The sequence below is a fragment of the Lissotriton vulgaris genome, chromosome 5 (assembly GCF_964263255.1).
Source record: "Lissotriton vulgaris chromosome 5, aLisVul1.2, whole genome shotgun sequence".
In the NCBI taxonomy this organism is placed as follows: domain Eukaryota; kingdom Metazoa; phylum Chordata; class Amphibia; order Caudata; family Salamandridae; genus Lissotriton; species Lissotriton vulgaris.
The window spans coordinates 106,928,249-107,000,337 of NC_141693.1; the positions used below are offsets into that span (position 1 = coordinate 106,928,249).

The following is a 72,089-nucleotide window of genomic DNA, read 5'->3' on the forward strand; positions in this document are numbered from 1 at the left end:
ACATTTACATTTACATTTACATTTACATTTACTCTGGAGCAAGGAGCTTGAGCCATGGTCCAGTAACATCGGACTGTGGCTCAGGTATATTGATGATGTGTTCTTTGTGTGGGAGGGAAATGAACATGACCTTCTGGAATTTGTGACGCAACTAAATGGTATTTGCATGAACCTGAAATTTACGATGCAGCACAGTCAACAAATATCGATTTCTTAGACATCAGCTTACTATAGATGAGGGTAAACTTACCACTGATCTATACAGGAAAAAGACAGCAGGCATTTCCATATTGCACTCAGCAAGCTGCCATCCACCGAACTTCAGGTGGAGTGTTCCTTATACCGAGTTCCTTCCGCGCTAAGAGTAACTGCAGCACAGATGTCGCATATCAGAAGAACAAACAAGGTATAATGAAGATATTCAGAAACAGGGGCTATCCGGTCAAGATGCTACACAGAGGTGCCATGAAAGCTGATTGCATCAGTCATAATGATGCCCTGTATACACCCCCCCAAAACCACTAACAGAGAGGACAACTCAGGGTCACCAGTCAGATTTATCACCACCTATAGCACACAGGCAGACAAACTCAGAAACATCCTCAAGAAAAGATGGCACGTTCTCACGCAAGACCCTCTCCTGAAAGTAAAGCTAGAACATTCACCTGCAGTGACATACAGAAAACTACTTCACTTAAAGATATTCTAGTGAGTAGTCACTTACATACTAACACCAAAAAAACTTGGTTAGATCAGGGGGGGGGGGGGGGGGCGGCTTCCACAAATGAAACAAATGTAAAGCTTGTAGCCATAGTGACAATATAAGTGAAGTCACACTGAGGAGAGCCAAAAAGAAATGGTGTATCAACAAACCGATCACTTGTGGCACTGACTTCGTGGTCTATGCAATCACGTGTCCGTGCGATAAGTGGTATGTAGGATCTACCAACTTTCTGGTGAAAAAATGAATCCTAGAACACTGGAGGGCAGTGACTAACCGCGCTTTCAGTTACAGCACCGCCAGGCACTTCAGTGAGGCACACGAGGGAGACTGGACCAAGGGTAAATACTTTGGTCTTGCAACTGTCCCTAGGAATCCAAGAGGTGGCAACAGAGTTCAGGCCTTACGCTGACTGGAATCCAGATTGATATTGCTCGCGGGCAGTAAGTTCCCGAATGGCATGAATAATGACGAAGAGTTATATGTACATTTGTAAATCAACCAGTTTGCTTCTCGACAACCAGTTTAGGAATTCCTATTCTATTATTAACAGAGCCTACTGTTATTTTAACTCACTTTGCTTAAACCTATGTCATCCCATGTATCGTTCAGTTGTTATTGTTTGACACTGTGACAGTTAACATTTGGGCTGTATGAAATGGATGTTAATCTCTGGATGACATCTTGAATTGTAACCTTGATCTTGAGGAATCTTTCCCCAGTACAGACTATTGTAGGGAGAGGGTGGTGGTTATTTGCGCCTTTATGCATTAATGAACCATGCTTGGTTTTGATCTGTTTGTTTGTATTTTGACAGAACACCATACTGACCCTGATTGAAGACTAGCCACTTTTCTAAGATTAAGAGCACATGAGAACCAGCTTGTTTCTACGAACTGTCGTCTCTACTGCAGCCTCATTTGCAAGTCCAATCTTGGAAACATTTCACCTATGTTTGCCCATAGTCCTTACCCTGGTAATTACCAGTGAGGACATTACGTTCTTAGAGCATGGAATAAGGTACTATACCTTCACTCCACCTTCTACTCTCACCTATTACTATATAGCACTGGGGTAATTTTATGTCTCCCCTGCGACTGACAATGGTTCCTTGTCACCCGACAGTTTCAGCCCCTAACTGTGTCAACAATGTAACATAATGTACTATACAATTATGTTTGTCTGCACATACAGTGTTTTATTTGCAATTATATTACACAGCATTAATTTATATGCTTGATTTAATAATTAAATATATACTATTGTTTTGGTAAACACAGCCAAAATTACCAACTGATAAACATCATGACTGGCTCCGGCAAATATTTATTTTATCTTTATGCACGCTGCGTCGTGCTATGCACTTTACCTTTAAATATGTGGGGAATTCACGGAAGGTCATGTGACCAAGATCTCAGCCGAGATCGAAACGCGTCTTCTGCTGTTTGCTAAATAAACCTGCAACATTTTGCATCGACAACCTGGTGTGGCTTGTTTTTTCCTGCATGATCAGCAGGAATCCTCGCTGTGTATATATATATATATATATATATATATATATATATATATATATATATATATATATATATATATATATATATATATATATATTAATGGCATTGCTGCCCTCCTTCCCTTTTCTGAAAGCAGGCACCGGCACCATGGGAAAATGAACTATTATTTATTTACAGCAAAAAGTGACACAGGGCGAAGCGTTTCGGTGTTGACTCCCACTTTATTCACATGGTGCAGCCGCCATTTTCTTTGCATTTAAATACTTCTTAGGCCATCACATCTCTGTGTAAACACTAATGAAATACTCACAAAAACTTAAAGTAATATTTGAAATACATAATAAAGTGCACAGTGCTATATTGAAGTGCATGACATTTCTTAAGTATCCCAATATAACTTATCTCACCAGGCAAAATATTTTATCACGTGAAAAATATACGGCCATCAACTATTATCAGAAACATAATTCTATACATTTCAACATGCATGGTACAATACACACAATGTGTCTTCCAAACTCTAAGCGAGCTTCATGGGCAGGCTGGGTGAAATCAACTAATTAAAAAATATATTATGCCTCCCATACCTCAAATTCATTATAACTAAGTAGTCCATGTTGAGCAATTTAGCTAAATAGATAGGTGAATAATACTATGCCCGACATCAATTATGACAATTGTCTACAATGCAAAAAATCATTGCTTCTTCATTAAACATGGATTACTTTCATCAAGCCCCATTGGGCCACATCAACAATGTTCAATAAGGACTAACTGGGATTAAAATCTAGACAAATGTCAAGACCCTCTGAGGTGGAAGAATGGCATCTTGTCATAATAAGAAATTGTAATAAAACCCCCTCTTTGCCCTGCCTCAGATTTCTCTCATGAGTGACACACTTGAAATTTGTAAACTTAGAAAAATAACAACAGCTTGGAGTTGAATATTAAAAAACCTAAAATTATCACAATAGGTCATTCAAAGGTGAAACAACGTGTATGGCTTGTTAGGGGTAATACTATAGAGCCTGTGAGGTCATATAAATATCTAAGTATCATTTTTGATGATATAGTGTCATTTAGGGATCATTATAATCATTTCAGTGCCAAAAACGCAACTTCCATCTATGCATTTAGGATCCTGCAAAACAAGCTAATGTGCCCAAAGTACACTCATTTGATCAATGTCAAAGAGGTGACATTGGTCCCTGTACTTGCCTGGATCAGTCATCTTTTGTGGTCGAGATGCTCCACTATTGAATAAGTTACAAATAAAAGCTATTAAATCTGTATTCAAGATACCAAAGAACGTAGGCCATGCTGAAATCCGTATTGAATTCGGATTTCAAAACATATCCTAGTGAGACAAGCTGTCTTTTTAAAAAAAGTCTTCAAGTGTTATTGTAGTCTGAACTTGATACACTAGCAAAGTTGTGTTGACAGGAACTTAACCGAATCGCTGCTGCGGTGATTTTTGCGCTACGCGGCTTTTTTCGAAAAGCCGCGTTAGATTACGAGTTCAGATCGTCATCCGCACACGCCCCCCGTGGCTGATGACGAGCTGAGCTCGTCATCAGCATCGAAGGGGTTAATAATTCTCAGTACACAAACGTTTGGCTATCCTGTCTCTCTGAATAACTTCACACCTTCGACTATCAACTATCTGGATTTGAAACAACCAACAGAATAAGTTTAAGAATATTTTTTTTAAACGGAGTAAAGAAGCAACAGGCTTTCGAGGCGGACAAAGAGATCCTGACAGGAAAAAAGAATGCCTGGACTACTGTTAATAGTTATGAGAAACTTGATGGCCAGCCTTACTTGAGAGCTCACTTCTCAGCTCACATGAAGATCTAGTTTCTATGGTTGTGATTTGCTAGGTACATCACCAATAATGGTATACCAAGGTGGGTTCAGCAATGGGCAATCTCTTACTATAGACTGTGTGGTTATGAAAAAGAATCTTTATTACACATAATTTGTACTTGCCCTAGATTATTGCAGGCACAACAAACTCTGCTAAACCCATTGTTTTTAGTTGCAGAAGTGAAAACTTGCCAAGAAGTTCTATCAGGCAGGTCAATTTTGGTAACTTGCCACCTAGGGAAGTTTATGACACTGGCTGAGAACCTGTTGAATTCTATTTAAAAATCTGGCCATAACTGGATGGGCAGTGTAACGTTGCAGATTCCAGAAGAATATCTTTTATATTTATTAATATTATTTATGTGTTATTTTAGAATAATATGTATTTTTTTATTGACGGAATGATGCCATCTATTGGTAGATGGCCTAGGATTTCTAAATAAGTAACAAAATCTTAAATTTTGTCAATTCTCAACTCTCAGAGTTCCTCGATCCAACAATATTTTAGACTATTAAGAATCGGGTTTCAGACAATTGCATAGCACGAAGACTGCTTTGGTTGCAGTGAGCAACCCTATCCATGGCTCGTTAGATGCTAATATTCCAGCAATGTTAATATTATTCGACTTGTCAGCGGCTTTTGACACTGTGTCCCATCATAAACTATTACATAGGCTACAGGAGATTGGCATCCATTGGACAGCCCTAAACAGGCTCAGCGATTTTCTGACGAACAGAACCCAAACCATCATCCTTGGCTCTTTTAAATTGCGGACTGTACCATTAGAAAAAGGGGTTCCCCAGGGATCTTGCCTCAGCCCACTGCTCTTGAACATATACGTGGGCCCTCTTGCCAAGATTGTAAGGGCCTTCAGGTTTCAGATCATTTCTTATGCTGATGACACTCAGCTAGTAATCTCCTTCAAGAATGATCTTGTTGACACAAAACAATGGTTTTGAGCAGGTCTGATGGCAATTGCTTCATGGATAACATAAAACTGTCTCCATCTCCATGTTATTTGGCAAGGTGTAGTACATCTGGTCTGCCAACTGGTGGCCAGCTGAACATGGAACTGCTCCCACACCCAAGTTGGTGGTCAAGAATCTGGAAGCACGTTTGGATCAACCCCTTTCAATGAAAGTACAAGTGATGTCTTCTTTTCGCTCCTGCTTTCGTACTATGTGCCTACTGAGAAGAGCCCTCCCTTTTATTCCATTCTCTGCTCGAAAAACAGTGGTCCAGGCAATGGTGATCAGCCACCTCGACTACTGCAACGTGTTGCAGGCCTCCGCTAATGAAACACTGCTATCTAAACTGCAGGTGGTGCAGAACACTGTGGCTCGCCTTATCTGTAATCTGTCGTCCATGACCGACTTGGCGCCCATCCTTCAAACTCCCCACTGGCTCCCAGTTCGGAAGAGAATTATTTTCAAACTGTGCTGTCTCACACACAAAGCCTTAATTGGCTGAGGTTCCGTCTATCTAGCCTCCAAACAAAACTGTTCCTTCTGTCCAGACTGTTGAGATCTAGTGACCTAGCACTGTTAAGCATCCCACGTATCAGGAAGACCTGCTTAGGTGGGAGGCCCTGGTATATTGGAATAAGCTCCCACATTATATTAGGATTTGTAAGGACCATTTTTGCTTCAGAAAACTACTGAAAACAGCTTTGTTCGGAGCTATTCGTGCTATGCTGCTTGGCTGCCTGGTTGCACCGAGATACCCCTTGGGTAATTCGAGCGCGTTATAAATGGCTTTAACATTAAAATATTGTAATGATGTTCAGTTATCATTTAATAAATGTACTTACTTACTATATACAGTAACCTGTTATGTAATCTCGCTCGCTCTCTCTCTCTCTCTCTCTCTCTCTCTCTCTCTATATATATATATATATATATATATATATATATATATATATATATATATATATATATATATATATATACACACATGTTTGGTTGCTTTTATTGCACAAAATGCAGTGGAATGAAAATTAATATTTCACAGGTAACTGTGAAATAGGAAGAATATGTTGTGGTTCCTTGTGAAATATGAGTTTCAGCATCTTATTGACAGCCCACTAAGCACGGAATAGGGTCCCTAGGATAATCCGGCAATGGAGGAGCACATTATGTGGCAGGTTTGTTTGAATTATGCAGCATGAACAGCCAAATTAAGTGACATTATGTGGCACATTCTCTGGCAGTAATATTTCGATCCATTTAACCTAGTAACAACATTTGTTTTATAAAATCTACAAATTATGTGCCAAATGTGATAAAGTCATAATTATATAGTAAATGCCACAAAGTCACATACTTTTAATGAAATATATACATTCCATTTTTATTTGATTGGTCAATGAAGTGAAAGAAGTATATATTCTAGGTTATACCACATGAATAATTCATATGAACAATTAAGCCATAACATAATTTATGCACAAATATTCTGTGATTTCAGAACATGATTATGCAAATGTTTTTCAGTAACCTACCTTTTAATAAAGTAAATAAAGCAGAGTGGGCTATTATGGTACTGACATTTCATCAAAGAGGAGATAATAAAAAAGCTCAATTAGGAAGACTTGATTCAAAGTATTTTAATAATCTTCACATTAAGATTCCAAAGGGATTGAGTGTGGATGAGGTGATGTTAGTACATAATTGTTCAATATACATATTTATTTCCAATGCTTTATTTCATGAAGTTCACCTTTTGTCTCCTCTGCACGACTCCATTTCTCACAATTTCCTTTCATTCTCTTCCCCTGACGCTTGTTCTTGTTCATCAGCACTGCCACGTGGCAGTTAATTTTAACTTGTGTCTTTTTGAATGTCATTATTTTACATATTTTCTTTTCTGAGGGAGTGTTTGTTTCCTTAGATGGTATCAAAGGACATCCAATGGTCCTTCTCTTTTTTTATTTTGCTTCAGAGTTGCTCTCTAACAGATGTTCAGATTTCTGTATCCTTCGCGATCTTGTTTGCGCTATATAAAAGGTTATAAATAAACAAATATACTATGAATGCAAGCCTAGCAATGCAGTGTAAGGGTCTGCTATGCTTGTGGTCTTACTCACAGCATTACTTGCTGCTAAGGGCACCACTGTACTGGCACTCCCCCCATACCCAAGCAATCGTATGTCACACAAGAAGTGAGTGACATGCACAGATTGCTACAATCAGCTGTACTCTTTGGCAGAGAGGAGCTCCTGGGTTCTCTGGCTGCCAAGTCAAGGGATTCTCAAGCTCTTCGCCATATGCTTCTTGTGTCAAGCTTTCTTCCTTGCAGGTATCATTGAGGGGGAGCTACACAAAAGTCATATCCAGTCTTAGTCAATGTAAAAAAACATAAGGAGAAGGTTTACTGTCACAGCGCCAGGTTTGCATTACCAAGAGGGTAATGGGTTCCCATACAACTGCCCGTGAACTTTGACCCACAGCCCTATCTACAAACAAAGGTAAACCGGACTTTGCAGCAAAAATGAACACTTCCTGAAAGTAGGCATACAATTTGGGAAAAGGTTTTAAGAAAAGCCCTGTACAACACATATATAAAGTGGAAAAAATGTTAAACAATGTCTGAGTAAAACATGTTTACTGGAAGGGTACCCTGCATCTACAAAAGCTATGCTTGATATACATACACTCTTGCACTAGGGTTTGTGCATTGGCGCAAGGCAGTCAAAAGTGCTCCAGCGTGGGGGGGGGGGGGGGGGGGAACACCTTATCTGGTGCTGTTCTGCTCTCTCCCTTTCACGCAATGTAGCACTGCAACAATTTGCTTCTGTGCTGTATTGAGTGAAATCTTAGTAAATCTCCTCCGCAGACTTATTGCTTTGCCTGCTACCTATATTGACTGAGACGAACAGCGTCAAAATTCTGTAATTCCCTAAATACCAAACTGCTATGGTGTGTATTGATCTATAATTTGCCTGACACTGAACAAAGCAGTGGTTCAAGGATATTGAGCCAAAACATCTATTAAAGATTTTATTTTATTTTTAGAGGCCGTGTAGACAAATAAAGCTGTCCCTGGACCAGACCTAAAATGAGCCTTTCTTTTTTGTCATTGATGCAAAGGGTTCTCATTTATGCTCCCGACTGAAGATATGAAATAACCATATAAGATTTGTGTATTCTTTATTGATTTTGACACTTTATTATAACTTGACAAGATTTATGGTTGATCGAAGTGATTACATATAGTAATAAATATAGTGCAATGGTTTTCCTTCAAAATATTGTGGTACTTTACACTTGTGGGATATTACACGGTCAAAATACAAAGTCATTGATCTATTGGTGTCTTTCTCTGGGAACGCCCGCACCTAAACCATTAGCCCCATCAAGCTGCTTTCTTTGTTTGCATGCTTATATTTGATATTTGCACTTCTTCCCATGCTACACTAGACTTATGTCTTCATTATGGGTGTTCCTGTACCTAGATTTTCTGGGTGTGGGAAAACTAGACCCAATTTTACTTGGTGGAAATTCTGTTCAATAAAATTGCATGAGGCTTTTGCCACAACACCCAAGTCTTGGTCGCCATCCTTGTCAAAGCATTGTTTTCAGCAAGGGGTATGCTCCTCCCTGCCAGGGCACCTTTCCCCCCAACCCCACTCCCTCCATCCCCACCCAGTACGTGCCCTCAGCTCACATTTACACCTGCACCCAGCAGATGTTAAATGCAATTGTTATCCCCCCTCAGACATGACAAGGTGTGCAGATTCCACCAGGTAGAACCGGGTAATGCACAGTTATTCCTCATACTGAGACAGTGGCATAACATTAGCCCCCCATAGCAACCATGGTCTGTGGAGTCACTGAGCTCCCAGGGGCCCCCTCTGGCACTGGGCATGGTCCCCTGGCCTGAGAGCTTCTGTCTGGGTCTGGAGCCTCCATGTACTTTGCAAGGGGGCCTCCTCAAGTTTTGTTACCCCACTGTACTAGAGGATTAACTTGCAATTGCACAGTACTGAGGGTGTTACTACATGATAATGTTAATTCCATGTGTGGATTCTACATTACGCCTGTGCCGCACACATCATAATGAAGTCAATAGTGAGAATAGCCATAAGCAGTAAAAAGCACATACAATATTTGCTTTAACTTATGACCCTACTGAAATCCTAGTGTGTGAAGATATTGTTAATGATACACTATTTAAAAGTAAAAAATAAATAGTTTGGTGAAATATCAGATCACAGTTCACTGTCTTGAGCTGATGGCTTACAAAGCATTCATAGTTGTTTTTGTTGCAATGTACACAGCACAATAATCTCTTATATGAAGGGCACTTATGCAGACCGTACAGCGCTGTCAGTTCCAGGACATAAATCCTACCTCCTCTATCAGTCCATTGTACCTCAACATGACAGCTCTTCAGGATGCTTGACAGACTTCTTGACATTGCACAGCACATTGATGACAGCCAGCTCACTATCTTTTAGTAGCTCTTCTCTGGTGGGGGGTATGTTCTGAGGACCACTTTGGGAGAGCACTGGGTCAAGAAGCACCAGGCCATCAGCTACATTTTGTCCTGGGGTGCTGTCCTCACAATTATCTGGGATATTTAAAGCAGGGCTCCCAGTAACTCTGCAGAAGTGGAGGTTGGCAAGGACACTGAGTTCACTGGACTCAGGCGAGCACACATCTGATTCTTGGTAGGGAAAAGTATGCCCACTCTTCTTCTGCTGGGGTGTTTGATAGAGAGGCTTTAAGCATTGAGGCTGATCTAAACTCTTGCAGGCTTCTTCTGTAATGCTCTGAGATTCTTTTTCTGTGCTATTTGGAGATTCACTAACTTGGATTCCTTCTGGAGTGGACTTTTCTGGATAAACAGTTCTAGTATTTTCATTGTGGCATGAAAGGACGCCTACAGGTGAAGTGAACACTGAATGGTAGGTTTTCCTTGCAAACCTGGTCAAAGAATTCTCATTTAGGTTGATTTTGTTTTTCATCTTTAATGGATTGACTAGATAGCCCTCTGTCAACTTTGAACCATGTGTGTGTTCTGTTTCCCCATCATATCTATCTACCTCTGTAGAGTGCCTGCTCTCACTGAGGTCTGTTACTGGTGTACACAAAGGTTCCCTTTTCTTAAAGGCAAATGGCTTTCTACATCGTGAGTCAAAATTGGTCTCCTGGACACGAATGCCATTTCCTTCCCCTGGATGAATCTTCCTTAGCGCATGTGATATTGCTCCTTTCTTGTTGTAGACGAAGCCATCTAGCACCAGGGCTTTCCAAAGAGCATTGTTGCTGCAAATCATCTCCTTCATTTCATCTGATTGGTTAATATACTTGTCACAGAGATTATCCAGAAATTGGTTATGGACCACACCTATGCGGTTACAGGAATATTTAATGGAGTTTTTGTTTGAGATGCTTGGAGTGTTCTGCATGCTATAATGTGTTGTTTTTATATTTGCATTAGGCTTTATATTAACATGTTTCTGGTTGCTCAATTCTCTTGGATTAAGCTCTTCCAACAGTACATTGGAATCACAGAGACTCTCTTTTTTATCTTGTCTTGCTGCAGAGCGTTCAGGTTCATTTTTGCTCTGATCAGTCCGCGTGTCAATGGAAACTGATTTTTTCTCATAATCCCAGCAGTGCAGGGTGCTTGTACTATTCTCTGTTCCTGATAGATTGTCAAATGTTTCGATGGATGATGACACATCCATCAAATGAGAAGGTTTTGTTGTAAGATACACTAGGTCATCCTCAGACACTAAGGGATACCCATCACCTAGATTTGGATCCACAATTCTTCTTGATGAAGTATGCAATACATTTGGATGTTCAAGAGAATTTGTATCTGAAAATGCCACCCGGCTGAGTTGGGTCCGCTTGGTGGTGCTAAAAGATGTCTCCACTTTATCAACCACTGGACACTCTATTAAACCGCCCTCAGGGTTTCCAGGGACTTTCAGGGGCAAGTGCTGTAGTTCAGCTGAATGCACACCATGTTCTCCAGTTCTGCTTTCAGAATCCACCCTACATTTAGGAAGGTCCTTAGAGCTCAGTTCTTGAGGCCAACTGCCTGGCAATGCAGGTTCCACCGTGATTAAGCAGGGGATGCTGCTGGTCGGTCTATGGCTGGCCGAGCATTGATCTGGAGGCCTGCAGAGTCCGGCATCCATTGGGTGGACATGCAAGTTTGGCAAAGTGACAAAACTATGGCTTTTGATCATTCTGTTGGATTCAGCATCAGCATAGGCCTCCTCTCCATCCACATGCTTAGGCATCAAGGGCGGGAGAGCAGGGCAGTCTGTAATATTTAGGAGAAATAGAAAGCAAAAGTTGTGAACTTCTTGTGTGAATAGCAAACCATTGTTCAGAGCCGATAAGAGGCTCAAACATTCTATCAAATATGTTTATTAAATGTATAGCATATACACGAATGCCAAGATTCGGTAACAAACACTAGGGAAAGTTGGAAACCAAACAATTAGCACAATTTACACGATTTACTACTACATTTTATTTCATGTCCATGAGCATCTAAGCATTTCAAACTGACTTAAATATTTCCATCTCAGTTTCACAATAGCAATCCGAAATCATTGTCACAAAGACATTCATTAGAGCAAAGCTTTTTTAATTAGAACAACCATGCAGATATGAGATTGCAGTCAATAACTGTCTTCAGTGGCCCTCAGGCAGCATCCTTTGTGAATGCCATACAATGCAGTCAGAGTGGACCTGGGAAATTTGCTCTAATCTCAACTCAGACTTCTTCCCTCCTGAGGGCTACCTGGAGGGCTGTACTTGGAGAATGGAGAACCCAGATGGAAATTGGACTTATAATTGTGAGGGGTTCTTGAAAGAGAGGGTAGTGTTGACAGGAGAGACCAGTTGAATAATGGTGGGGAGGAATATCTCAGAGTTTGGTAGAGAGTGGTTGATGAGCACAACTGAGAGGGCCATGTAAAAAGCATAAAATGGGCTGTACGTATAAGACAGGGGTTGAAATGAGAACATGTATAGGACTGTCTCTCAAGAGCAACCTCAATAGCTTCACCCCACAACTCATGGACACTGCCTAACACTTCTTTTTGCACATCAATTCAGTCTCAGCAAGAGAACACACATTCTGAAGAAGACTCAAACCACTTGTTATCAACATTTTATGTTTTGCATTGAAGGCCTTTTGTCTTGAGTCAAACCAGAACCTGCCATGAATCATATGACACTACTCCGCTTACTAGCATTGAAGAAGCCCATCTGACCGTCGTGAAGATTGTTCGATGTCTCGGATCAGTAAATTAGTTTATCAGGATTTCCCACCTTCAGAGAAATCAATTTTCACCCTCTAGACCCCTGCATCTTCTTTGGAAATTGCTCAATTATCGTTATAGCTTCAAAGTTGGGAATCCACCAAACTACCTTTTGAGGCAATGTATTTTTGAGAAAGCCATACCCGAAGTCATGCGAACCGCTTCATACGCTTTCCTCATGTGGTTAAGTTTGGAGTGGGAATAGTAAATATAACTTACTAAAATTGTTTTAATGTGGTTGAGTTGGTTACTTTGGAGTTAAATATTGATATTTTATTTAGTAAAAATACAAACATAATTTACAATTTTTCACATTCTTTCACATTTTAAATATATTTTAATTGAAAAATAATAGAGTTAAAAATAAAAATGTTTTATTTTTTAACAAACATTGCTATAGTTGTAGGTATAAAAAATATTTATTTTCATGTTAATTTTGTTCAATTTTCCATGCATATTTGCATTTATCAACTGAGTAAGAAAGCCATCTTTTTCACTCCAATTATTCTGCAATTTTATTCTAAAAGTTTGCTTTATTTTGAAGACAGTTTTCATTGTTTTTGAATAATGGCATCTCAGCAGGTTAGGGGTTCTTGTTTGTTCCTCTCTAGTAAGAGTAAGTTTAATTGTAATTTATGTTCTATAATTACAGGTAGCCGCTATACAGTTTGGAGGACAGGGTACTTTGTTGCAACTTCAATAGAGTACTCTTTCTGCCAACCTGAAGGTCCACCTGCCTAATTTGCAGAAGGGCGGACCTTTAGTACACACCCTTCTGCCAAACTCTAAATCGAGCCGTACGTCTGGGGAGGAGGTAGGAGATTGACAGCAAAGTCAGTGTTTGTATGTTAATGAGTTTTTTGATTGAGTTAGCGTGGAGTTTAGTTGAAGTTCTTTGAAGTGCGCGCAGTACTCCTAATTCTGTATATGTATTGTTATTGCGAGACTATCTTATATTTGAATCTATTTTCAGGTATTTCACTTGTGTGTTAGTATTTATTTCAGGTATGTGTGTTTTGAGGGTGCTTTTTTCTTTTGTAGATTTTATTATTGAAGTCTAACTTACATTCCTGGATGGTGAATGTGTCTAACCTTTTTTTACAAGGAAAAACTTCTTAAATATTTTGAACCAACTTATTTATTTGTGATTGTTTTTTGTGGATTACCGCAACAGGTTTGTCGTTTTAATATGTTTGGGGTTTGGGAGGGCTTTCCTGGATTTTTTATAGTTGTATTGGATGTAGTTTGTTTTGTATTTGATTTTTGTAGATAGTCTTTGAGTTGTCTTTTGTAAACATTTCTGTTGGATTACGTTTTAGTTGGATACTCCATTGTCTATTATAGGACTTTAGCTACAACATCGTAAATTATTATTTTTCATCTTAGTTATTTATTTATTAGATGGGAATATTTTATGGTATTTTGTTCATGCAGTTTTGGTATTTTATAAATGTGGGTAATATTATGTAGTATTATGTACTGTTTTTGATGTGTATGTGATTTATGTTACTGTATGTTAGTTTTATTATTTGGAGAAAGCATTTTTCTAAAGTATATTATGATATTTTATCATTCCGAACTAATGTTTCTTTTTATTTTAAAATTATATTGAGAATGATAAAAAAAATGATTGCATAATTTGTTATTTATAAAAGTGTGTAGCATTTGGTTGTCATTTTCTTTAAAGTCAGGTTTCAATTTGATTTATTTGCTGGTGCATTTCTTATAGTAGTGTTCTAGCTATTGTTTCAAGGTAGGATAGGCCTTGGTTGTTTGTAAAGAGTGCCCCTTTGCTTGCTAACATTTTATGCTTTTGTTTAGGTTGTTAGGATATTTTTGTTCCAGTTGAATTATGATTTGTTCAAGTATTAATTCTTGCTAACTGTGTGCTTTAGTGAGAATTTCTAGCAATTAGTGGAGTGGTAGGTGGCTTCTTCCAAATGTTCACTGGAAGGAATTGTGCCACCCTTCCTCTGCATTGTTAGTTTTTTAGGTCTTGGCATAAAGCATTGCTTTAGCAATGCTGGTTTCTCGAGATTCTAGTAACCGGTCCGAAAAATCTACCAAAACTGCAGATTAGCCACAGTTCACGTGAGACAGGCGCGTGCACAAACCAGCCACGTCACAAACCACCATTTGTCTGTGCCTCGCATCAGACTTCAAAGCTGCCGCTCCCCCGCTCCCACTCCCATCATACTTCAAAGGCTGCCGCTCCCACGCGGCCCGCTGCATCAGACTTCCACGGAATGCCCTTCTCTCCCTATACAGTGTCTTTCCCTGCTCTCGCGTTGGTCTGGCCGTGTCTCACGTCTCCAGCCCCCTTCTCCCACACTGTGTCTAGGCCCTCTCCAGCCGCCCCTCCCCAGCCCCCTCCGCAATGAGCGCGTCTCGCGGCCACTGCCTCTCTGTCCTGCTCGTTACTGATGATGTTTTTGTTGTGTTTTTAATGAGGCAACACAACAAAGATCCAGTGCCCCAGTGCTCCCCGTTAAGTGCCGTCGTCCACATTCTTCAGTTGGTAGCTGCGCGGGATGGCATCTCGCATACTGCTGGTGCAACTCTCCAGCCGCTGGTTATCTGAGCTCTTTTCTCCTGCCCAGGGAAGAAGTACTGCTGTCCATATCCCTTACTCGTGTGTGTGTGTGCGTGGCAGTACAGCGACTCACCTCTGTGCAAGTGCCAAAATTCCCATAACTGATACTTTCACCCTGTTAATCAACCCCTCTGCATCTTAGTTGTGTTTACATTATTAAAGTGCGCCTACGTGCTCGTGCTTTTGGTTAAAAAGTATGACCGATTAAAGGTTTTGCACATGACCTGGTGCCACTTGAGAGCTATGAAGTCCTACGTAGGCATCGGACTAGACGGTAATAGGACATCTCTCCAGAGGATCAGTTCAGGCCGTGTACATCGCTCCAACACGCATATACGCACACAGTATTTCTTAGACACAGGACATCCATCTCCAGCCTCGGATGTTAACTAAAGATGTATTGGCGGGAGTGGTCCACTTATGCTTTGCGTGAGGCATGTAGAACATTTAATTCACCAACAGTTTTTCACTAGATAGCTGCTCTTTTATAGGACATTGCTAACTTTTCTTAAAATTTAAAGAACAGGTGAATGACCAGGGAAGACCATGCACCCATCATGGAAGTGCTCTAAATGCGGGCACAACTTCACATAGACTTTCTGTTGTGTAGGAGTAAAGGGCTTACATTTCGTTTTACTTGCAGATCAAGCACTTTTTTAAATGGACAAGAGGATTCTCCGTCCTGTTGTATCCCCCGATGCCCTTTGCAGACCCACATGCTTGCAATAAACTGCGTACAGAAAATAGGCACACCACTAATTAAGCTTCTTTGTATTAGACGTGTTTTTTATTTTTTGTTTTACTGAATGCAACTCCACCCTGCAACTCCACCCTCCAACTCCACCCTCCAAATCGACCCTCAAACTCCAACTCCAACTCCACCCTCCAATACCAACTCCACCCTCCAACTCCAACTCCACCTCCACCCTCCAACTCCACCCTCCAACTTCACCCTCCAACTCCACCCTCCAACTCGACCCTCCAACTCCACCCTCCAACTCCACCCTCCAACTCCACCCTCCATCTCCTCCCTCCAACTCGACCCTCCATCTCCTCCCTCCAACTCCAACTCCATCCTTTAACTCCACCCTCCAACTCCAACTCCACCCTCCAACTCCACCCTCCAACTCCACCCTCCAACTCCACCCTCCAACTTCACCCTTCAACTCCACCCTCCAACTCCAACTCCACCCTCCAACTCCACCCTCCAACTCCACCCTCCAACTACACCCTCCAACTCCACCCTCCAACTCCAACTCCACCCTCCAACTCCACCCTCAAACTCCAACTCAATCCCTCCAACTCCACCCTCCAACTCCACCCTCCAACTCCACCCTCCAACTCCAACTCCACCCTCCAACTCCACCCTCCAACTCCACCCTCCAACTCCACCCTCAAACTCCACCCTCAAACTCCAACTCCACCCTCCAAATCCAACTCCACCCTCCAACTCCACCCTCCAACTCCAACTCCACCCTCCAACTCCACCCTCCAACTCCACCCTCCAACTCCTCCCTCCAACTCCAACTCCACCCTCCAACTCCAACTCCACCCTCCAAATCCAACTCCACCCTCCAACTCCACCCTCCAACTCCAACTCCACCCTCCAACTCCACCCTCCAACTCCAACTCCACCCTCCAAATCCACCCTCCAACTCCAACTCCACCCTCCAACTACACCCTCCAACTCCACCCTCCAACTCCAACTCCACCCTCCAACTCCAACTCCACCCTCAAACTCCACCCTCCAACTCCAACTCCACCATCCAACTCCACCCTCCAACTCCACCCTCCAACTCCAACTCCACCCTCACCCTCCAACTCCAACTCTACCCTCCAAGTCCAACTCCACCCTCCAACTCCACCCTCCATCACTCAGGAACACCACCACATCACTCAAGGACACCACCACATCACTCAGGGGCACCACCACATCACTCAGGGGCACCACCACATCACTCAGGGGCACCACCACATCACTCGGGGACACCACCACATCACTCGGGGACACCACCACATCACTCGGGGAGACCACCACATCCCTCAGCCCAAACACATGATCACTCAGCACCACAACAGCACTGTCCTTCCTTGCTACCAACAAGCATTGCCATAGCCAATAGGACTCGCATTAGGAAAGTGTAAGCTATTGGCTTTGTGAATAACAATGCTATTAATTTATATATTTTCAAAGCCAACATATATTTAAAAAATGTGTCATTTACAATACCAATAGCTCACACTTTCCTAATGCGAGACCTATTGCATTGCAAATGCTTGTTCCTCTTAGGAGATGTTACTGTCTAATACTTTCCGCAATGTGTTATACCAGTTGGTGCCTGCATCCTGATCTGTGCAGGTGAGTATCCCAAGCATTTTTTTTTAATGATCCATTAGCGGTAGGAGTTTGTTTTCTTTTTTTGGTTGTATTGGGATTATATTCACATGCTGTATTGTTTGCCTAGTTTTGTGACAATGAAGTAAGCTAAAGCTATTATTTTCTTTAAACTTCATATGCAAAGTCTGCATTCTTAGCATATTCTATAATAAGTGTAGATTTGTGTTGGTGCCAACATATACTTTGATTGAAGTGGTCGAAGCGCCCTGATTTTGCTCAGTTGTTTAAATAGTTTTAGCGGTTTGTTATAAGTTTCAATTTGCTTGTTTGGCAGCAGTGCATACATTAACGGAACATCTCTGTTATGATTTTGTCTTTATTCAGTGTTTATTTGTGTAGATGACCGTGGGAACAATGTAAACATGTGATCCATCATCCATGTGCTGCATTGTGTTAGCCCTGGATACCCTCTAGGGTGAATAGCTGCGTTTTATAAATCCTGATTTATTGATTGATTGATTGATTATTCACAAAATATTGTTAGGTGCATAGGCAATGATTATTCTGACGATATTTCATAGTCATGCAGTTAGACATCTTTGTTAGTACGTGTTAATTTTAAATGTTGCATATTTGTAATTCTTCATATGTTCTTGGTCATCTACCAATTCTCCTTGTACTACTTATTCTTTTGAGCCTAGAGCCGCCCCTGATGGCAATGGGGCAGGGCCACAGAGGCTCCCAGGGTGTGATACTGCACTGTCTGGAGACAAGTGGGGGAATTATTTGCGATTGTGCCTACCACAGCTGGGCTCCCTTCATGTACATTCTCTCTATTGACACTATTTGCATCAATATCACAGGCAGTAGTCAGGCTTCTACTTCTTGCTCTTCTTACTGAGACTTGTCTCCCTCTCTATCAACATGTGAGAAGAACTAGAGGCATGATCTACTGGACGATGGGACTTTGCTAAGTTCTTGAATGCATTGATATCAAGTGCATCCTATGAATAATAAGCACTTTGTATTGTTTTAAAATAGTAGAAGCATAATGAAATGAAAGGAAAATGCATCACCTCTCCACCCTCCAGGTACTGGTTGCATACGGGTTTCTGGAGTTTGAGTATAAAAACAGCTGTGCTGCCTTTGACACAGTGACATGAGAGCCAGCAGGAGTGCATGGACTGTGCTCATGAGTCGTGATGGATATTCTAGGCTCCAAGCCTGTGAAGTCAAGTATATGGCTGAGGCTGTGAGGTGAGCCTCAGCCATTGTAGTTTTACTCATCAGTCCACCTACTGGAACCCATGAGAGATGGCGAGGCTTGTACTGTACTGAGAAGTCAACTGCTGAGGAAGGAAAATAACACCCAGTCATATGTTGAGTTTTAATGAATGTTCTTGATTGAAAAAAAGTTAGACCCTTCGCTGTTTTCATATATGCTCGATAAAATATTATTTGGTAAATAGAAAACCATCTGGAAAACTATAGTCTATTTTCAATGTCCCCACTGTCTATGCTCAAACTTGTTGACTATGAATCTGATGCATACAACAGGCTGAGAGTGGACATAGACAGAGAAGATCAAATGTGCTGGAAGATTGCTTTTCATTACATTCACTGAGTGAGCCTTATGCCATCAAGGTGGAGAAGCAGAGGTGACGTGTCAAAAGCGGACCAGGCTCGAGAGGTCTCATTGTCAGTGGGGCAGAAGACCAGGTAAGACCTCAGAGGCTCATAAAGGAAATTAAGTGATGGTGCCATCTTCATTACACCATCTTCAATCCTCTACTTGACACACATGCTGCAATCAGTAAATAAATAAATATACACTTACACATTTTATTATTTATTCGGAAAAAATTGGTCCTGTAATATATGGGGGCATGAGGTGGAGCAGGTTGTGGGGGAACTGACAAGGTCAACATAACAGAGGTTATTTTAGTTTTTTCCCCATTGAAAATCATAGTTCTTGAACAATTTTCATATTTTCGGACTTAGGTAAACTATTTTCTCAGCTCTGTGATGCCAGATTCTGTTGGTTACATTTTGGATCATCTGTCTTTCCCTATTATGATCTGTGTTCCTTCCGTAACAAGCCTCAGACACATGTGATCATTTCTCATTTTTAATTTTTTAGACAATGAACAGATCATTCTTTCTTGAACTCACCTTGAAAATGGGGGCCAGTGCTGGTCCACGATGGAGAAAATAATTGTTGATGTTAAGCACTTACTTTGTAACTCAAGGGTGCCCCAGGTAAAGCCATAAAGGCTGGATCAAAGCAAGATTTTCAGATATTCACATATGATACATTTATATGCAATGGCATGAAGCAGAAATCATTTACATAGACTGTGTAACCTTGAAACCCTGGCATGGATCTTGCCCATGTAGACATACATTGGAAACCTCTGACGTAAATTATTCCCATTCAAAGTCATGGTGCGCTAATGTATCTACTATTGATATCCTGAAACTATGTCACTATTCCTTCCCTCTGGGACTACTGTCAGAAATTCAGGCTTAAGATGATATGTGCATTTAAAAGATGTTCTGCATGTTCAAACGCTGCTTACCAGGCCCTCAGGGTGTGGTGTCATGGATTTAGAAGTTGGCTGACAAGAACCATAAAATACAGAGGTACAAATCTACATTTTGAAGCAATTACTTTTAATTTGAAGAAACACACACATTCATTAGGCAAAGAATCCTGTTGCTCATACCATCATGGTAACTTGCTGGTGGAACATGTTTTTTTACAGAGTGCATGGCTTCAGTTTAACTAAATTGCAATTTATTTGTACAGCAGAATAAATAAACGTAGCACTAGAATGTTAAAATTGTTTTAAAAATTGCAGATTTATTAACTCATTTGTGTTGTTTCTTTGTCCTAAGATGCTGCATGTCTAACTGGTACTCCACCTCTCAAAGTCAATTGTAAAGGGAAAGGACTGATGCCAAGAATTAGCACGAGTACCGAAAAGGTAAAAATACTCATTAGAAGACATAGCTGCTTAGAGGGCTCCAAAAATATATTTTAGAAATATATTAAAAAACGTTAAATAGAATTTTCACAGTGCAAATGTGGCTTAAATTCCCCATGGTGTCAAATTAGAAATTAAATTGCTTTGATGCCGAAATTGGTTTTGGAATACTGTCTTGGCTATTAATTATGACTTTTAGAAAAACTATTGATTTCCTAATTACCTGGTCTGACATCAATATCTCACTTCCAAGGAGAGATGACTTTCCTCTCCTTCCTCTGGGACAGTCTGACCAATAGATTACCTAAAAGTCTGTCGTTACCTTCAAGCAGGTCTGTGTCAGAAGGTGGGCTTTGGTTGGATAAGGCGTCAGCTGGATGCGATGCTACAATCTTTAGCTGCTGCATCACTTTTTTAGCAGTCGGGCAGGGCTTGGAATCGTCACAGCAATTTCTATGGAATTTCCAAAATCTCTTTCTCGTTAACCTGTCATAGCCATTGGAGGAGTGCTCTGAATGTCCATTCTTTAGATGCCTCAACACTTTCTTTGCGGTCGGACATGGTGTGGCCTCTGCACAACAGTGTGTGTGGTATGTCCAAAATTGCTCCTTTGTCATCCTCACACTTTCATGATGAAATGACTCACCACATGTAGGCTTCAGATGACGTAGCACTTTTTTAGCAGTAGGACATGGTTCAATCTCATTGCAACAGTTTGTGTGGTATTTCCAAAAGCGCTCTCTTGACAATGTATCGCTTGTTAAGGACCAGCCGGGCCTATGTTTCTTGTGCCTGATTTTGCATTTGCTATCTCTCTCTGAATGTGATTGTCCGGCAGAAAATAAATCTCTGTGATACTTGCTGGCTTTCCTTACACAATGGTCAGCTGAGGTACTTTTCACTGAAGTCCTGTCCTTGTCGTTTTGTAAGTTTGACTCATCATCTAATGTTTCTGGTTTCTCTAAATCATCAATTGTTGACTTTGACAAATCTCTGGAATTTAGGTTTCTTTCATGTTCATCCGCCTCCTCCATGTCAGGTTCATCATCATAATCATCATCACCACTGTCTGATGTAAGGCTGTTTCTAGAACTGAGGAAACTCCTCAATTCTCTTTGTGAGATGGAATCTTCTTCTGAAAGTTCTGTGGATCTTCCATTGAGCAGCACATCAGGCAACTCTGCAAATCTGCCATTCCTTACTGAGTCTGTCTGTGCTGTGCTTCTGCCATCTTGAAGTGGGTCAGATGGTTCCATGGATCCTGTCAGTTCATTAAATCTGCCACTCTGCAGTGTGTCTTCGGACTCCTTGGATTGCACATTATTTCTGTGGATTTCACTGACAATCTCTATCCCTTTATTAGAAGAACTTAAGCTGTCTTCAAAACCATCTCCAGGCTCCTTCATCTCCAGCAGTTCCACTGTGGAATTGGAAGGGATGTTATAAAATGTGCCCCATGTCTTGCATTTTCTACTGAGGCTCTTTTGAACTCCATTGTTATTTGTATTATTTTGCAACGTCATCTTATCTGAATTGTCCAAAGTATCAGAATAAAGTGGAAGTGCCTCTGATTCCATCATGGACTCCTTACCCTCCTCTGCATCATGTGTCTCAAAGTACTTCATCAAGCCTAGGGAAAAAAGTGAAATCATATCTTGTTGTGTTGCATCTTCACTCTTTTAATCAAGCAACAATATATATATCAAGTGGAAATGTATTAAAAAATGTTTCTACTGATGCTTTGAAATGGATCAAGATTATCTTTAGCATCATTAGATATTACTGAAAACATGGTTTTAGACAAATAACTGAAGTTGAAATTAATTGGATATTCCAATTGGAGCGTCCATCTCCTTTGAATTTATAGCCATAAATAATCTCAAATGGAAAACAGTGTCAGACTGTGGTAAAATAAAGAGCTGGGCAAATTCGTAGTCCTGCAATGTTAGTTATATATTTCAAGTGAATACTCATTCAGAAGCATTAAGCAGCTACGCTCAACCACACAGAATAAATATCAATGCGACTCAACATTTTACATTTGCTAAAGTGTTAAAACATTACAGGCCTCATGTACGGTTAGTAAATCAGGCTTTGTGACCTGAAAATATTGTATCACATTGTACCACCTCCTTTTAAGAGTTGTAGCAGAGGTTTCAAAAGAAGTACCTGCCTTGTATTTCACAAAGGGATTCATTTATGGTGTGTTGCCTCAATTGTGACTGCAAATCAAAGTAAAGTTACTACCTCTCAAGTTGCCCTTATGAATAGGCAGTTCATGATGGCCATTCATTGATAATGGAATACCCACCCTTATAAATATTGAGGGGTATAAATTAAATCTCCACAGGTAATACTGACAAATTAAATTATTTAAAATAATTAAAAATATAAATAATTATAATTTAATCTTGAAGATTACATAAAAACAAAGCATGTTTGTTTCTTTAATTAAGACACTTTAAAAACGTTTTTTTGAATTTATAAATTAATGTAACAATTAATATTTAAAATAATTACATTACTTTCAAATAATTATGTACATCCATTTTGATAATGAATTATGCGTGATAAAAATGATAATTTTTATACTTAAATTTCAGAAAATAATTGAAATTTAATTCAATATTTAAATTCGTTAAGATTTCATTCAAAAGGGAATCAGCTTATACATCACGGCTCGAAACATGCTGTGCCTTAACAATGCAGTCCAAACCACAAATGCATATTTACAACACATTCCTTTACTGCACAAGTCGTTACAATGATTTCCCTTAAGGAAAGCATTGTAGGACTGATGTTGGACTTTAATTCTAACACTTTCTCTACTCTTGAGCAGACTGGAGTTGGAATAGTAAATTATACTATTCAAAGTCTAGCGCTTTTTCTAAGGCAAGTTGTTGTAATGACGTATATATAGATCTATATATATATATATATTCACTTAAAAACCCATAGGTTTCAGGCCTTTTATAGTTAGGAATTAGCATTTAAAAAAACATTGAAATTGCTCCCATATAGTTAGTTGTACTAACTATATTTCGCGCACCCGCAATCCACTGCTGATGATGTCACATATTACATCATTCATGACATGGTCAGTGACATCACTGATGACATCTCAAATGACATCACTGATGACATCTCATTTGACATCACTGATGACATCATTGATGACATCATCCAGTGACTGTGTGTTTCTGTAAAGTTTAAATATGTTTTACATATTGAAGAATGAGTGGATGTATAAGTGTCTAGATGAAGGATTCAGTAGGTGTGTGACTGACTGTATGAGTGAGTGATTAAATGTGTCTTACTAAATGCATGGGTTAGTGACTAAACTGTCTGAATGTGTGCATCAGTATGTCTGTTGTTGTGTAAGCTGCTGCATGTGTTGATCAGTAGCTATATGAGTGGCTATATGGGTTATTGATTGGTTGCCCAAGTATTTGAATGGGAAACTGAGTGTGTGTGTGGGTGGCTGGGAGGTGTGTGACTCTGTGCATAGATGTGTGAGCAGTTGATTCACTAGGTGTACGAGTTCAAGAGTGCATGTGGAAACAGCTATATGGGCGGTTGACTGTGTGCATGGATGTGTTGGTGAGTGAATGGATATCTCAGTGCTACATGTCCAAGTAAGTACATATGTAAAACACAGTGCATGTGAGAGTTGGCATATATAAATGACTATACATGAGAGCCAGTGAATGTGCGAGTGGCTGTATGGATCATTGTGTACTTGTATCAGTGATTGTATAAGAGAGTAAGTATGTGTTAGTATATGTTTTAATAAGTAAGGTGTTGTGTGTAAAACTGTATAGTTGAGGAAATGGAAGTGTGATTGATTCTTTGCATGACTGACTAAGTGTGTGAGTAACTCCATGGATGAGTGGCAGTGTGTGAGTGTCTGTATAGGTGTATGAGTGCATATGATAGTGTTGTATTGATGAGTGACTGTATGTATGAGTGATTCTATGGGTGAATGAGTGAATGTGTGTGTAGACCTAGGAATCAGTGAGTGCGTATGTGGTAACTGGTATTGGTGTGTCAATGGTTTCAAGAATGGTAGTCTGTATTTAACACTGGGTGTAGCAAAGGTTATATTACAGTGTGAGGAGGGGCATCGTATTATCACATGAATGATATCATCAGTGATGTGATCAGTGATGTCAAATGAGATGTCATCGGTGATGTCATCAGTGATGTCACGAGATGTCATCAGTGATGTCATCAGTGATGTCACTGACCATGTCATGAATGATGTAATATGTGACATCATCAGCAGTGGATTGCGGGTGCGCGAAATATAGTTAGTATAACTAACTATATAGGAGCAATTTCAATGGTTTTTAAAATGCTAATTCCTAACTATATAAGGCCTGAAACCTATGGCTTTTTAAGTGAATTTGCAAGGTTTTTAAAATGCTAATTTCTAACTATATAGGGCCTGAAACCTATGGTTTTTTTAAGTGAATTTGCAAGGTTTTTTAACTGCTAATTCCTAACTATAATACTATATAAGGCCTGAAAACTATGGTTTTTTAAGTGAATTTGCAAGGTTTTTTAAATGCTAATTCCTAACTATATAAGGCCTGAAACCTATGGTTTTTTCAGTGAATTTGCAAGGTTTTTTAAATGCTAATTCCTAACTATATCAGGCATGAAACCTATATTTTTTTTCAATAAATTTCAAAGGTTTTGTAAATGCTAATTCTATTAGCGGATAACGTTTATATATGTTATTATCCTTCTGGGACCACCTGAGCAGCCATCTTGTTTCTCAGGAGAAGTGAGGCACAAAAGAGCACAAAACAAGAGTGGAAAACGCAAAAAGAGGGCAGGGTAGAGACCCCCTGACCCCCTAGCCCTTCTCAGGGGGTCCCTTTTAAATTGCGGGGTACGTGCACGGTACGCGTACCGTATGCATACGGTGTGCGTACCCCTCGATTTTTCCGATTTTTTTTTGCCCTTGGGGGTTCTTCTGGGACCCCCTGAGAAGGGCTAGAGGGTTGGGGGGTCTCTACCCCTCCCCTTTTCGTGTTTTTCACTCTTGTTTTGGGCTCTCTTGTGCCTCAGTTCTCCTGAAAAACAAGATGGTGGCCAACACTTCCTGGTTTGGACAGTTTGGAATGTTGACAGTTGACTGCCAGGCAATCAGAAACTCGCTGGTGCACGTAAGGGTACACGCACGTACGGTGCGCGTACGGTGAGCTTATATCGATATATCATTTGCTCAAATTCAATTTTCTCAACAACTACTGGAGGGATTTTCACCAAATATAGCAAAGGCACATGTGCATACCAGGCCATACCATTTTGCTAAGTTTGGTGTAATTCCATTCAGCCGTTCGGGCTGTATCCGTGTCTAAAGGTCCCTATGGAAATTAACATGGGGAAAACACGTTTTGGCCCCCCCCTTTTGGCCCCCGCTTGACGAATCCCCCCGAAACTCTCAGGGAAGGAGCGGAGCGGAGCTGGCCAAAATTCTGGAAAATTACACGCAGATTCCTAAATCGGCGCCAAAGTTATTCCCAATAGAATGTTGAGCGCATATAGATATATAATTTGCTCAAATTCAATTTTCTCAACAACTACTGGAGGGATTGTCACCAAATAAAGAAAAGGCACTACTGCATACCTGTCCCTACCATTTTGCCAAGTTTGGTGTAATTCCGTTCAGCCGTTCGGGCTGTAGCCGTGTCTAAAGGTCCCATAAAAAATCCCATTTGAACATTTTCAAATTCAATTTTCCCAAGAACTACTGGAGGAATTTTCACCAAACATAGCAAAGGCACATCTGCATACCAGGCCCTACCGTTTTGCCAAGTTTGGTGTAATTCCATTCAGCCGTTCGGGCTGTAGCGGTGTCTAAAGGTCCCTAAGGAAATTAACATGGGGAAAACACGTTTTGAGACTCCCCTTTTTTCTCGGCCCCCGCTTGACGAATCCCCCCGACACTTTCAGGGAAGGAGCGGAGCGTAGATGAGCAAATTTAAGGAAAATTATACGCAGATTCCTCTATAGGTGCCAAAGTTATACCCAAGAGAATGTTGGGGATTTCCTATGGTAACTAGGTCCTAACTACCTACTGGTGACCGCCAGTAGGTAATAAATATATATATAGAGAGAGATATATATATCTCTCACCTACTGGCCGTCGCCATTAGGTAAAATATAGTTAGGACCTGGTTTTGATTAGAAAAGCGTTTTTTGTCTTGCCTATATATCTTTGGCGCCGGTTCACAACATTTTCCTAAAAAAGTGTGACGATTATTCTAGTTGTGCATGGAAAGTTTAAGGGCGCTCCGTCAAACGGGGGCTGAGAAAAAGGGGGCTAACAAAAAGTGTGTTTCTCGTGTTAATTCCTATATGGATTTTGAATAAGACAACAGCCTGGACCGCTGGATGGCATTACACCAAATTTGGCAGAAAAGTAGCTCTTGGTCCAGAAAGTGACCTTTTTGTTATTTGATGTAAATCCATTCAGTAGTTTTTTAGATATTCAAAGAAAACCAAATTTGTATATATAGCGACACAAATCCTCTGGGAATCCAACAGACATGTGCCGATATCTGATTGGCTGCCAGCACTTTAACCAGAAAATGTTGGCAGGCATTTTAGGACTCCGCTTCAGCTGATTCCAAAAAACAACATTCAAAAAGAAAAGGTGGCCCTAGGGTTCACCTGGGACCCCAAAGGTCATAAAAGCATTTAAAAAAAATTAATTCAGCAGGAATTGTGAATGGAACTGCAATTCTGGCAAAAAATTTCCCCCAAAAAGCGGACTCCAGTGGTTGGTTTTAGTTTGGCTCCTGGGTGGGCCAGGTCCCAGGTGCAGATTGACATATTAAATAAGGAGGGGGTGCACGGGGTCCCCTCCTAGGACTCATTTGAGCCCCGGGGACCACCTCCTCCCTGGGGTTTTATTTAAAGGGGGGGGTCACGCAGACCCTCCTCCATTGGGCTCGTTGAGCGCCAGGTACCACACCCTCCCTGTGCCTTATATAAATAGGGGAGGGGGACCATGCAGACCCCCTCCTTTGGCTGCGTGAACCACTCAGGGCCCAGGGACCACTACCTTCCTGGGGCCAAATACGTATTTAAATCTGGGAGTGGGGGTCACATGGTCCCCCTCTGTGGCCATATGTGGCCCTGGAGACCACCACAGCCCCTGGGCCGGCCGGTGTACACTAAAGAATAGGGGCAGCGCAGCCCCCCTTCTGGAGCCAATATTGGCCCTGGGGACCCCCCTCCCCGGGCCGGCTCCCTATTTACAGGTGTAGAAGGCCAAAAATACCCCTTCCCAGATTAAACTGGGGTATAGTTTAGTCCAGGCCAGAGTATACCCGGTGGGATAAAGTGTCCTAGGCTAAACTATACCCGGGGGTTTAAAACAGAGTGGGCCAGACCATACCCCACCAGGCCAGAATATGCCCCATCTGAAAGATGAGGCAGAGAACCAACCCTTTTATTTATAATCAAACCTGTCAATTATAATGAATTTTTCTATGGCAATTATCAATACAGAGAACAGCCAACAATGAACTTCCGACGACATCTGACAAAGAACTTCCGCCGATATCTAAAAAGCATATAAATGGAAGTAAGATTTTCAATTTTATCAATTGAAGCAGTTGACGGTCTGCTAGTCGGTGAGTCATTGCGCCTCAGCCTTCGCGTCATTTATATGCTTGTAATAGCTTGCCTCTGAGCTGCCTGTCATACCATTGTAATATACTGCCAATTTTGTTACGATTTTCTTAGAGGTGTGTCCTTGATAGCACTGCTAGTAGCACATTGCGCCTTGGTTAGGCTGTATACTTTGGAAGAACAAGGGACCTTAGACAACAACGGCCTATATAAAAAACCAAATATGATGGAAACTGCTACTTCCGGGCCATAAGCTACATCTTGACAGGATCAGAAAACAACCGCTCCCTTCTCAGAGCTAAAGACATCCACCACATGAAGACTGCCTTGACAAAAGCACTAACCCTGGGCGGACAACTACACTACGCTCGCATAGTTTGCGTAGTCTGTGCTACTTCTCGCTACTCGAATTGCACTTAGCACAGTGCAAAAACGCGTAGCGAAGTTGGCATTTTTTTCCTCCCTCACAGTCCTCAACGTCAAGTTGGCGACCCCGATGGAGCAAAATGACATCCCGGCGAGACTTTTTCCTCGTTCGTGATCAGCAATATCAAGTTGGCGATCGCTAGCGTGGAAAATAAACCTCCCGGCGAGATTCTCAACGCTGGGAGGTCAGGTTTTTCATTGCGAGTGGTCGCATATGCTCGCGACCGCTCGTGATGAGAAACTACCAGTCCGCATTGAGAAAGCTGCCGCTCGAGTAAAAATCTACTTGAGCGGCAGAAAACGACAGCTCGCACTGTGCAAGATGTTGTTTTCAATGAATGCACAGTGCAGACAAGCATCCGGCACTGTGCAATCATCACGAACAGCGCACTACGCAGTTCGCGTAGCGCTACGCATAGAGCTACGCGTAGCTGGCGTAGTGCGAAGTGCACTTTGCGTAGCTACGCATAGTGCTACTTCGCAAACTACACCCAGGGTTAAAAAAAACTACAGGACTACTTGAACCAAGATTTAAATGAATATGTAAACACCTCTGGCATCTCTCGTGATAGAGTCTGGGCAACGGATGCTGAGATCTTGGCCACAGCAAATCAATTGAGTTGTGACATCGTCATCCACACAAAAGTCAGTGACTCCATGGATTGGTTGACTTATCCCGCAAGCTTCAATCTGCATTCGACAACAGAACATGCCATTTATATTGAAAACAAGCATGATCATTTTGATGTTGTTATCAGTGTTGAACTTTGAAAATGTATACTAGAGCGAGCATTATAGAGTGTTAGATATGTGCTTTTATTTTAACATGTTAACACTCTTGAGAAGTATGGTACTAATTTTTGATCTTTGTGGAAATGTATTATTGTTTCTGATTAAAGTTTTTCTGCTTGAAGCAATCAAATTCTATGTGTGTACAGTTTTAAATAAAATGTTGAAAAAATGTAGGTATTCATGTGTATATCGCTCAGCACTATTGATATCATGGGCCTATAGGAATATGGTTTGGCCTAGGCCATAATATACCCCAGCGTATAAATTGGCCCTGGCCATAATATACCCGCGTATAATCTAGCATAGGCCGTTTTAACCCTGGGTATACTCCCGCCAAGAAAGAGCAAACACCAAGGGCCTTATTATGAGTTAGACCCAGTAGTGTCGGTCCAACCACCGCCACACTGCGGGCCAGCCTGCAGTATTATGATTGCGGCAGTCAGACTACCACAAGACCTCCGACACTGCCAGGATCAAGGATGCCACTGGGCCGGTGGTCTTCCACTGGCAGGAATATGCTGGCAGTGCTGCAACCGGCCCCGCCGACCATAATCTGAGCTGCCCTGAAACAGATGACAGAATGATCTCACACATAGGGAGCTGCATTTCTAGCAGATCCCTGAATGCAGGAGCAATGCTTGCTTCCACAGAAGGCTGTGAGTCAGCTGGGACCGCTTTCCCCAACGCAACACACTGGGTGCCCTGAGTAGGGCACCCAGGTACTAGTGGCCCGGCCCCGGGGGATGGGGTACCCAGGGGCATATGTGGCCAGGGAGGGAAGCCGAGTAACCCCATCCCCCTTTAAAGAATCTATTTCGCCCGGGGAGGTGTTGGTCCCCGGGGGCTCATGGCACCCACATAATTTTTAAGTTATTCCCAGGGAGGTGGTGGTCCCAGAGGCAAATATAGCCCCAGGAGCGGGGGTCCACACAGCCCCCTCCTTTGATGTAATAACGCCCAGGGAGGTGGCAGTCCCCAGGACTCCTAGGGCCAACTGGAGGGGGTCCCTGTGGTCCCCCTCATTAATTTCAGTAAAACCCTGGGAAGGTGAAGGGCCCCAGGGGTCATAAGAGCCTCAATCAAGGACTTGTGAATCAATTAGGGATTTGTAAAGTGCACTACTCACCCGTGAGGGTCTCAAGCGTGGGGGGTGGGGGTTCGAGCAGCTTAGTCTCATCTGAAAAGCCAGGTCTTGAGGCTCTTACTGATTGCTTGCAGTGTGGGGTTTGTCTGATGCTTATGGGGACTTTGTTCCAGATCTTGGCTGTGATGTAGGAGAAGGATCTCCCTCCCACTCTGGCTCTACGGATTTCGGCCAGGGCAAGGTCAGCGGAGCGGAGGCTTCTCTTGGGTGCGTAGGAGGTTCTTTCATTGAGGTATTGGGATCCGTGTTGGGGAGGGATTTGTAGGGGTGAGTGAGGAACTTGAAGGTCACTCTCTTTTTGATGGGGAGCCAGTGGAGTTCTCGTAGGTGTTGGGTGATGTGGTCTTGTCGCGGGATGCCGAGGACAAGTCTGGCTGCGGGGTTCTGGATGGTCTGGAGTTTGAGAAGTAGAGATTTGTTGATTCCGGCATAGAGGGCATTCCTTAGTCCAGTCTGGTGTTTATGAGTGCATGGGTGATGGTCTTTCTGGATTCGGGGGGGATCCATTTGAATGTCTTGCGGAGGGTATTGAAGCATGTGGAGGATACAGTGTTGACCTGTCATTTCATAGTGAGGGAGGAGTTGAGTATGATTTCAAGGATGCAGGTGTGGTCCAGGAATGTGGGAGGGTTGCTGAGGTTGGTGGCCCACCAGATGTTGTCCCATGCAGAGGGGGTAGATCCGAGGACGAGAACTTCTGTTTTCTCTGAGTTGAGCTTCAGGCAGCTGGTGCTCATCCAGGAGACAATGTTTTTCATTCCTTCCTGGAAGCTGTGTCTGGTGTGGTCGGGTTCATTGGTGAGGGAGAGGATGAGCTGGGTGTTGTCGTCGTAGGATAATATGCTGAGTCCATGTTTATTGGCAATGGTGGCGAGGGGGGCATTTAGATATTGAGGAGTGTGGGGCTGAGTGAGGATCCTTGGGGTACTTCGTAGCTGATCTCTGTGGGTTCGGAGAGGAAGGGCGGGAGTCTGATTCTTTGAGTTGGGACAGTGAGGAAGGAGTGGATCCAGTCATGGGCAGTTTCCTGAATACCGGCGTCATGGAGTCTGGCTGTTAGTGTGCGGTGGGAGACAGTGTCCACAGCTGCTGAGAGGTCTAGTAGGATGAGGGCAGCCATGTGGTCTTGGTTAAGGACGGTGCAGATGTCATCCGTCGTGGCTAGGAGGGTGGTCTCGGTGCTGTGGTTGCTGCGGAATCCGAATTGGAAAGAGTTGAGGATCGAGTTGGATTCTATGAAGTTTGTGAGCTGACTGTTGACGATCTTCTCGGTGACTATGGCTACGAAGGGGAGGTGCGAGATGGGTCTGTAGTTCTTGAGGTCTTTCGGGTCTGTGGAGGGCTTCTTGACAAGGGACTTGACTTCTGCGCTTTTCCAGTCGTCGGGGAAGGGCAAGTTTCGAGGGTGCAGTCGATGGTACGTCGTAGTTTGGGTGCTATAGCGGAGGGGGATCTGTGGAAGATGTACGGCAGGCAGGAGTCAGTGGGGGCTCCTGAGTGTATGCTTCTCATGGTCTTATCTGTGTATTCTGTGGTGACAGGGGTCTAGGCAGTGATGGTAGGTTCAGTGGGGTTGCCGGTTGTAGGTGTAGTGTGGTGCCTAGGTTCTGCTCGTTGAAGTTGTCGTACGTAGAGAGTCCTGATCTTGTGATGGAAGTAGGAGCTGAGTTTGTTGCAGAGGTCCTGGGAGGGAGGGACATCAGAGGATTTGCTTGGGGGGTTTGGTGAATTCTTGTATAATGTTGAAGACTTCCTTAGAGTTGCATGAGTTGAAAAGTATTCTGTCCTGGATGAAATTTTTCTTGGTGGTTCTGATGAGTTGGTAGTGTTCTGTCATGGCGGTCTTGTAGGCGGTGCGTGCTTCAGGGATTTTGTTGCTTTTCCACGCTTTCCCGAGTCGTCAGCACGTGCATTTGGTGGTGAGGTGAACCAGGTAGCTTTCGTGTAGAGTTGTCTGTTGGCGTTCTGGAGGGGCAAGTGTGTTTGCGCAGTCAGTGATCCATCTGTGGAGTTCGTTGCCCACAGAATTGGTGTTGGTTGTGGTGGAAGGAGGAGCGCAGTTGAGGAAGGAGTGGTGGTGCTCTTCAGTGATCTTGCTCCAGTTCCTGCATGGGGGAATGGTGTAGGATTGTATGCAGTGGGTTTCGAGAAGGAGATGTCTTCGCAGTGGTGGTCTATCCAGAGGGGTTGCTTGGTGTGACTGGAGCGAATGCTGTGTCCTCCTGCGAAGATGGGGTCGAGGGTGTGTCCTGCCTTGTGGTTGGGGTAGTGTTGAGCAATCTCAGTCCGATGTTGGCGCGTTTGTCCAGGAGGGAGGTGGATTTTTAGTCACTGAGTATGTCGAGATGGAAAATCAGATCTCCGAGAAGTACCTAGTCTGCAGATGCGAGAGCATGGGGTGCGATGAAGTCTCTGGTGGTAGTGGTGAACATGGGGCGCAGTCCAGGAGGTCTGTAGGTGAGTTGTTCTGGGGTTGATCTGGATCTGGAAATGGAGGTGTTCAATGAGGGACGAGGAGTCATTGGTGTTGGCTGTAGTGAGTCGGAGGGAGTTTTTGTGTATGATGTCAAGTCCACCTCCAGGGTGGTTGGGCGGTCCTTCCTCTGGATCTTGTACCCATCGGGGATGGCGGTTGTGATGTCGGGTATGGAGCTGGCGCTGGTCCAGGTCTCTGTAAGGTAGGCGACGTCAGGCAAGACGGTGTTGAGGTCCCAGATTTCTACTGCATGTCTGTGTAGGTAGAGTATGTTGAGGAGGATGCAGCTCAGAAGGTTGGGTTCGCTGGTATACGGTGGGTTGGTGGTAGCTGTACGGGCCTGGGTTGAGTGATAGTGCAGCAGAAGTGTACGCAGGAGAACTGGCCTTGGGTGGTGTTCGGCATCAACAGCTGGCAATTGTTGTTTCTTCCGGGGTTGTGCGCGTGTAGGGTTGCTGAATCGTAGTGGTGGGGGGTTGGAGGACCAGGGACCCTGGTGCTGGTCGTGGTCGGGTCAGGCACAGGCACCAACGGGCTTGACTTTGGCACAGCCGCACTACGCCCGCCATTAAGTAGGGGTAGCGGAGGGAGAGCAGCTGGGAGGCGGCAGCAGGAGCAGGCCGGGGTGGAAGGGCCATGAGGGCAGCAGCTGCGGGCATGGGAGTGAAAAACGGCAAACTGGAAAGTAAAAAAGGCACAAAGGAGACAAATAGACAAAAAGGCAAAAGAGAAGAAATAGACAAAAAGGCACAAACGAGATAAAAAGACAAAAAGGCAAAAGAGAACAAAAGTGAACAAATAGAGTAAGGCAGAAAATGCACAAATGGGGCGCAAAGACAGGGGACAGACTGACAAAGGCAGGCAGACAAGGCAGAAAACTACAGAAGGCTGGCAGAGTGGACCAGCAGAACAGCAAGGCTTTCCCACTGGACCACCAGGGACGAGGCACATGCAGGAGCCTGTGGGTGGAGGAGGGCCTCAAACACCTACCTGCAACCAGAGAGATGCTGGGGGCAGCAGCGCAACATCGGAGCTGTGCGCGGAGAGAGCTGTTTCCCTGACCAGGAGGTCAGAGGTCTTGCTTAGCCAGTCGCGCAGCAGCTGATATTAAGTATGGGTCGGATGGAGGGAGAGCAGCTGGGAGGAAGGAGTGGGAACAGGTAGGGGGAGGGTCCGCAGGGGCAGCAGCAGTGGGAAAGGGAGTGAAAAACGTCAAACAAGAAAGTGATAAAGGAACAAAGGAGCCAAATAGACTAAAAGGCAGAAAAGAAGAAATAGATAAAAGGCACAAATGAGATAGAGAGACAAAAAGGCAAATGAGAACAAAAGAGAACAGACAGACAAAAAGGCACAAAAAATGCAGAAAGTGCACAAACAGGGAACAAAGACAGGGGTTAAATAGACAAAGGCAGACAGATAAGGCAGAAAACTACAGAAGTCTGGAAGAAATGACCAGAAGAAATGACCAGTAGAAGAGCAAGGCTCTCCCACCGGACCACCAGGGATGAGGCGCAGGCAGGAGCCTGCGGGTGGAGGAAGGTCTTGATCACCTACCTGCAACCAGAGAGGTGCTTTGGGCAGTGGTGCAATGACAGAGCTGTGCACAGGGAGAGCAGTTTCCCTGACCAGGAGGTCAGAGGTCTTGCTCACCCTGTCGCGCAGTGGCCGCCAATAAGTAGGGGCAAGGGGGAGGGAGAGCAGCTGGGAGGCGGGAGCAGGAACAGGCAGGGGGAGGGGCCGCAGGGCAGCTGCAGTAGGAAAGGGAGTGAAAAACGGCAAACAGGAAACTGAAAAAAGGCAGAAAGGAGACAAGTAGACAAAAAGGCAGAAAGTGCACAAACGTGGCATGGGCAGACAGACAAAAGCAGACAGACAAAGCAGAAACCTACAGAAGGCTGACAGAGCGGACAAGCAGAAAAGCAATGCTCTCCCATTTGACCACCAGGAATGAGGCGCAGGCAGGAGCCTGCGGATGGAGGAGGGCCTTGAACTACTACCTGCAACCAGAGAGGAGCTGGGTGCAGTGGCGCAACGACGGACCTGCTTAAGGGGAGAGCAGTTTCCCCGACCAGGAGGTCAGAGGTCTTGCTCCTCAGGAGAAAGGCCTGGCGTGCACCCTCCATTTATCTTTGTGCATGCCACGGAACCTGGTCCACTTGGGGTCTGTTTTTCTTTTTTAAATATTTGCAGCGAATTTGCAGATCCGCCGCACATTTTAGCCAAAAATACAATCTAAAAAAGCTTTTATGCCAGGGCTGGGTCCCAGGGGAAATCCAGCACCAAGGCTAGAGTGTCAGGGTATTTCTACTCTGCCCTCTTTTCTTTTCTCTGGCAAGACTGTTTGATGGGGTGTTGGCTGCAGGCTAGGTCCTGCGGTCAACCTCGCCACACACGGCTGAAGGCCATGCATGGCGTACGTTGGGTGTTTATTAGGGGTGGACCGCAGGGCCTGCCTGCAAAGCCAGGATCTGCAGCCAACCCCCGCCATGAATGGCCAAAGGATGTGCATGGTGCAGTGCTTATAGGGAGTTGGCCGCAGGTCCTATCCATAGGTCAAGCCCTGCGACCGACCCCTGTGGTGCATGGCTAAAAGCTGTGAGCGGCAATGGTTGGATTACGGAAAGTAATTATAATTACTTAACATTTTTTTAAAACATAGAACTCACTGAAAAACAAAGTTTACAGGGACGTTACAGTTAGGACATAGGATTTAAAAATGCATATAAATCCACTTAAAAAAACAAAGGTTACAGGGACGTTATAGTTAAGTTCGGAATTTACTCGCACAAAACCATAGAAATTAAGCAGCTATAGTTAAGTTAGCTGAAGTAACTATAACTCATGCCCTAAGGTAACTTAGTGGCCAGGCACTGTATAATATCACTGATAACATCATTGATATTATCACTGTAACATTTGCATTGAAATTATTGAGGAGAAAACTGTACATGGCATCCCCTTAGGACGCTAGTTACTTCAGCTAACCATAACTATAACTGCTGAATTTTTATGGTTTCATGTAAGTTAAACCTGAACTTAACTTTAACATCCCTGTAACTTTTGGATTTTTGAAAATAAATAAATATATAATATAATATATTAGAATAGAATAGAATTTTGGCGCCGATTGAGGAATCTGTGTGTAATTTTCAAGAATTTTGGCCAGCTCCGCTCCGCTCCTTCCCTGAAAGTTTAGAGGGGATTCGTCAAGCAGGGGCCGAAAGGGGGGTCCCAAAATGTGTTTTCCCCATGTTCATTTCCATAGGGACTTTTAGACACGGCTACAGCCCGAATGGCTGAATGGAATTACACCAAACTTGGCAAAATGGTAGGGCCTGGTATGCAGATGTGCCTTAGCTACGTTTGGTGAAAATCCCTCCAGTAGTTCTTGAGAAAATTTTATTTGAAATTTTTCAAATGGCATTTTCTATGGGACCTTCAGACACGTCTACAGCCCGAACGGCTGAACGGAATTACACCAAACTTGGCAAAATGGTAGGGAACGGCATGCAGTAGTGCCTTTTCTATTTTTGGTGAAAATCCCTACAGTAGTTGTTGAGAAAATTGAATTTGAGCAAATTATATATCTATATGCGCTCACCGTACGCACACCGTACGCGTACGGTACGCGTACCGTACGCGTACGTGCTTGTACCCTTACGTGCGTGAGCGAGTTTCTGATTGGCTGGCAGTCGACTGTCAACATTCCAAACTGTCCAAACCAGGAAGTGTTGGCCACCATCTTGTTTTTCAGGAGATCTGAGGCACAAGAGAGCCCAAAACAAGAGTGGAAAACACGAAAAGGGGGCAGGGTAGAGACCCCCCAACTCTCTAGCCCTTCTCAGGGGGGCAAAAAAAAAAGAAAAAATTCGAAAAAATCGTAGGGTACGCGCACCGTACGCGTACGCGCACCGTACGCGTACCATGCACGTACCCCGCAATTGATTGGTTGCCCAAGTATTTGAATGGGAGACTGAGTGTGTGTGTGGGTGGCTGGGAGGTGTGTGACTCTGTGCATAGATGTGTGAGCAGTTGATTCACTAGGTCTATGATTTCAAGAGTGCATGTTGAAACAGCTATATGGGCGGTTGACTGTGTGCATGGGTGTGTTGGTGAGTGAATGGATATCTCAGTGCTACATGTCCAAGTAAGTACATATGTAAAACACAGTGCATGTGGGAGTTGGCAAATATAAATGACTATACATGAGAGCCAGTAAATGTGTGAGTGGCTGTATGGATCATTGTGTACTTGTATCAGTGATTGTATAATTGAGTAAGTATGTGTTAGTATATGCTTGAATAAGTAAGGTGTTGTGTGTATAACTGTATAGTTGAGGAAATGGAAGTGTGATTGATTCTTTGCATGACTGACTAGGTGTGTGAGTAACTCCATGGATGAGTGGCAGTGTGTGAGTGTCTGTATAGGTGTATGAGTGCATATGATAGTGTTGTATTGATGAGTGACTGTATGTATGAGTGATTCTATGGATGAATGAGTGAATGTGTGTGTAGACCTAGGAATCAGTGAGTGCGTATGTAGTAACTGGTATTGGTGTGTCAATGGTTTCAAGAATGGTAGTCTGTATTTAACAGTGAGTGTATCAAAGGTTACAATAGAGTGTGAGGAGGCGCATCGTATTATCACATGAATGATATCATCAGTGATGTGATCAGTGATGCCAAATGAGATGTCATCAGTGATGTCATCAGTGATGTCATTTGAGATGTCATCAGTGATGTCACTGACCATGTCATGAATGATGTAATATGTGACATCATCAGCAGTGGATTGCGGATGCGCGAAATATAGTTTGTACAACTAAATATATAGGAGAAATTTCAATGGTTTTTTAAATGCTAATTCCTAACTATATAAGGCCTGAAACCTATGTTTTTTTTAAGTGAATATATATATATATATCTATATATTAACAACACACAGTTTCCATCCGTGAAACTGCTCCGCAAATAAGGACACTCCAGCCCAGTTTCTCGATCTCTGCTTTAAAGTTTATTTCCTGCGCACACACACAGTTAACAAGCAAGAAACTGGGCTGGAGTGTCCTTATTTGCGGAGCAGTTTCACGGATGGAAACTGTGTGTTGTTAATATATTACGCGCTCCACCGCGCGTTGAGGAGGCACCCGGAGTGAAGCGGAGCGGCAGGAGGTGGATTGGAGTTACGGATATATCTATATATATATATATATATATATATATATATATATATATATAGATATATAGATATATATATATTCACTGGAAGAAACAAAGGTTAAAGTAACTTTATATTTAGGTGAATATGACAATGACAACATTCACGTTTTGGAAACAAAAATCCACATAAATTAACTAGTTAATTATTACTTGCTTCCCCATTACGCTTTGCTTATGACCTCACATATTACATCACTCATGTCATGTTCTATGACATCCATTATAACATCACTTATGACATCTCAAATGACATCATTGATGACATCACTGATGACATCATCTAAAGGGTGTGTTACTTTGTTTTATAGTTTACATAGTGGAGGGTAACTACCATATTACGTTTCTACCTAATATTGTACAGCCTGCGACCAGCTAGTGGGTGTAAGTGTTTACAAAATGTATGTGCTCCTAATGCATCATAGGTGTGTGGATGTATGGAACACGTTATAAATCTTTGTATTGAAGAGTAAGTCTGTGTGTAGGTAACAGCTGACAACTTCTGTTCACCATGTCCCACACAAGTTTTTTGGCTCAGCAGAAAAAGTTTCAAAAGAGGCATAGATTCTACGTACTACAATCTAAGTATTGTAGGTGGCTTTGAGGTATTAGACAGAATCATTTCAGCATGAATATTTCTACATAACATAGAAGACTGTGTGCACCAGGTACTAACCCATGTACATGTGCTTGTTTTGCTCCAGAAGATGGGTTGCCTGAAAAGTTTTCACCACAGTATAAAAGCTGCAGGTAATATGATATGATCTTTAGTACCGTCACACCCTGGTTATTTTAAACAAATAGTATCTTTTTGGACACATGTTACAGAGAGTGTAGACTGTTCTTAGTAGATTCTTTTTTCTAATACTCTGTGGTGCATTTTTCGCCACAGGAATGGCAAGCAGGGTGTAACTGAGTGAAACATGATTACAAAGTCTCCTGGTGGCAGAATATGACCTCATAGTAGAAATAAAGGAGAAGTATTAGGTACTCTGCTTAGGATATGTTAAAACAGTTGGTGTGCCTTTAAATTTGTCAAATTGTAAGGGAACTCTAGGCAAACTGGGAAGGGAAGGTCAGGGACTGAGAGAGACTGGTGGCACCCCTCGCAACTCATGAAGGACTAATGGTTCATTAACAAGGATAGATTGAGAACACCAGGGGATTGTGCAATGGAACCTATTCCACACGATAGGGCCTGCGGCATGGGAGGAGAAATGAGAAGTAAGGGGGGGCTTTTGAGGTCACTGCTAAAGGAGGATAAAGGGCGAGCTCGAACCTCCTGTGCACCACACGACCATTTACAGCCAATTTGAGAGGGGCAGATCTAGAGGGGAGAGGTCATGAGAATGAGGCATTATTCTCCTGAGGGTCCTTAAACTGGGACAGCAACTGGTCCCATATCAGAGCCCTCAGGCAAAAACTAAGACCTCTGGCCTCTTCTCTGTGTATGGCCATCACCTCTGCCCACGGCCAAAAGCCTATGCCATGTCTCCAAGATACACTGCTGAGGGGTGATGCACTATTTCTATTTCAGTGTGATCACCTGTTTTAATAGCCCCAGGACCATGGAATGGAAGACCATCTTGTGTCTCTTTGAACATTTGTAAATTTTCAGTGCCTCAGCCTCCCAAGAGTCCAACCGCCACAGGCATGTGGTTAAACTGAGCTTCACTATTATTTCCCAATCCAAAGGAGACATTTGCCAGTCAGCAAACTCTTCATATGATGCCAACTTGGCCCCATGAGACATGCAGAAGCTTTCTGAACTAACTTAACCATCAGACACTGAGATCTCCCCTACAATAAACAATATTTTAGGACTCTAACACTAAATCAAATAATATATTAGATCATTGCTTTTACATACTTTTTATCAAGTTTGCTGCTATTTTCACTCATGAGCTTTTAGTTACTTTGTAGGTAATCATTTTTAATTGGCCTAATTTTTACCGTTGTCTTTAAGTGTTTTGTGCTGTGCTTGCGTTTTCATGTATTTACTTGCACCTACTGCAAGTTAAACTTGATTTGGACAAAAATGCCTAAAAGTGTGGACCAGAAACCAAAAACATTATCTATCTGGCAAGGATCTTAATGTGACTGACTAGATTTGGAGCTGTGGAAGGTCTGACCGAGCACATTAGGGCCTTGATTATGAACTCCACTCATGTAATTAATGGTTCTGTACAGTAAAATAACACCAGTACTGGGCAATTATGAGTTAAACCTCTCGGACTGGGGAATATTGTGCCAGGGAAATCTTAAGCATTTAGTGGGGGTCCTTGACCAAAAACGTATTTTGGAGGCTCCGTTTTGGGAACAGCTTTCTCAGCTCTTTCATGCCCTTTTTGGCCAGGTCACTGAGAGTGCACAGGCACACTCGAACACATTCTAAATGTGTTTACATCTAATATTCAGGGATTGTGATATTTGATTTCAAGATTGCATCACAAAAACAGCTCACTAACATTACTGTAAATAATCTCTTTGACACTCACATTTCTCATATGTGGGATCCTGTTCTGATTTAAAACAAACTTTTTTTATATGGAGGTTGCATGAAACATAAACACAACATTTCTCGCAAAATGTCTACAATAGACTCTCACACATCAGACACATTAAAAATAAATTAAAGGAAAAAGGTCTGTTTGAGAACTATTAATGGTCGTCATGACAAGACTCTGCAGAACAGAGCTGGCTCTCTCAGGGGGGCCCTAAAATGCTGGGGCCCTGGACCAGAGCCTACTTCGCCCTTGCTTTAAAACGTCTATGTAATTGTGCAGAAGCAGAATTACCACCCACAGGATTCTCTTTTCAAAGGGGTTTAAATGCATTCATTGACCACATGTTCAGAGCAGGTGGCAAATGTATGAAGAGGCTTCTGTATGGGGAAGGTTTGAATGGAAGTGGGAGGGTAGGAGAAGGATGGGGAAAATTAGTTTTGTCAGGGAGCAATGAATGGTCCCCTATTGCCAGACAAAAATTTTAGGGTAGAGTGGGGGTTGAGGTTCGCCAAAGCCTCATTGCGCTTTGAGCTTCTGCAATTACCAGCTGATATGGTCGGGTCTGGTGTTGCAACACGCAGGCAGTAGCAGCTCGTGGAGGGATTGCTGCGGGGCGGTGAGGAGGGGCGTGGGAGGAGCAGGGTGGGGGGTAGTAAACTACGGAATACGGCCGAACGAAGGTAAGTAAAGAAATAAATAAATAAAAGGAATTTAGTTGCACACGCTGCATCGCATTTGGCAATGTAGCGCGTGCAATGCAATTTGTTTATTTATTTATTTGTTTACTTACCTCTGTTCGGCCGTATGCCGTAGTTTACTACTCCCCACCATGCTCCTCCGCCGCCCCACCCAAACGCCTCGCAGCACTCCCTCCACGAGCCGCTACTGCACGCAGGTAAACCAGATGCAGGAGCACCAGATCAGTCATGATCAATCGGAGCAGCATCTCAACTTGGGAGTCTAACTAGTTATCAGGTCTTGAGCATATAGTTTTCTATCACTCTATTCAACCAGTGACTTCCTCACAAGTCCATTCGTATCTCTATTATATCACTTTTTTCAGCCAGTGACTTGTTCCTAGGATATGGGATGAATCAAGAAATCTGATATTTATGGATACACTGTTCCTCCTACTCCATCAAAGGTAAATTATTCACCAAGCTAAATGCAAGTCTCAGAGACTGGCAATACGTCATCACAAACATGTCTCTGATACATTTTTGGAAGGAGTGAGCTTGATATCAATGAACCATGAGTGGTTGAATTGCTGTGGATAGAGATTGACATTTTTAACTTACCAGATTCCATGTTTTTGTCATCAGCAGTATGATCTAAATTCTCATGTTGAAAAAGTTCTGCAGGCAACTCTTGGTCTCTCTTTGAATGAAGCTGGTCAGTTTTAGGAAGTAAATTAGGTAAGTGTAAACAGTCCAACCTCCCTTCAGAAGAAAGCATTACTGCAACCTGAAGGCCCTTAATCGTAGAACTACAGTTTAGCGTGTTAAGACTTTCAGCATCCATGGTGGCAGAAAGAGCATCTTGTGTACAGTTTTTCTCATTTTTTTGTTTTGGACACAATCCATTTGCATTGTAGCATTTTGGTTGTGCAGATGAAGATGAGAAATCTGGTTGAACGTAGCATTTTGAATCTTTGGGGTTAGAATGCAGGTCTGGTTCGCTGCAGTATTTTGGGTTGCGAGTAGAGCGCAGGTCTTGTGCAGTGTACAATGTTGTTTCTTCACCACCAGTTTGCAGACCTTGACCAACATAGCATTTTGGGTCATGTGGAGTCAGGTGCAGAGTTTGTTGACTGAAACATTTTGAGTCATCATGAGAAGGTTGTAGACCTTGCGTACTGCAGACCTTTGGTCCATTGAGGATAGAATGCAGAACTGGTTGAGTGTAGGATTCTGGGTCTTCATTGGTAAGTTGTAGATCTTGAGTAATATGGGGTTTGGCATCATCATGCATAGGTTGAGCAACATGTCTACTATAGAAATGTGTGTCATCACAGGTAGGTTCAAGATGCTGTACACTAAAGCATTTGAGGTCTTCTTGGGTATATTCTGATCCTTGCACTTTATAGAACATTGGTTCAAATAGGGAAGGTTGCACACCTTCTTGACTCAAGGACTGTGTCTCACAATGTATAGGTTTCAAACCTTGCACAACGTATAATTGTGCGTCATCAGTGGAAGATTTCTCATTTTGTGTAATGCAGGATTGAGGGTCCTTAGGTTTAAAATGCAAGCGTCCTCTACACTCTTCAAAGGCTTGAACGATCTGCAAAGGGTTGAGCCTTAGTTGCTTCTGGTTGTCAAAAAGCAAGTTTGGAGCTGTAAAACTTTTGGTGAGACCCTCTGTCCTTGTAGAACTCTCACTCATTCTATTTACCACAGTGTCTAAAAAGTGATTCCCACCAAGGTCTGTACCACCATTTTCCTGAACTGCTTCTGAGTTATCCTTGCTTGTTTCCATGGTTCTTTTCTTTGTATTGTCTACAGCTGAAACCATTATAGGACTCTCCATATGTGACACTGCATGGATATTTTTGCTCACGCCACCCGAGGGGTGCCATGAAAGGTGACATTGAGGTTTTCCAAAGGATTTGGTTTGCAGTACAGTGGACAATGGTTGGCTTACTTCAGAACTTAGATAACTTTGGGTTAACTCAGGGGTAGCTCCTATTTTGATTGGGTTCTCTTGGACCGCCCCTGTCGGCGAACTGTGTATCTTATTACTTCTCTGGTCTCCTGGGTTGGGTGTCCTGCTTTGCTTGCTACGCTTTGTGATGAAATAGATAATCAGGCAGATTATTAAAGCACAGAGAAGACCACCTGTGGGAGAGAGAAAAATGATGATCAGGGATGGCAGTTTTATGCATCGAGATTACACATACAAAATATAAGAAAATCCTTAAAAAACATATATTATGCTTAGAATAGAGGTGTATACATGATGTAACTGGTGCAAAATTAAACTCTAGAGATTTCTAAATACGTGGATATTTTCTACAAAAAGCTTGATTATGGCTGATAAAAAGGCTCATTCAGGAACACCCTACTATTTCCACCTCCAGCAAGTACTCCAGCTTAATGCCAAACAAGGAGTTGTGCTTTGAGAATTTTATTGATAATAGGCTAAGTTGTCTCTATCATATTTTTGTCGAGCATCACCTGTATCTTGTCATCTTTTTATACTCACCATAGAAATAGTGCTTTGTTATTGATCAAGAAATTATTGTATATTTAGGTTACATTAAACAGCCCATGCTCAAAATCATATTATGACGGTACCTCGCCTTGTATCTAGCACAAAGAGTTCTCAAATTATTTAGGTATCCCTTACTGAGTGATCTATGTCTTTTGTACTCTAGTCTACTCTTTTCCTACAAATATGTCAGCTATGCCATACATTCTTCAAACCTGTGACTCAATGGCAAAAGTACCATTTGTGCTAACCTTTAGTTCCCTTGCACCTCCTTGTACCCTATCCCATTCCATTGAATAGTAACATATAGCACTCTACAAAAGCATTCAGAAATATTTTTTACACTTAGGATGGTTTGATCACTATTATCTTGTACAAGTTTGCAAAAGGCATTTGTCCCTCTCTATTTTAGGATGTGAGCTGAAGGGCTAGAGTGGTCCTGTCCCAGAGAATGAGTGTGGTTGATCAGTAAAGGCTTCTGAGATGGGACATATTCACTGCATTGGCTGGAGTTAGTTTTAACTACCTGTGACCAGATAACTCCAATAATCCCCTTGCCCATGCTCATCTGTTACTACCTTTAGTTGAGTTGTGTCTCAAATTGAAACAAATGAATTTATTATTTAATGTATTTATTCTTAAAGTGCAGCTGTCACCAGAACAGTATTCGGCCATTTGGGCCACACAATCACAAGATAGACTATATGTTTTCAGCACTTTCCGTAATTTAGAGAAATAAGAAATTTGATTAAGCTTAATTGGGTTGACGTTTCACTGTTGAGACAAAGGATCCTTAAACCTGAAGCAAAGTTGATGCAAGCAACACATTGGTATTTACTCTCCAGTACAAAAGATATTTTATGCTGGAAAGGTACCCTTTACAGAGCACAGAAAGCGTTGTGTGCTGTTTTCTGACACTTTGGCTCAAGGCGGCATTGCTATAGCGCTACTCGGGCAGATTAGCGCAAACACCCAATCGTTTTGACAGTGAAGCCCAATCTACTGAAATAGCCAGATCGAGCTTTGCATCAAAAACGAACACCTCCTTCAAACAGATGCTAAAAAACCCATGACGTGAACAGCACACATCCAATGTACCAGAGCCTTTTGAAATCTGTCTGTTAATAGAACTTTATACTGTACAGTAGAATTCCCATGCCAGACAGTTTACTCTCGCCTCTTCGCCTTGATGCAGGGTTTGCGTCACGCACTTTACCCTACTTAGAGTGTCAGCACAGGGGATAAAAGTAGCAGCATACTAATCCTAATAGATTTGGCTCTGTCTTGTGCTTTTTCCATTGCATAATTCAGTGCAGCAAATTTGAACCCATATTTACTATGGTTTTGCACTTCTACAAAGTGACACAGTGACACAAAGCGATCAATTGGTATTATTTTCCAGTGCAAAAAAGTATTTTGCACAGCAAAGGTGCCCCTTTCTGAGTACAAAAGCAGTTTGCACCGTTACATCATTTTGTGTCAAGGGGGAATTCCTTGGATATTATTTAATTGGAGAGCAAACACCCACATGTTTTCACACAAGTCTTATCTACTAGGATAGCCGGACCTGGCGTTGGATCAAACAATGGCACTCCTTTGAAGCAGGAGTTAACAAAGGGATATGTGTGAATTTCCCCAAAAAACCCAGACATTGCATATGTGTTGCAGTGCACAGCACACATCTAATTCTTCTGAGTTTGACTAGGGAAAATGATTAGTATTTAGTAGAACGGCATGCCTCCTGTACAAACCCAATGCTTGATGGCGCACAGTCAATTTGGTATGAGGCTGTGAATTGCACAAGGCAACCTTTCTAGAGTGCCAGCCATTGAATCAAAGCATCAGCAGCTAATCTTTATAGATATGGTGTTGGAGCTTTTATCCCCATTACGCAACGCACTGCAATGTGTGATAAAAATACATCCGACCTAAACTTAATGGAGGACTTAAGTTCCCTGACTTTAAATCTCATCATTATGCTTTCTCCCTAAAACAAGCTTCCAGATGGCTTTCTTCTAATTCCCTTACACATCCCCGTTGTCCATTGAAAAATTCTTCACTTCCTCTTTAGACTTTCAAGAGACTCTTGCCTTCACTACTAATACCTTCTCTTTACGTTCTTCTATTATTTCTCATACTCGTAAACTTTTAACTCCTCTCCTACCATCTTCTTATCCTTCCTTTACTTCTGTATCTCAACATCCCATTTAGCATTATAATCTATTGCACATCAAAAATCGTACTTTCTATTGGAAATCATGGAGAACCAAAGGTCTGCTATGGATCTCTTAACTTCTGCTAAATAATAAACCTTTATCTTTTGCTGATCTCCAGTCTCATTGTGCTCTTCCTAATTCTTTTAAAAAACAATATGATCTCCTACTCCCTTATCTCCAACAATATCTTATAACACTCTCATCTCTCCCTAATCTTCCTATAACATGTTCTACAATATTTCCCTTATTAGACAATTCCCCTTCTGCATCTTCTATCTACAAATGATTACTATTACCTTCAGAAAGGCTGAAGTCAAAGACTGAACTCCATGGGAAAAGGAATTATCACAATGCTGGCCTGTTTCTATATGGGATAAATAAAGGTTAAAGATTCACAAAACCTTAGGGCAGCTAATACTACCCAGACTCTTTATTATGTTTATCAGTGATTATTATATTCTCCAGCAACATTAGCTTCCTTTTCCCCTAATGTTCCATCTATTTGCTGGTTCTGTCCCTGCTCAAATGCTGATTTAAAACACATGCTATTTGACTGCCCCAGTATCTATAAATTCTGGCAATCGATTTGGTCTCAAATCAACAACATTTTTAAAATCAATTTTCCCTTTTCCCTATCAAATATTTTCCTAGGTTCCCTGTCCCCTTATTGGCCTAAATCACCATCACATTTTAAGTTGATATATTTATTATTAGCTATAACCTTACATTTAATAACTTCAAATTGGAAACATGCAGACAAAGTCAGTTATAGAGTCTGGTGGAACGTCATATGCTAACTCGATATCGATTATGTCACCCCTATCTCTCTAGCAATTGAAAGAGATTTATTGTGGCTTCCACTCACTACATATTTCTTCTTTAAATAATTATAATGCTAATGTTGTGAATACATCAGATGATGTCCATAAACCGCCATGAACATGCCTTGTTGTCTTTTACTTAAAAATCTTACGATGTTACTATGTCTCACACATACATAATTACATAATCATATCTTTATTGAATATTTATTTGCATGCAATGTTTAATTTCAGAATCCATGTTTCCTTAAATCTTTTTATGATGATAGTTATATTATTTTCCCCTGCCCCTCTTTTCCTTCTTCCCTCTTTTTACCCTCTTGTATAAAGTGTTTATTATAACCATTGTATTTCCTATCCCTTAATATGAACTTCATTATTAACTATGATCTAAATGGTTTAATATTTTGTTGTTCTATTTCCTCTGGTTTCAATAAAATGAAATAAAAAAAAATACATCCAACCCTCGATTGCCCCACTGCACTGCCTACAAAATGAGTACATCAGGCTCTGTATCACTGCCCCAGCACAGCTGGAAACTTGCCCCTGCCATATGCGCAGAGCATCGGTTAAAGCTAAACCAGCCATTTAAAGCAGTCGATCTGCTTTGTACTTTTCAGGATGCAACCGGTCTGCACTGCAAAGGGGGACAAAGATCCTCCTGCATTGGGTGACTGCAGCTGCCTGCAAGGGTAATACTGGGTCGTTCGTGAGACCCCCCTCTTTCAAGGGGAACCCTTCTTCATTGCACGCAGGCAGGGGACTGCATGACAGCCCCTTCTATAATATGGCACAGAAGGAAATGTTTCCACGTTTGCTTGGAGCCATGCAGAGCAGGCAATGTTCTCTTGAGATTGCACTGACGCTACATGTGTTCTGAATGAGCCATAAAAAAGAAGCTGTAATAACAACGTTTTCCAGAGGAGCAGTTAGAGCACAAAGCAGACTCACACGTCCATTGGGGGAATTTGTGTAGTATGGTTCCAGGTTGCCAGGTATCCTTTCCTCAGCTTGGGGGTGAAATACTTATTGGAACAGTTTCCATGTGAGACAGCTGTGGGTAGGAAAGAGGTTGGACTGTGGAGGTCCCTCATGTTCTCAAACAGTGCATGCAGCTGATGGAGTTCTTCTGTAGCTTCGCCAGGGACTCTCCTAGATGCTGTATTGTGTGATACCTTAGAGATGATGAAGAAATTACGGGGCATATTTACAAGGAAAGTGGCGAAGAGTGTTGTTAAGCCAAGAAGGCTAACGACACACTCCGTCACTTTAGAAACGCAGGGCAGCACCATATTTACAAGAATATGGTGCTGATGCTAAATTTAGCTGCCTACCGCCAACGCAGGCACCCTTGCACCATAGTGCAAGGGTGTCTGCGTTGAGGGGAGTGATTGTTTATGTGCAGGAATGTGTCCCTTGCTGCACATAAACAATCTTTAAATGGTGTTTTGTAACTTCTATTATGCTCCTTAATGCAGCACACATAGAAGTTGCAAAACTCCATTTTTTGAATTATTGTTTACGTGGAGGAAGGGACACCTTCCTGCGCACAAACAATCATTTTCATTTTGCTGTTTCCGTGTGTGCTGCACAACGCAGCACACCTGGAAACAGCAAAAACGAGGAGAAATTAAATATTTCTCCACGTTGCACCCTGTTAAGTCCAGGTTTTCCCTGGTCTTAATTTTGGTGATACCTATTTATGCCGCCTTTGTAAATATGGGGCAGCGTCAAAATCAATGAGTGCTGAGGTGGAACGCCGAGAGAAACACCCATTGCCCTCCCCTTTCACGCTAAGTATAGCGTGAAAGGGTGCCTTTTTTTACAATGCAGTGCTAAGCCATGTTAAGTGGCTTAACATTTCCTTGTAAATAAAGCAAAGTCCCTATCGCTACATCAACCTTGTGGAAAGTTATGTTGTGGTGGCGATAGGGGCATGTAGATATGCCCCTACTTATTACATACTTTTGTCTTTCTGTAGATAATGTTTTGGAGTGCAGCTGAAAGAATTATTAGCCCCTTCTACAAACCTAATGCTAAGGTAACACTTAGAACATCTTAAGAAAGGAACTATGGTTCTTAACAGGGAGCCCTAAAATGCAATATTAACCCCTTCGCAGCTGGGCAAATTCCCATGCTGTGCTGGGGGGCGGAGGGCGCGCACAGCGCCCCTGTGCTCATGACGAAGTCAGCTCGTCATGAGCCACGGTGGTCGTGTGCTCATGACACGCTGTGCTCGTCATGACCACACCGGTTTCTTTAGAACGTTCGCACAGCAGGGGAATTAGCCCAGCGTGAGAGCGTTCTAAAGGTCATGACGAACTGAGCTCGTCATGAGATTCGAAGGAGTTAAACTTAACATGAAGTTCTTTTTTTATGTAGAACTTTTAACCACCTCTATCTCTACCAACCTTCTGAAAGTATAACACAATCGGCGCCATGGTTATTGTCAGTCTTTAAGTATGCCAGCATAGGAGTGCTTACTGTCTCTGTCAGGCTATCCTAAGCTTACATTGGGGGTACAATGATGACTTGTAAGGATTTCAAATTGAATGCTATAGGTACTCCAGGTAATCTACAGCAGTCATATATTTCCAAAAGTATGGTCACTAAATTTATGAACTATATATCCAGGAAAAAGGTAAAGGAAATTTTGAAAAAAGTGCTTCCCTTTCAATTGTTCATGCATGCCACCCCTTTCTACACAAATCTCACACATTTTAAATTGACTGTTATTTTTCAGTCCACTTCTCATCCACTACACTGGGTTCATTTAGATTGAAGCTAGAAGTTGCCAAGGGTGTCACAGAAAAATCTTTGTGGCCCAAAATGTGTACACATTATGGGAGTCAATGCAGTTTCCTTTGTCATACTTTAAGCAGCAGAGTTATTCACAAATATAATAAGTGCAAAATGAGTATCCTATCATCACAAAAAGAGATACATTCATAAAAGGTACCAAAAAAATCAAGAATGTCATTACCAAGGAAGCTGTAAAGTGGATCATAACTTGTCAATCTTTCCTGTTGTAAATATCCCGGTGGCATTGTTGCATTGATGCATATGTCTGGACCTACATGGAACACTTGCTCTCCTTTCAAATTTGCTGGCATATCACAAAGGACACTAGACACATCCACAATTTTTTCTTTCAGTAACACCACAAGATTAAAAAATTTGCAGTTGCATTCCCATGGATTTTGATGAAGATACACATACCCTACCAATTCTGGCAGGGCTGTTAAGGTAATCAGGCTATTTCCATCCAGCCGAAGTACTCGCAAGGTCTTCAAAGGATCAAACGTGTGTTCATCGATGAAGAGAATGAGATTCCTTGAAACATTAAGTTCCGTCAAGGAATTTAGTCCAAAGAAAGTGCCGGTGTGTAAATACTGGATGCGATTGTCGGCCAAGTCGAGATGATCCAGGGCTGTCAAGCTCTCAAACGTTCTAGGGGGGATATAGTTGATCGTATTTGCCGACATGTTGAGTTTTGTGAGAAATGTCATATCCATGAACCACGATGCCTTCAAAGCATCGAGTGCATTGTTTGTCAGGATAAGTTTCTCAAGCCTTGCAAGGCCTGCAAACGCCAAGATATCCACCGTGCAGCTTTGCAGGCGATTGTTATTCAGATCCAGTTCTTGCAAGCTGTTCCCCTCCCCTGTGACAAAGGTTCTGTTTTCAAGCGAAGACACCAGGCACCCATTGATATAAAGCCAACGAAGCTTCGAGAAGTTCTGCAAGGCTTCTGGGGGTATGGCACTGAGGCCTCCATTGAGCAGAATGATCGCCTCTGTTGAGTTTGACAAACCAGGTAGGACTGCAACAGAAAAGAGAATCTGAAGAATAGGCAATTGACAGGAGAAAATTCATAAACATAAAAAATAAACTGCTACTAATGAACTACTCCCACCTAAAAAGCGCTACACAACACAGGCCCAGCGTAGATGAATAGCTGCATTCATTTTCCCAACCTTCCTACTACTTGTACACATACACAAAGGCTCCTAAAGCCTAGAACACCCTTCCTTCTCATCCCCTTTGCAAGTAGCTGAAGACCTTTCCTTTTGAGCAAGCCATTGAGGGATGGCCTCACACACTGGCTACAGAGCTCTCGGATACCCTCAAAGATGACTAGCGTGATATAGAAACGCTGATAACATAACAACATAACATAATCGACATGCGCCTTCCCATCATATGCACACCTTCACTGGAATAATTTGTTTCTACATTTTTTAAGATCCACGTAGAAGATATGTACACCTCTATATAGGATACTCCCTTCAGAGGACTAGTTGATTGAATGACGACTCCTCGTTGAAGTTAGGCATTCAGTGTGATGTCACTGGTTGAACGCTTAAAAAGAGACTATGGAAGGGCGTAGCCAAGATGGCGGAGTGAGCAGATGTGCTCTGTTGTCGCTCCATCCCTGCCCCATTCAAAGCACCTTCTAAGGCACTCTTTCTGGCGGGGGGGGCCACGGACTGACGGGGATGGGGAAAGCGCCCGAGGGAAGGACTGGGCCCAAGCAGAGAAACGCAGCAGTACTGTGGGCCCGTGGGACTCTGCGGCCTACATCGAGGACGCACTGCTAGGCACCAGGATGGTCGCTGAGGCGGAGCTGCCTTGCCGGTTTGAAGACTCCCAAGAGAGGGAGGATCAAGTGGCAGCACGCATCGGCTTTGAAGCGCAGTCTCCAGTGGTTTTGGCTTGGACCGCTGGATATATCTTGTGGTGTGGTCAGGTGTGCGGACGCCTGCATCCCAGAGGGGGGAGGCTCCCAGCACGGTCGGTGCTGCACATCCAGAGGACGACAGAGGCGCAGTCCAAGCACACGCATTGAGATCTGCAGGAGTCCTGCCTTTCGATGAGAACCACATCCACGCTGACGCGTGGTCTCCCATGCTTCCGGCTCGGACTGCTGGAGGGAACTTGCGGTGCGGTCAGGTGCATCGGGGCCAAGAGCTGGGAAGGGGCTTGTGCCAGGACCTGGGGCTCTGGCGGTGAGAGATCTACGTGCATGCTGCAGACAGTTGCAAAGGCCTGATTCTCCCAGCTTAACACTCCCCATTTCGGCCCCCCCCACCCCCTCAACGCTTCAACCAGCAGTATCTTCGGAACCGCGTAAGCCTTTGAAACACACAGCAAGGGACTGAGGGCAACGCCATCACTGAGCCAACCCCTTCCCCATCACAAAGGACAGCGATATAGGGGGGCTGCCATCTGAGGCTTACTGCAGGGGAGGGGCCTTCTGGGTCGGGATCGGCGTAGGGCCTCCTCCCTACCTGCAACCCACCCCACAGCCTCCTGGGGCAACCCCCAAGATATACAATTTCTGCGGTTCCCAGGCACCTGGAGAGACCGGCAATAAGCATTGGCTGCTGGCTGAGGACAAGACCGACGGGGAGCCTGTCCCCTACACACAACGCACCGCACAATCAATCAATCAATCAATCAGAACACGTGTAAAGCACACTACTCACTCATGAGGGTCTCAAGGCGCTGGGGGTGGGTGAAGAAGCTGCTACTGATCGAATAGCCAGGTCTTAAGTAGTCTCCTGAAGGTTAGCAGGTCCTCGGTCTACCATAGGAGGATGGGGAGGGTGTTTCAGGCTACTGGGTTCACCCCTGAGAAACACACAGCGACACCTGGGCCAGCATTCTCTAGACTCGGCAGAAGCCTGGGCCCCCTTTTCGGCAGGCTAAGATAAAGGCGGCGCCCTGTAACTCTGCACCTCCTAGCAGGCCTAATGTGGGCCAATTACTGAAGACAGCACATGGACGCCACCGTCGGTGGCCTCCCTGGGTGCCCTTGGCCCAGGGCTCCCTCGAGCTCTGCCTGAACTCTGTCTGGTACCCGGCGGCCCCCACAGATGGGTGTCTGAGTGCCTCCCTGCCTTCATCTCCCTGCTGCCTTTCATTTCTTCTGGCCAGAGACGTCCTGAGCTGGGAGCCCTCGGTGAGGCGATCACAGGCCCAAGCATACTGCCGGAGACCTCTGGTCATTAAACAACAACTTAGCGGTACTGCCACCGCAATCTTGCCTGTTGAGACCCGCTCTGACCACACCTTGGTGCAGCATCTGGATGGGCTCGGTGGCAACTCTGTGTGTACAAAACAGTATCTTATATCCTTGGCCCGGGGGCTTGGAGTTCGGGAATTATGACCACAGGGGATTTTTAAAAGAGACATCACTCTTTCAGTTTCACAAGTAGTAGTATATTGTTTTAATGTTATGTTTCAACTTGATCTTGCATGTACCAATATGTTAAATTCTTAAAGAGATAAACTGTTTCATGTTGATTCAGCAAACGTACTTTTTGATCAACTACTATGATATTCCAGGGCTTCTTTGCTGCTCTGTTATTCTTACATGACTGCCTTCCATATGATATGATGGATGCTTAATATTTTTTTTGTTGCTTTGAATACTTCTTCCCTTGATATTTTCATGACCTTATATTTGGCCGTGTGTAAGGTTTTAAACATATAGCTTTTTTTTATTAATGTAATTGTTGTTTCTATCAATCTCTTTTCAGTTGTCAGAATCTATTCTAAGTGTTGCATAGTTTACTCCATGTTCTGTGGCTTACAACTGGAATGGTGTAATGTACTGTCCTTTTCTGTTGGTTCCTCATAAATGCCATATTCAATGGGGGAGTGCTGGAGAAAAGTTACGGGGGACGGTGACGGTGACGCCGAAGCATATATACTGAGCTGCATGAAAAACCACACGCTGAATTTCGGTGCAGCGGTGAACTCGGATGCTCGGCTGCTTGGGGAAAGCTTTGAAAGCTTTGAAAATCACACGCTGAATTTCGGTGCAGCGGTGAACTCGGATGCTTGGCTGCTTGGGGAAAGCTTTGAAAACCACACGCTGAATTTCGGTGCAGCGGTGAACTCGGATGCTCGGCTGCTTGGGGAAAGCTTTGAAAGCTGCCGCTCGTGTAAGGAGTGAGACTGCGGACTTTGCCTGCGGCCATACCTGGGACCTTCCTGTGGGCAGAAATACTCCTCGCGGCCCCCGCTGGCGCGGGTGCCGCTCGTGTAAGGAGTGAGACTGCGGACTTTGCCTGCGGCCATACCTGGGACTTCCACATTCACGGAGCCCTCCAGTAACCCTTCACTGTGACCTGGGAGCAATCGGCTCGGTTGCCAACCCCGAGGGAGAGAGACAAAGGCCACCAGCACAGGGAGCGGGACTGTGAGGACCAGAAGTGCTTGCGCCGTCCACCGCGCGCACCTGGTTCCTCTTCCCGCCCCCTCCTCTCCTCCGCTATTTCAGCTCCGCCCAGAACGCGAACGCGGGACGCGCGCGGACGAAGAAGCGGGCGAAGACCGGGCAAAGAGCGGGCCGTTCGAGGACTGAGCGGACTGGACTGGCAACTCCTCTTTCTCCCCGCATACCATCTCCAACCCCAATCCAGGACTACAAACTACCGCGACCCCTTCTCCCTCCCTCTCCCAGTGTTACTACTTTTCTCCATTTCCTTAAGGCATGAGCTCTAGGATGACTAGGAGCAAAGCCTCCAAAAGTGGCCACCCGATTAGTGGCCCTATGGACGACTTCATTACCCGCACTAACATCGCTATAGATCAGGAAATATCGAAACTCCAAGCCAGGGTGCCGCTAGAAGGCTGTCGGAAATTATTGCCACTTCCAAAAAATCTTCCCTAGGCCCCATAGCTGCAGCTATCACCCCAGAGCGAACTACCATTCCCAGGTGTGTTGTCACAAAGGTTGAGGTCCATCCGACCCCGCCCCCTCTGACTCTTATTCCACCTCCCGTCCAACTACCTAAACTAATCGAAGTGGGTGTACCCGCCACTTCTTGCACCCAGAATGCAAGCGCTAAATTTCCATCTCCGATGACATTTAATACCCCTGGCGCAATCCTACCTAAACGGAAACACCGTTCTCGCTCCGCTTATTCGCGGAAGAAGGCAAAGATTACGGTGTCTCATGATTTAGCAGGAATAGATGGCGTAGTCAGCACCACTCAGGGTGTACAGGTTCCTGTGGTACAGCCTGTAATGGAGGGGGGGGGGGGGGTTAACCATCAAGTCAGCCCCTGAGCAGGTCACCTTGATTTCTGAAGATGAGGGCCCGCGGGTAGATGGTTTGGCCAACAACGATAGAGAATTCATTGATCTAGTGTGGGAAACTCTAAAAAAACTCCTCTCCCCTCTAGACCTCAGACTCTCAAGGATCGAAAATAATTTACTTGAAATGGAAAAGAGTATTATTGCTCTTGCCACTCTCGGCCTGAGAAGTCTTGAGAATAAGGTTGATCCAGACACTATTATATCACCTCTAGTTTCAACACCACAAGCCCCTCAACCTCTCCCTATCATCCCTACCACTCGCCCGGTCCCCAAACCAAGGACAGTGCCTGTGGATCAAATTTTAACTGGTACAAACCCCAAGGCCTCTAAACGCGCCCCTTCACACCACCCTGCAAATCCCAAACCTGGAGCCATCCCCAAAAATCATTCTGGCGACAAGGGCTACCAGCCTACTCAGGATCCCCCAGTCAAGAGCAACTTTAGAGGGGGCTACATTGACCTCCCACCTGAGGCCAATGACTTTGTGGTTGTCCTAACGGGTGTTCCTCAGATTGGTAACGACCAATATGAGAATCATTGGTCCTTGAAAAATAAAATAATGCATTGGCTTAATGTCAATAGACCAATTCCCAATGGCCATAGAAGTAGAGTCTTGATGGTACGTAGAACCCCATGGGTAGGTCAAACGAGAAAGAGCAACCCTGGGGATTGTATAGTTGTAACATTTGACGACCCTCACGCAGCACAGCATATATGCTCGTGGCCCTGTAGTGAAGGATCATCTGTCATCCCCAGGCCATTGTCCTTTTTCTATCCTCCACGCCCTACATATAACCAATTAAACAACTGGTCACTTGTTAACCACCAAGCTAGGAGAAGCCGCCCTAACAATCGTGTGGATCCCTACCCAAACTGGAACGGGTTCCCCACTTCAAATAGATTTGGAGGCCTGGAGGAAGTAGATTGACTCCCCAGGGACCTGGAAGCTGAAGGCCCCCCCGTTTCTCCTTGTGGTGGTAGGGATGCCCTAGTCATCGACCTCCCTCCTGACCTGGCTAGAACATCATGCAGCCCATCTCGGGAGGGTGGACCGAGGACTATGAGCAAGGTCGTTCCAGTCGATCTGACCCCAGGTGATTCTTGCCCAGGTAGTAGGAAGGTCCAGTTGGTTCCCCTTCATACTTCTCCTCTGCCTCCTACACAAGCCATGCTAGCGCCAAACCATGCGTTGGAGGATACTACGACCTCTAACATCCTTCAAAACGAGCCCTTAGATAGTTTTCCTGCAGAGCTGTGGTCTCCACATTCGAACCTGCCCACTCCGCTGTTTATTCTTCTATAGAGGCGCCAGTGCTAAAGATTTTAAGCTGGAATGTGGCAGGGCTTGTCCGCAACCTCGATAACCCAGAATGGAATGCGTTTCTTGAGCCTTATAACATCTGTATCCTGCAAGAAACATGGTCACAGGAACCAAAACATAGGGTAGGCTTCGCAACCTACTTTGTTCCAGCTCTTCAGCAAAGTGGATCTAAGGGCCGACCATCGGGAGGCCTTTTAATATGGGTCAGCATTGCTTTGGGCCTGAAAGTAAGTTCTAGGCCCACTAAATCTCCTGACCTACAGAGAATTTCAATCCACTGCGAAGGTGGGAGGATTTTAGAGGTTTTTAACCTCTACCTGAGAGGCGCTAGGAATGGGTCATCAAACCTACCATCGACAGGCCTAAGTAATGACCTGACTGCTTGCAAAATTGACTCCTATGTTCTCCTTGCAGGCGATTTCAACTGCTGTTTCGAGCCATTGGCAAAGGAGGACATTTTGGAATCCTTCGACGAGGACACAAAAAGAGGAATTCCGATATTGACTCTTGATCCAATCCCAAAATGGACGCAAAGTGCGATAGACATAAATGCACTTTGCATGGAGCACAATTTGCGTTCGACGAATGGTCGTTCCAATTCGGATCCTGAAGGCGCTCATACTTACAACAGGACTGGCCACACCTCCAGAATTGATTTTATCATGTTGAACTACAATCTTTGGCCTCTCCATAATGACATGGAGGTTATTGTTTCTACCGACAGCGACCATAACCCCCTCTCTTTAACTCTTATTTCCCCGTGGCAGACAAAGAAGCAGGATAAGCCCCCCCATATCTGGAAATCATCTCATAATGTTGCTCCGACAAACTGCAGCAGGCGCTTGAAGTGGGCTAAAGTCAAAGCAGACGAGGGCAGACTGTTGCAAGCTGGGGCCATTTTGTCTGGGGTGGAGTCTCAGCTCGATGTTTTATGCTCATCTAGCCTAAATGTGTTACCCTTATTTATAGAGACCATAGAAGTGCTGAGTGATCTGTTTGTTATCCCTCAACCTAAGGTCAGGTCTGCTGCTAATAGGGTCCCTAAGGCTGAAGATAAATGGTACTCTGCCAAATGTAGAGCTGCAAAGAAGGACCTTATCTATGCAGTAAAAAATAGGGACCCAGTGACCATCAGTTCCGCAAGAAAATCTTACAAAAAAGCGGTGGCTGAGGCGAAGGAGATTCATGAAAATCACTTTTGGCGGGAGTTAACTGAGGCAAGCAATAGGAAGGACTCTAAGGGGTTCTGGGATCTCTTGAGAGCAAGAAACAAGCCCATTGATCAGCAGTTAACCTGCAACATTCCCGGCGATGTATGGTTTGCCCATTTTTCCAAATTATACTCTGCTACACCGGGGGAAACTCCCCCTCAAGGCTCCACGATCTGCCCAACAACTATTCCTCTTGTCATCGTCGACCCCTTCACTACCCAGGAGGTCGAAAGGGCAATTAGTGGTATTGTTTCTAACAAGGCTCCAGGCCCGGACGGGATTCCTGGTGATCTGCTGAAGTCCCACCCAGCAGTATGGGGTAGATTAATTGCCACACTCTTAAATGAGGTTCTACTGGGAGGCTCCTTTCCGGTCTCTTGGAAAGGCGCTGAAGTGGTGCCAATCTTTAAGAAAGGCAGCAGGGATGATCCAGCCAACTATCGTCCCATCAGTTTGCTGGATTCAACCCAAAAGGTGGCAGGAAAAGTGGTACTGGGCAGGATTTTGCAGTGGATCGACGAGGAAAAGATACTGTCTGACTTTCAGGCAGGATTCAGATCAGGGACAGGCACCATCGAGCAGACATTCCGTCTCCTAATGCTTTACTGGAAAGTAGTGGTGCTGGGAGGGGGCAGTTTGTATTTAGTCTTCATTGACTTGCGTACTGCCTTCGCCTGGTCCCACGGGCACTACTTTGGAACGTCCTCGATGGTCTAGGCCTACCCCCCTACTTGCTGTCCCTGCTCAGGAAATTCCATGAGGACAATTTCGCCCAGATCAGATGGGGTGTCCAGGGAGAAAAAACATCTCGAATCCCAGTAGACAGGGGCGTCCGCCAGGGATGTGTGCTCGCCCCCACTCTGTTCTCTCTTTATGTCAATGGAGTGGTGGAGCACCTGCTACAACATCCTGCAGATGCACCTACCCTGGCGGGCATAAAAGTGCCCACGCTCCTGTTTGCGGACGACACCCTTCTGATATCTAAATCTCCAGCGGGCATCCAGAAATTGCTCACTTCCTTCAAATCCTTCTGCGACTCCAAGGGACTTGCAATAAACATAGGTAAGACAAAATTCCTTGTCCTCAACCCCCCCAAGAAATCCGTTATTCCTCCTGTCTTAGACTCTATCCCTCTGGAAAGAGTCAAAGAATTCGATTATTTAGGAATACGCCTCAGCGATACCATAACCTGGAAAGCTCACCACCAGAAGGTATTTCTGACTCACAAAAGGGCTACTGGAGCCTTGCTTAAAGAGCAGCGAACCTCATCTTTAAAACCAATAGGGGCACTGATTGATATCTATAGAGCAAGGGTTGTGAGCGCAGCCCTGTATGGGGCTGAACTGTGGGGTTTACAGAGAGTTGATACCCTGGCCCATCTCGAAAACAACTTTCATAAAGATCTGATGAGGCTACCTCACAGTACCCCCACAATCCCTCTCTTGTTAGATACAGGCACACGCCCAATTTGTGAGCAAGCAAAATTGCGTCCCTTGCTACTCTGGTCTCGGATATGGAATGTCCCTGAACTCTGTAGCTATGCGGATGCCCTAAGAGATCTTTTGTCGCTCCCAGGCTGTAATAAGGTACCCTGGTTGAGGGAAGTCAAACTTCTGCTCTACGAGCTGGGTTTGGGAGATGCCTGGGTCAACAAAACCGCACCCCCCAAACAGTTACTTAAGAAGGTGTATTGGCTCTGGGTAGATAATAAGCGAATGACTAACCCCAACCATTGTAAATCTGTCGTCCAGTTCTTGCTAGTTAAGGAGTTACCTTATAGGGAACCCTATCTGGACCAAATTCATAACTCTGGAGACAGATCGCTGTATTTTAAGTTTAGGGTGGGTGTGCTCCCTTTAGGACTATTCACTTCCTCTTGGAACCCTCCGCATCAAACGCTCCCTTATTGCCCGTTTTGTGATACAAAGGTCGAATCTGTCGCCCATTTTTTGTTTGAGTGTGGAATTTATGCAGCGCCAAGATCGAAATGGCTGAAGCCCCTGTGTAAGACTTTGGGAACAAGGTCACATGTTGAAGCCCTACGCATATTGCGCTCAGATGCACGCCCGTTTTTTGCATGTTGCATGGCGAAATTCTTAGGTTGGGCTTGGCGCTTAAGAACTTCAAGGTTGTTGCTGCTCCAGTAAGTGTCCCTTGATAAAACTAAATTTCATGCTGGTGTATATATGGAAAAGGTTATTATTATCTGCACACTTGTTTTTAACGCTTTTATCCCTTGAATCTTAAAGCATTATACTGTATATTCTGTATTGTTTTTATTTGATGTTGTACTGCTTTTATGATACGTACTGTATCGAAATAAAGTTATTACTACTACATATTCAATGTTTTGTTTTCTTTTGTCACATATACACCCAGAATACTGACTGATTATGTACTGATTTCCAATGTAATTTGATACTCTGATGAAATGTTGCATTTAGTTTTTTTCTGGATCCTTACCATACATTGAAGGTATCATCTATATAATGCTCTGGGGTTCCTAATTGTGTTTTGAATTTTTCTTCTCTAAGAATATCTATCTACTTAGTCCAATACATGTAAATGTTTCAACCCCCAGTTCCATATTAATACCCTTTGCAATTCTGGTAGTAGAAAAATCTACTTTATATGTGAGATAGCTTTGATAGAAAATTGGCTTCCTTGATAACAAGTATACTGTTGTCATTACAAACACTGTATCCCAACATTATTTTTACTAGGGCTGCTAGCCCCTCTACATGTGAAGTACTCCCATATAAATGGATGACCTCACAGGCAACTAGAAAATCAGTGTCATTAATTTCTAGACATTTCAATTTTAACAAAAAACTGTAAAATGTTCCAAGTCGTTTTGCAGATATATTCCAAATATTCAAATATATTTGCAAATATATTTAACCAGAGGAGTCATATCGAATCAAACCCTGCCACAGTTGGTCCAAGGAGTGGAGCTGAAGCACTTGTATGTTTCTAGTGCATTCACGCCCTTCTGTATGATAACCATCCTCCAACTTCCGCATTTTTTTTTTAACGCCTACATACGCCCCCATCGGCTTTGGTTGATAATCCTCCTTGGAAATATGTTTCTCCAAACAGGGCTATAGTAGTTCCACTGTGTTATCATTTGATTTACCGTGTTCCGGCACAGTCTAGCTTGGGAACCCTTATGTCTCAATACTGTTCTGTAACTTGGCTCCTCTATTGCTCTTTCTTTTTCCACTCTAGAATTGGTTGCCTCTTTCCTTTAGTTGCTCCTCTTCTCTGTTAGGCGGCACGTCCTCATATGCACCCTATGCACTGCTTTGTCTCTCCTACTTCCTATTCCTCCTTGATCATTACCATCTGTGATATTGCTCCCAGGGATTGTTATGAGTGTCATATTTGTATTTCTCTTGGTTTAAAGCACCCTGCTTTAATCTAAAACTTAGAACTAAAGTTGCTTCCAATGGTTATCCCTATTCCTAAACCCATAACAATCTACAGTCAAAAAACATCTGTATTACTTATTCCATGCCCTGGTTCAATTAGATCTAGTATCACCGCTGTGACGATGCACCACTGTCTTCTTTCAAGTGTGAGAAAACTGTATGAAACCCTTTCTATTTGCCTTTGGTGTTGTTATTCCCACCTTTCTCCTCCAGTGGGAAAGTGAGAGGAAAGTGAATAGGTCTTGTATGCGGTGATTGGCTACATGAATATACAGTAACTAACTTTGATCATCGGTTCAGTAAAGGAATGGTCTGACTGCCAATTGTACAATTGCCTGACAGATTTCTGAATTTCAAACATGTGTGACAATCAATAAGTCTAACCTAAAGTCCTCACTGTCAGATGTCCCAACTCAATACCTCTTATCCTGATCACTAGCACCATCTAGTTCAAAGTCTGAAGGTTCATACCCAACTGATTATAAAAACTGCTTGTTAAGTGCACAATAGCTTAGAGATCTATTTACAACCATTACAAGGGTTACTGTACTCAATTTTGTGCAAATTATCAACCTAATGGGAGAGAAGGAGACGGGTCACTCATCAAGTTTATGGTAACTGCACATTCAATATGACCATTCTCTTGTTATGATATATTAGATTTAAAATATGTATGTGAGTAAGTACTCCATAATGCTTGAAAATTATTTCCAAATCTTGGATCAGATCATTATAACCAACAATTCCATGTCTGGTAAATTAATAGACTAATAAAGCAAGACCATATTCTATCATCTGAATTACTATTGTCATATAAAATACATGTAAGTAGGATTTGTGTTCTCTTCTGTGAAGACCATCATAGGTTTTCTCATGCAACTCCTGTGGTTACTCCACAATTGAAACTCCTACTACCAGTAGAGGCTACCGGGGCATGCATCTATCTTACTTGCTGCTACATTTCTCCTTCGTAGATGCCTTCATCACACGGCTTACATGCTGGAATTTCTGGGGCAGCAGATCCTGATCACAGCTCTAGTGAATTTGCATGTATTCCAGCAAGAACAATGTGCCTGTAATAGGCAAGATGGAGCATTGAGAAATTCACATTCTATTTAGGCTGCTACTGTCCAAAGAATACAATTCAACTCTAACTTGAGAGTTGCTACTGCATTGAACCTCTGATTTTTAGCAACCGGTTACACTTCTGTCTAATAGCTGCACGTTATAACCCTCTGATATATTATATGGGCGAGGTGTAAAGGGGATGCACCTCAGGTCATGAACATCAGAGCTAAATTCACTGAGAAAATAAGTATAATGCATGGCTACTCAAAGGAAGGCTTACCTTCTTGCAACGAGGACACTGAATCACAGTTTGTAAGTTTTACAGAACAAATCTTACAGTTCGGAGGACAAGAGTGGGGTCGCACTCCTGCCAGCATCATCACAAGAAGAAGAGTCTGAGATGCAAAGTCACCTTCAATGAAATAAAGCAGAAAGACATTAGTTCCCCTCTGACATTTCAAAGTGATGGTATCAATACACTTGTAATTTAAAAAGTTCCAATGTTCTAAGAAGGTGAAAAGACCATACATTGATTCACAATGAACATTTCTGCAATCAATACAACTGTGAATGAATGAATGAATTAACAATTAGATTGAGACTACGTAAAGCACATACATGTCGGGTAATAAGAGTAATGTGTGCCTTGTAATGCATTTGAATTAATAATGTTGGACAAGCATTTGCGGCTGTTCTTTGTTTATAACTGAAAACTCAGTAGAAATAATAAAAATGAAAAAAATAAAAAATTGAGATATCCAGTTTTCAGCATGTGGGGGCTTACAAGTCTAAAGAACCTGCAAGATTTAATACCAATGCCTAAGTAGAGCACACTAAAATAAAATAGGGGCATATTACCAACAACTAGCGATAATTATCGCTACGTTGGCTTAGCGGCAATATTTTTATCGCCGAGCTGCGGCGATTTTTATCGCTTAGGAACCTTGCTATTATCAAGGTTTATCTCCTACGCGATAAAAATCGGCTAAAATGCATGAATATCGCCGAAAAGTCAGCGATGTTCATGCATTACCGAGCTAATGCTCTTAGCCATGTTCTCCACCTACCATTGGATAACATGGCTAAGAACTGCTCAGGGGCAGGTGCTAGCTTTTGGAGATAATCGCGCTTAGCGCGAATATCTCCAAAAGTTGGTAATAGAAGATAGCGATGTTAGCGACTGTTTCCAGTCGCTAACATCTTGGCACGCCCACTTTGCATGTCATTAGTGATAAATATCACTGACATGCAAAGCGGGCCCAAGATGGTCGCTATCTCCTATTAGCTGTCGCTAACTGGTGTTGCATGAACATGCTTGCATATGTGGAATGAGGCCAGGTAGTATTCAAATACTGCTTAAGGCTGACATTAGTATGATCTTGAACATAACTGCAGCCAGAGGTGGTGATTGGATAGAGTTTGCCGTCGATTAATGTACCATCAGGTTCTAGTGTCTGAATGGCCCATAGTAGGCACACTTTTCCATTCAGTATCACAAAAACCCCGTGAAGATCATGTTTTAGTTCCAAGCAGTTTTTATATCCGACAACCTCCAATCAATCCTTCCAAAAATGCCACCTGGAGGATGGTGCAAATGGATGCAGGAAATATACTAATACTTAAATACCTGCTAAGCAATTGTGAGCCTTCACGACATAGATTGCACCTCGGCATAGCCTATGATTTTCCACAACATATAAAACACTTTCCTCCGCTTCGTCCTTCAACTTTCTACTAGTTTCACATTCTGTACTTTCAAGTAAATTATCAGTCGTACTATGGCTGAAAATGTGTTTGGGACTTATGAGGGAAAACTGTCCGCAAGTACGCAGGCGGTGGAGAAAGAGAAACATACAAAGATCTCGCAGTAGCCGTAAGCCATTTCCCCTGCCCTACCCTCTGTTTAAAAGCATTATGGGGCTTATGTACAAGCTCCTTGCGCCACCCGTATGTCACTTTTCCCATGTTCAAAATGACGCAAAAGTGGCAAAATGGTCTTGTAAATAACCCCCTTGAGTTTAGGGACTTATAGTTTTGTTATATGCAGCATTTAAAATTCTGTTGGCTAAAAACAAAATATATGGTATGCCTGGTATGAGTGTACTTGGTTAGAACACACTGCACGTTGACTTGCCTCGAGATGCTAGCGTTTTCGGCAAATATGGGAACTGGGGCATAGCAGACATAACTGGTGTGCCCAAGATCACACAATATGCCCATGTCAGGGATTAAAACCATTATATTTATTGTAAGCCCACAACTTTCCCACCAGCCACATTTGCCCCCTCGAAATGTACAGCTTGCACAAAAGCACTAGTGAGTAGAACTGTTCAAAGAATCTCTTTTATAAATATTATGTGTGTTACTTTACTGCTCATCCAAGGAATCTCGTTTACTTATAAATTACATGCACTCCAGCATGAAAATGCTGCTGCGGAACATTCACTTTTGTATACATCAATGCACATTTTATACAGACAGCCCTTCTTACTGCAATACTGACAACATAGAAAACATAAACAAAGCGCTTGGGGGACTTGTTTTAAGCACTCTACAAACAATACTACGGCAAGCCTATGGTGACAAAGGACCAGCAGTGCATTGGTGTATGACACGCGTCAGCAAATGGGTAATACAGGAATACCATAGAGTAGTAACAAGAGGACACTCTGCTACAAGATCACTCTGAAAGGAATTAAAATCACACAGAGGCTTGACTCCTGCTGAAGAACATACCCTTCCACACCTGCCAAGTGACCTCATTTCATGGTGAACACCTTAGCCAGTCCTGGTATTTAATAAACACCACGTTTTGTGCCCTATGCATCATTAATCGAATGAAAACTACAAGTCCCAAAGTGCAATTATCTATTGGCTGAAGAGACAGGGATTGTTTAATGTATCACACATGGCAAAGGTTTCATTTGACACATATAGAGGCATATTAACAAGGCCAGGCCATAATTATCGCTAAGCGCACTTAGCGCTAGGATAATTATCGCTGGCCAACTCTGAATTTTATCGCGGAGATAGCGTGCTATCACCAACGTTTATCTCCAAAGCGATAAAATTCAGAGTGCAAGCTGCCAATTGTGAGATTATCACTGGAAATACAGCGATAATCCCACAAGGTTTGGCGATAGCTTGCTGATAGGGATAGACATACTTAGCCATGATATCCACCTTACATAGGATATCATGGCTAAATCAGAAAAATACCAGACGTACAAAAGCAGCATTAACCACGGTTAGTGATGCTTTTTTTATCGCTAACAGGGTTAGCGATATCCTTGATAATAGGAGAAATGTCGATTAGTTTACTCTGGAACGCCCCCTTTGCATCTCATTAGAGATGCAAGGGGAAGTGTAGAGTAAAAGGGTGCTAACATGTGAATTTGCGTGTTAGCACCCTGTTGCTGATAGGGGGCAAGTTTTATCTCTGCTTTTTTGGCTTTTAAAGCCAAAAAAGCATAGATAAAGCCCTTGTTAATATGCCCCATATAGTGTTCCTAAAGGTGTATTGCTGCAGCACAGGCCAGAAAGCCTCTAGCCAGATATCTTACCGGCAGAGGTGCTGGTGACATGAAGAGCGGTAGCAGCCAATACCAATCTCTGAACATCAGGTAAAATGCCAATCTCTGAAGCTCAAGCAAACCTTGATGGAGGAGAACAGAGGGACCAATGACCTCTCCATGAGCTGTGGCTTGTCAAGATGGCCCCTGATGACACTGGGCACCAGAACCGCTGGGGAAAGGGACATGGTGTTAGAGTGCTTGGTTGAGCCCCTGTAAAAGGCATCCGGTGCAAGCTAAATGTCCTTTCATTACATTCGGCGGGCATTGGAGCACCAGGGGTAGGTGATAATCCTGAAGGGTCAATCGCCTTCATCAGCAGAGAAGAATGTATATATATACTGATGCTTTATTAAAAAACCTAAAAGCTGGACTTTGATTGAGGCCAAGAAGGTGGACTGAAGAGTGGCTGCACTGATGGTCATTTGTGTATGCTGCAGATCAATGGTTAGAATCTTGGCAGGCCTGGCTCAGCGTTTCATTCTTCGAAAGCAGCCAAAGTTAGAACCCTTGTTTTGGGTAAACATGTCTACACTACGATAACACTGTGAACTCTAGTACCTTGAGTGATGAGTCTCCCGGCTTTGTGGCTCAAAGTTTGTAAAACTTTCTGCGACGGCCTTTCTCTAACATCTCAACACTAATGCCCCTGCAGCACTGCTGGCCCCGTCATCAACCCTTCTGGTCCAGTCCCTTCATCATTAGAGATGCCCCCTCACATACCACCACTGACTTTGAAATGGGTCACTATCATGGCCTACATGCATGCCCTTAACTTTATAGGCATAAGCATTGATCAATTTCTCAAGAATGAACACCCTACAATAATTCATGTCAGCAAAGCAGTCTCTGTTTACATGACACATTTTAATTCATCTAGCATTACCCTAAGAGTATTTATCCATTTTCAGATTGTGTGCTTCTGTAATATTCTTTCATGCAAAATATGACTCTTGTACAGAGCATATTGTGAACGGAATCATCTCCAAGTGTCTGGGTGAGTTCCGGTTGAATGATTGAATGATAGTCTTATAGAGCGCTAAATTTGCCCAAAGGCGTCAAGGTGCTGGGGATAGAACAAGCAGCCGAGAATACTAGAGATGGAGCTTAAGATATTAAAGTTCAAAGAGCCATGTTGTTAAAGACTTACGAAAGGTTAGATGCGACTCTTGACAAGAGATCATTAGAGGTTGAGGGTTCCAGAGCTTAGAGGCGGCGACAGCAAAGGCTCTTCCCCCCCACCTAGTTCTCCTAAACCTGGGGACTTCCAACCAATTGTTATTGGCAGACCGCAGCTGTTTGGTGGGGACGTACCATTGGAAGAGTCTTTTGATCCCTTCAGGACCCGAACCATGAAGAACCCTATGAAAAAAACATAGAGAATTAAACAAAATTCTCTTTCCTAGAGGAAGCCAATGTAATTTGGAGGTGGGTGGGTGTTTATGACAGCATATGATTGAGAGCCCTAAGGCTGAAGGCAGCATGGGTTTCTCCTAGTACTTGCCAGTAGGTAACTAAGCTGACAGACCAAATGCACATCCAATCAATGGCCTTTTTTCTGAGCACAAAACGATGGTCGCATATACACCAATTCGAAGTAAAAGCAGCACTGCGCATGTGCAACTGGGGGCTCTTTTGCGGCCGCTTTAGCATGCTCCTATGAGCGAGGTGAGACCAGGGCTACATTGTCCTATTTTTCTCCACATCTTTCTGAAAACCTCCATCTGAATTTCTCATGTCATCTCTTTCCTTTTCAGCACCAGCTTTTCACTCGCTATTCTGTATGTATTTCTTTATATCAGTGCAGGAAATGAAGTGGATCCAGCTGAATTGGGTCAGATCTTGGCCAGGATCAGGGAAATGTGCTGAATGTGTTCCAGTGTAATTTTCTGACATCAGGATTCATTGAGCAGCACCTGCACACTAGCTGCTATCCTTTCCAAGCAGCAACCTGCTGAAAATGGAGCATTTTTACTTCCAAGTGGGTCCAACACAAAGGCCTGTCTTAAAGCACCATTAGCCATCCCAAGGGAGTAACCAGAAACCCCCCACCTTGAGCTAGGGTTTACAAAATCCACCTAATTTAGTTTTGCTTTATTATGTGAAATTTGAGGAAAATACAGAAAATGAAACACAATTACCCAAAATGCAAATCTGCATCTTAGAGTTATATTTTTGGTTGAATTGCGCTCTTGCATTTATGTTTGACGCAAGGACTCAATTTGTGCAAAAAAAGTGTAAAAAACACAAGAGTCAAGAAAAACTACAGCATGCCTTCTGGTAGTCCGCATTGTTCTTTCAATGCTGTGCTATAATTTTACCACAACGTGGCATGATGGTATACTTTTAGAATTACACAGATTATGTTTGGATAATTTACATTTTGCCCAAGCCTACTTTGAACCAAATTTCAAATGACACCCATTGAGCAAACCAAGTAAGCCCAACTCTTCCTAGAACAGTTCTGTTCATCCTTCCATGCATTAATTCATCCTCCTACCCTTCCATCAATACTTTTACTATTCTAGCCTTTCAAACTTCCTTTTACTATTCCAACAATTCATTAACATTCCATCCATCCATACATCTACAGATATTTCTATTTGTCCTTTCAATCATCCATCCACCCTTTCATATTTCTATTCTTCTCCCCTCTGAGTATTCAGCTCACACATTGATACATCCATCCTTTAACTCTTCTACCCCTTCATCAGTCCACCCTTCTGTTCACATATGCATCTATCCTTTCATCCTATGAGCCTTTTTCCATCCTTTCTCCTATAGATCCTTTCACCCTTTAATGTATTTGTACTTTCAAACATCCAACCTTGCACCCTACCTTCCTTTGTTCTTTTCACTCGTTCCTTCTATGTTTCCTTTAACATGTTCCTACTTTCAGACTTATTGTTAGACTTTGCATTGTTTTTGCTGGCTTAAATGCTTTGGGCACTTTGACACTGCTGATCAGTGTCAACATGCAAGTGCTTCCTGTGTAAATTGTTACCACAACTAGTTCTCCCTGATTGGCTATTTGATTTACTGGTAAGCCCCTGGTAAATTGTACTGAGTGTGCCAGGGCCTGTAAATTGAATGCTACTAGTGGGCCTTCAGAACTGATTGCTCCACGCACATAAGTTGCCCTGAAAAGGTATCTCAGGCCTGCTGATGCAGTGTCTGTGCGCAGTTTTAAAGTGCCATCTTGACCTGGCAAGTGCACTCACTTGCCAGGCCCTAACCATCAATTTTCTCACATGTCAGACAGGCATCAGGTAGGCCCAAGGTACCCCATGGGCAGGGTGCAGTGTATGTGAAAGGTAAGACATGTACTGGTGTGTGTCAAATGTCCTGGTAGTGAAATACTGCCAATTTCGTTTCTCACCATTGAAAGGCTATCTGTACCATAGAATACCATGGGAGATACTTTGTAACATCTTACAATTATAACTTTCCATTGGGACAAGATGGAGAAATACAGTTTAGGCGCTCTGAACTCAGAATTTAATAACACATCTTTTAGTAAAGATGTTTTTTATATTGTGTGTTTGAAAATGCCACTTTTAGAAAGTAGGTCTTTTCTTGTTTAACCATTCTGTGTGCGAACAGGGTCTGGGGATGTGCATTCACCATAGACAGCCACTGGGGAGTTTGAGGTGTGCCAGGCCCCTCCTGGATTACTAAGAGCTGAGCTGAATAGACCTGGGCTGCATTTAGAGTAGTGGAAGGAGTTTTCCTTGCACCTGAATAGGGCCTGTCTCCCTTGCACAATGCTTTCTCCACCCCCTTTGGTCAAACTGCACCAGTGAGGACAGAGTGGGTTTGAACTGGGCTTAGTGACCCTTGCACAAAGAGAACAAAGACAAAATGGGGTATACGTAGTGAACCTTAAACCCCAGAATTTTAGATCACTTCTTGACTCAAGAATAACCTTTGCCAAAGAGACGAGCTGGAGAACTTTAAGGAGAAGTATTGCCCCTTTGCTGTGTGAGGTTGGCCTGCAGTTGCTGTTTCTGCCAAGGAGAGGACAAAGACTGGAACTTTGCTTTGAACCTGCCTGAAGATCTCGAAGGACCTGTTTGTGCTGGCCTCCTGTTCTGAAGTCTCAGGGTCACAAATATGTCACCCCCAGCTCCCCTGTGCTCTAGTGCTGAGAGGTTTGACCAGCCAGGAGGTGCCTATTCCAGTTTTGGGTCTCTGGAGGTTGTTCCTGCTGTTGGGAGCTGGAAGAAACCTAGGAGAAGCAGGAAAGGTAATATCCGATGCCGTCAGTGACACCGTTGTGATGTCACAACCTGCACCGAGGCCAGGGGCACTGCTCCTAAAGTGCACAACGCACTGCCCATCCTGCACGCAGCTCCGACGCCCTTCAACGCCTACACTTATCGCATTACCAACGGCAGCACTCGCACTGACTTCGCTCGCTCCTTCTTGTGCTTCTGCTCCCTCAAATAGCCCCTTGCTGTTGTCTCCATCATGTGATGCAAAGTCTGTCTTGTGTGCTACTTTCCCTCGTCAAACTCCACTGTGCTCTGTCCTGCTTTCTCCCAAGTATGCTTTTATACTCCCCCATTGTGTTCCTTCTCCCTGATGTGCAGCGTTTCCCTTTCCCCCAACCAATGTTTGGCAATGCTTGTTTTATCTTGAGATCATGGAAACAATCTGTAAATATAAACGTTGACGTCGATACCCTTTTCAACATAAAGTGTCGATCTTCATTGAATTTCAAAGGGAACATGCCTAGTCAAAAGGACGGATGACTAATGCATAAGTTAGTTATCAAATAATAGTTGGCTGTGCTAGGCCAACTCTGCCATTTATCCTCCCGGGACACACCGTGAGTTCAAGCAAGTCAGGAAATTAGCTCATGTGACCTCACCGACCCCAGACCCTTCTGCCCAGTAGCCATGGGGGTGGCCTAAAGAAAGCGCCAAGTGCTCGTGACTACCATTACAAGCTATCATCTCCCTCCCTTCCGTGCATCCTGTACCTTCCTTGCCTTTCGCATTAACCTTACCCTGTTTCTCACCGCCCTTCTGCTATTTTCTGACCCATACATCCGACTTTACCTCCATCATCACTGGCCAGGTCGCTTCACCCCTTCTAGTACCTTCTTCACCCCCAGCAAACCAGAGACATAAAACCAGCTCCGTTCTGCGTTCTGAGAAGACCCCTCCCTCACCCCAACCCCGTCCACGAGCTTCCTTCCCCGTGTCCTCTTCTTCAGGCTCTCTGGTCTCTTTTCCATGTCTCTTGCCACCCATCGCGCGCAGGAATGATCATAGTGTGGCTTAAACGCTATACAAATCAACAATTTACTATTTAAAATATGATGTTAGAGTATCATGCGAAGAGCCTGAACGTTTTCAAACCTTTAGCATCTAACAGTATTTGTAGTATTCATCCACACAATGGCTTCGGTACAAAGTTACAAGCATGGCTATCCGCCCCCACGTAAACTTTGGTTCCATCTCCTATCTGACACAACTACATTTCACTTTCAGATCTCCCACCTGCCGAGGGTCACACAATGAGCCCAGAAAGAGGCGCGCATCTTACCGGCCATGGCCAGGACTGGAGCTGGCTTTTGAAATGTCAGAGGGTCCCCCGCGGAGCAGCCAGCTGTCTCCCCTCGCAGTATTTATACGCCCTGGCGAGCTGCTCGAGCGCCCGGACCAGCCATCTGTGAGGAATGCGTCACACATTAACACACGCAGCAAGTTTCGACAGGAGTGCGTGGGGCACACGTAACCCTGGGAGCCTGAAGGAAGCATTACAGAAGGATGACTGCAGAGCATCCTCAGAAACCTGCCCTCCAGACTGTTCAAGGGCTTTCTTTGTAGATGTGCATAGCGCGAACTGTACCCGAAGGTATCGGAGCGCTTTACATGAGCACCAGTTACATTACACAAGGACACTTTAATGTTTTGTAGGCAGGGAAAAGTGACGTGATTTGCTCAAAATCACAGGATGTCGAGCCGACGCGGAGTCTCGAACCTGTCTCCCCATGTCCAGAGTCAGCAGCTCTGGCCTTTACTCCACATCCTCTTCTCTGGAGTGAACAAAGGAGCCTTATTACACCTTGATGCCCCTATGGAGAATGAGCGCCTAGAAGCAAGAAGAAATGCCCTGTCGCCTAAGATGGACCAAGAGTGCCAGGCTGTGATGACAACGAGTGAGCTTACCTGGGCTCCATTTTTCATGCTACCTACCATCAAAATTTGCTGCGCAGCACTGTGCAAGGGGGAAACAGTGCAGTGCCATAGGTATGTAGATCGGCCCACTGCTGGAGCCTGCCTTGCATGACGCACAGCCTCACACCACGGTGTAAAGGGCTGTCAGTGCTGTCTAGCAGAGGATTTGTACTGGAAGCATCCCCTCCCAGGGCAAATACTTAGGCTAATGATGAATTCAGAAGGCTCCCAGGCTTTGGATATGTGCAGTGCACTGCAGCAGACATGCAATATGTCATTTATAAAAAAAATGAACACTTCCCCACCTTGTTTGCACCTGCTTTACGTTGGCATTAGTTTTAACATATTTCTAGTTTGCGATCCTCACGCACGCCTACAAAGCTATAGATGATCAAGACCTTTCCTACATCAACCATTG

General features: G+C 43.4%; 1 protein-coding gene across 2 annotated transcripts; it reads right to left on the reverse strand.

The window, feature by feature from the left end:
* Positions 1–6,704: 6,704 nt before the first annotated feature.
* Positions 6,705–50,395, reverse strand: LOC147710307 (uncharacterized). 2 transcript variants are annotated; one of them, XM_086919977.1, is made up of 3 exons: positions 49,752–50,395; positions 41,820–43,358; positions 6,705–11,383 (listed from the first exon to the last, which is right to left on the reverse strand). In XM_086919977.1, exons 1-3 carry the CDS (start codon positions 50,281–50,283, stop codon positions 9,477–9,479), a joined length of 3,978 nt encoding a protein of 1,325 aa, XP_086776103.1. In that variant the 5' UTR covers positions 50,284–50,395; the 3' UTR covers positions 6,705–9,476. The 2 variants fall into 2 exon arrangements, with proteins under 2 accessions (XP_086776103.1, XP_086776101.1); XM_086919975.1 differs by lacking the exon at positions 49,752–50,395 and adding an exon at positions 20,633–21,940 and having other exon boundaries at positions 41,820–42,659.
* Between the last annotated feature and the right edge of the window lie 21,694 nt (positions 50,396–72,089).

Bases quoted from the DNA above. Each gene is read 5' to 3' on its own strand.
- LOC147710307 (XM_086919975.1), bottom strand. From the start codon at position 42,612: ATGTTCTATAAAGTGCAAGGATCAGAATATACCCAAGAAGACCTCAAA. The intron at 21,941-41,819 runs GTAAGTTAAAAA...TTTTTTCCCTAG, and splicing joins TGACAAAAACATGGAATCTG to GCTTGATGAAGTACTTTGAG. The intron at 11,384-20,632 runs GTAACGACAGAC...TAAATATTACAG, and splicing joins TGACACAGACCTGCTTGAAG to ACTGCCCTGCTCTCCCGCCC.